Raw genomic sequence first — 61,200 nt, 5'->3', positions numbered from 1 at the left:
GAGGCATGTCCTCACTCCGAGGCATGTCCTCACCAGTAGGCAGGTCCTGACTCGGAGGACGGTCCTGAGTCGGTGGCAGGTCCTCACTCCTCGGCAGGTCCTGACTCGAAGACGGTCCTCACTCGGAGGCAGGTCTTAACTCGGAGGCAGGTTCTGACTCGGAGGCAGGTCCTCACTTGGAGGCAGGTCCTGACTCAGAAGACGGTCCTCACTTGGAGGCAGGTCCTGACTCGGAGGCAGGTCCTGACTCAGAGGACGGTCCTCACTTGGAGGCAGGTCCTGACTCGGAGGCAGGTCCTGACTCGGAGGACGGTCCTGACTCGGAGGCAGGTCCTGACTCGGAGGCAGGTCCTGACTCGGAGCATGGTCCTGACTTGGAGCACGGTCCCCACTCAATCAATCAAATTTTATTTGTATAGCACATTTCAGTAGCAAGGCATTTCAAAGTGCTTTACAATATTAAAAACAGAAACACAGAGTCATGTTACATTGCATGTAAACAGTAAAAAAAATTAATAGATAAAAAAAATAAAGATAAAAACATTAAAGACATTAAAACCCGCACTCTAAAGCTAATTTAGCCATAAGCAACTCTAAACAGGTGAGTTTTAAGTTGAGATTTAAATGCACCCAGTGCTTCAGCTGTTTTACAGTTTTCTGGAAGTTTGTTCCAGATTTGTGGTGCCTAGAAGCTGAATGCTGCTTCTCCTCGTTTGGTTCTGGTTTGGGGCATGCAGACCAAAACCAGAAGACCTGAGGGATCTGGAAGGCTGGTACAACAACAGATCTTTAATGTATTGTGGTGCTAAACCGTTTAGTGATTTATAAACTAACAGCAATATTTTAAAGTCTATTCTCTGAGCTACAAGGTGCCAGTGTAGGGACTTTAAAACTGGTGTTATGTGCTCTATCTTCCTGGTTTTAATGAGAACGCGAGCAGCAGCGTTCTAGATCAACTGCAGATGTTTGATTTGTTAGTCAGACCTGTGAAGACGCTGTTGCAGTAATCAATGTGACTAATGATAAACGCATGGATGAGTTTCTCTAGATTGCGCTGAGACATTAGTCTTTGAAACCCGTCTCTTTCGTGTCCCTCAAAAATTGTTCAGGGTCCATGCCTGCCTGAGTATAATCCTCACTCAGGCAGTTTTCATCTGAGTACAAGTCCTCACTAGAAAAAAAATCTTTCTGATCTTTCATTTTGTAAATGTAAACATTTTCTTTGAAGGAATAGGATTCTCCAGGTGATGTTTGAATTTTTCCACACTAACTTTATGTCCTCCTGGGTAATCAAGAAGTCCAATTAAATGCAGTCCAGAAGCGAAGTGTAAAGCATCTCTGGCGAGGTTTTGGAAAATCCATTCACTCAGCTTTTCTGACACCTCTGAGAGAACATCCACATTTAATTCTCCTGTTTCTCTCAAAAGTACGATCAAAACCTCATGGCGGTCTTCCAAAAATGTTTCTCTGACAAGATCCAGTTGGTCCGTCCGCAGATTTTTCAATCACTTTCCAAAGAAGTTCTTTTTTTTCCTGTAATCCGGGGTTGTTTCACCAGGATGGACTTTGTTGGAGAACCTTGTTTTCATGTTTTTTTTAAAAAAAGTGAGCTGTGAGTTTTCGTTACTCATCTGTGTTGAGCTGAGCTAAAATGTCCAAATGATTTCTGTGTTAACTGACCTGAGAATTAACTGACCAGTTGGTGATGTCATGGACTCTATGACATCACAAAGTCATTCTTAACAGGACCTCATGACACAGACATCATTTAAAGTCATGCTGATGACATCGTTGTCAGCAGCATGGCAACTGTTGCTAGGGGTAATAATAGCACGTAGTGAGCATGCGCTATGAAAAACAATAGAATCTGTGGCACTAAATACATTATTCCCACAAGTCTGAACTGGAAGTGATCTGCACAGCTTCGCCAGAACAGGGGGGTCCAGGGAACCAGTGGCCCCTCCACTTTACCGCCCTACACATTTTTATTTGGGTTCTGTCTCCTAACAGGCATAGTAGGCAAGTGTCAATGGGACCGCTACATCCAACCAGTTACTCAGCAAATCCACCAGTTTAACCCAGAAGGGTTTGACCAATTTCTAGTCCCATATTGAGTGCATCGGCTTGTTTTGTTGGGGGCAAAAAAAAAAAAAAAAAAAAAAAAAGAGTCAAAGCAATAACAATATTACTCAAGTAAAAGAAAAAGGTACAGTGCTGTGAAACTACTCTAAGTACTTTTTTTTCTTTTTCAAAAAAGTTACTCAAGGGAATGTAACCAGATCTACCCAATTTTGAACATAGGCAACATCATCAGTAGCCTACAGGCTACTTGTTAACAAGCTTGAGGTGCTGTATTGTTATTAGCTAGTAATCTTTTAGCCAACATTAACTACATCCAACAGCATTTGAACTCAGTCAGTTAGTTTGGTTGAAAAACTGTGCAAAGTTATTTGTGTTGTGCTGGTTTGCTGTCATAATTCTAATATCATTACATTTTATTTTCAGCCCCTTAATTCTATTTACAACTTACATTGCTGATGGCCTATCGCATAATCTAAAAAGCTTGAAAACGTATTACTAGAAATACAAATAACAGTGAAACTTACAAATGTCCAGAAAGAGAAATAGGAAACACTCCATGAAAAACGTAAATAGGTTGCAGACAATCAATTACTTCTAGCAAGAGGCGAGATTATCACTTCTATCCATTAGTTTGTTTCAAGCAAGAAATGGTTTTATGCTAAGCTAGGCGAAGGGAGCCTGTTGTTTATTTCAAGAACAAGAAGCTAAAAATTGTTGTTAAGACCTCATTTCTGCTCTCAAATATAGGTAAACAGTGCTATGCTAAGGTACTTTTCCACTTGGTCTTTTGCATATTTTGTTACTTTATCGCCAAATGAATTTAATCAGTTGATTGACCCACACAAAGTAGTGGATAATTGTTGAGTTTAGGAAAAAGGATACATAGATTCTCCTTTTTTAACAACAAGAATACCATAAGTGTGACTTGTTTTTGAATTCAGCTTCCTTTAGTCCAGAGGTTCCCAAACTGTGGGGCGTCATAATTCCCCCAAAAAAGTCGATGCCCCTTCCCCCCCTCCCTCACACGCGTCGTTTCAACCAGACAGCCATTTGTAATCCATAGGGGGGGCGCAGAAGAAAAAGTCTGGGAACCACTGCTTTAGTCAATGGCTCAACCTCAGTCACTCAGGAGCAGTCAATTTGTTATGCTGCAACCTTGGATGGCTGAGGGTAATGTGTAAGATGATCTTCCCTCAATGTGTAATGCTGTGGTATGAGAAAGACGACACACACGTTGAGCTTCCTTCACATTCAACCAGAAGATTTATTCTTCTTCTGTGTTATAAACACACTTCATATACAACATACTTCAGGTATCGCATACTTCAGTAGAGAACCATTAACTTCATTACATCGGAAATGACTGTAATATACCTTTAAACCAAACAATCATTCTTTTAACATGCTCTATTTAGCATTATGAATTCTATCAAATGACAAAATTAATTCACAAATAGATTTTATGTCTCTAAACCATATTAATTTTGTAGTTAGTGCTTTAAATTGAATACCTTGTCCTCTTTTCTGAGACCTTTTGTATTTATCAAAAATAAAAATATATAAAATATATTTTATATATTTAAGCATCTAACAATAGCCATTGTTGCAATAGAACAATAATATTTTACATCTTGCATAAACAACTATTCTCTTAATATAAACTGAAAAAGGCGCAATGCTTCTTTAACCCTTGTGCGTGTGAGGACGTCTGTGGGGTCGGTTGGACCCCATTTCGACATACAAGGGTTAATACTGTGTCTCGGTACTCAGCTTCACATAAAGATATTGTTTTTGCTACAAATCCATAAAATGAATCACATAAAGTAAAATAAAGAAACCAGAACAATGTCCTTTGAGTGAGAACTCTCTTAAAAAGTGCAAAATACAAGTTCAAATTAACTCCGCTGTCCTTCAGCTAGCTCTCACGCAAGTGTACAGGCCCACTAGCATTAGCTCCAATTAGCCTTCAGAACAAGTCCTGTTTTCATACACAATAACAATTACAAAGCGAACTTCGCAACTCATTAGCTGAGATTCGATTCAAGAACCTTTTCAATTCTTCCAAGAAAACTAATATATGTATAAAACCATATTTTTACTGACCTGTGGTATGAGAAAGATGAGACACACACGTTGATCTTCCTTCACATTCAACCGGAAGATTTAATTTTTAATTCTTACCCAGGATCCTTAACCTATGTCTCCATAACCAAATTTGGGTTTTTTGTCCTTTGTGAAAGTTTGACGATTTATTCTCTTGTAAAATCTCTGAAAATAGAAATAGCTCATCTCTCTTTGAACTGAAAAGGTTGTTCACCCTTGACCCATTCTGATGCCTGAATTGATCTACCGTGCCTGCCTGCCTCTCTGTCTGGTAGTTACCATAAATGGATGAGTCTGGGTTTGGCAGGAGAACGGTGCTTTGGTAATTATTGCTTTGTCAAGTGTAAAGTCTGGTTCATATGGGATGAACTGTAGCAGCCAGGCTTTCTAGCCAACATCAAAATTCATCTCTGGAAGTAAAAACATGTAAGCCCTCCTAAAAGTTGTGAAAAGCCTTCTCCAAAGAGATGCTGCAACAAGTGAGCTGATATTGTAAGCTCTACTGATCGAGAATGGGATTTCACTCAAGTTTGTAAGTGTGTGAACGCAAACAAGCAAATATGTCTGGTAATAGTTATTTCTAATACTTATATTTATTTATTCCTCGCAATTACATGCAACCAAATATTTTACTAAGCTGACATATCTTTCAGAATTTGTCACTGACTTTCTGTCTCTCCACACTGAAGAGAGTTTGTTTCTGGTTGTAAGTGAGAAAACCTAGAGAATCAGGAAAGGATCAAATATTTTCTCCTCCCACTGTATCCGTTTTTGTACCAGTTCACTTCGAACTGTTAGTTGTTTAAATGTGCTGTAGAGATAATCTTGACTCACTGAAAAAAAGAAAAAATATCAAAGGAAAATTAAAAGTTTTCCAAACAAACTTAAAAAGATTCAGTGGATGTGCTTTCTTTAGGGCTACTTGGGTGATTATTTTGTCTTGTTTACAAAGATCAGAGGTGGGTAGAGAACCCCAAAATTGTACTCGAGTTAGAGTAGCACTACTTCAACATATTTTTACTAAAGTAAAAGTAAGAAGTAGCCATGCAAGAAATTACTTAAGTAAGAGTAAAGTATTTGGTACAAAGTCTACTCAAGTATTGAGAAGCCATTAAATATTTAGAAATAATATCATCAGATGGACCAAAACATAGCTAAGCTAAGTCGAAATTTTGGTACTTTAAGGACAAAAATGACAATAATTCACATAAGTACCAAAAAAATAGCAAAATCTGTTTCTTTCACTATATAACTTATAAAACTAACAAAAATTGCAGGTGTGTGTCTTTGTCGGGTGAATATTTGGTTACAACATGTTTGTGAAATTGTACTCAAGTAAGAGTAGAGATACTTCATAGTAAAATTACTCCTAAAAGTACAACCCCCCCCCCAAAAAAAAAAAACGTTACTCAAGCAAATGTAATTGAGTAAACGTAACTAGTCTCTACCCAACTCGGACAAAGGGTTAGGGTTAGCTGGTGAACAGAGAAGCCTGATTAATGTCCGCCTCGTGTTCTCTGCCAGCAGCGGCAGATGACACGCTCTTCATCTCCGTCTCCTCTCTAAGAGGCGACGTGTCATCAATAATTCATCTCTTCTCAGCTTCATGCATACAGGAGAAAGGCTCCTGAGAGGTTGAAGCTTGTAGATGCGATTGCACTGTTTTTTTTTCTGCTTACTTAAGCTCACAGGAAGTTTAGAACAGCAAATGTTCTGCAACGCCACACTCTCAACTTAAAGTGATCATTTGCCATATGCAGGAGAAAGGGAGAAAGGCCTTGCAGCGGAGCAGTTCTTAGATTCATGGACATCATTCTGGCCAGGCTCCATCCTCAAGGTGAAGGAGAAGTGTCTCCTGCTCTGGTGTTTTCCCCCCGTGCCAAGCACAGGGGAAAAAAAGAGCTCAAGCTGTTTAGACATTAAGTGTGTGGCTAACCGCAGCAGACAGTCTTAGCTCCAGTGAACCACAGATTGGTAATTTCAGAACAGAGATGGAATTTTAATTTTCTGTTTGCTCTCTCCACCCTAGTTAACTATAGTTGGGAGGAAGCACAGCTGTTCTGGCTCTGAATGTGGCTGCAACTTTGTCTAATACGCTCAAAGATTTTGAAAGTGTTTTCCCCACAAATGCCAAAGTGCTGGTTCCGGACCTCCTCTCGGCCTCTCGAAGCGGCTTTGACAGGCCTGCGGAGACTGTTGGCGTCCTGGTGTCAGCTGCGCTCTTTGGTTGTTGATGAGTTTTAGTTTAGTTTTTTTTTTTTTTGTCTCCACAGAGGCCCTCTGGACCCTGTTTGTGGGACGGCTGTCGGTCTGACAGGTCCCTGGTGCCCGAGTTGCTCCATGGGACAGACATGACAGAAGGGGTGAGCCACGGGGCATGCCCTGTCATTCACTGCTGCCTTTGCTTCCCACCACTAAAAACATAAACAAGCACGCTCTTCCAGAAGTAGCTGATTGCCCAAACTGCAGTCTGTTGAAGCTACACCCTGCATAAATCGCAATCTGACATTTTGCTTTAATCCTGGTATCCATGAAGACAACTGATGCTGACATTACTACATAGGATAGAGGTAAAACTAAGCAAGATCTGTCATTCCCGTTTCAGGGAGCAGTTAAAACTACTGCTCATGTGCGTTGCAACAATAAAGACTTGCAATTTACGACTGGTTTTTGTTGCACTTTTAAGTGTTTTCGTAAATACTGAATGATGTCACTGGCACTTGGCAGGATGTTAGCCCTCTAGAATTTGTCGGTTTCCACATAAATATGACTTTGTACTTGAGCACACACTCAGAATTATGTACGAAAAGAGGAAATTCAAAAGAGTTGCTAGCCTCCTCAGGAGTGGATGACCAACAAAGATTGCTCCGGGAGAAAAAGTGTGGCCCGTGAGGTCATGAGGCAATCTGGGGCAGCCTCAACGCAAATAAAGGCCTGGGTTAATGTTTCTAAGTTTGTCACCAGAAGAACGGTGAAGCAGCTTTGAAAGGACTGCAGGGGAACAACACCATCAACACTTTACTTAAAAATAGAAATTAAAGTCATGGGGAAAAATTAATGAATGGAGACAATAAAATGCTACTAAACACAACACTATACTACACCATACTATAATATAGTATTGTGGGTAAAACATTTTGCATTGTGCTATTCTGTATTTCACTATACCATACTCTACTATATTTAGCAATACTGCACTACGCTTCACACTTTACACTTCCTCTGTTGCCATTGCTGAAACTGCAGGCAGACGTATGTCGTTGTTTACAACTTCTCCATCTGTTTTCTGATTGGCCAGTTGAAACTCTGCTGGAGAAAGTCCATAATAGAATTAGTCTATTTTCTAAGTGCGTGATTAAGGGAGAGCTGCATGGACATACTAAACCCGGGCCAGGAGAGGGACGGTGGGGGAGATGATGTGTTCAAAAACACCTCAGAAAGTACGCAGTTGCGCCCCTGGCTAAGCTTATACTATACTATACTATACTATACTATACTATACTATACTATACTTTACTATTCTATACCATACTATGCTATACTGTACTATACTATATACTATGCTACGCTATACTATGCTATACTATGTTGAACCATACTATACCATGCTGTACTGTACTGTACTATACTATGCTACACTTATGTTATGCTGTGCTGTACTATGCCATACCACACTGCACTACACTATACTATGCTACATTATACCATGCTATACTATACTATGCTATACTATACTTACTATGATATGCTGTGCTGTACTGTACTATGATGTGATATTGACTATACACACAATACAATGTGAGGCATTGTCTATACTAGACAATGTGTTACCATAATGCATTGTACTAAGCTACTCTCTTGTAAAATACTATACTATGCTACTATATATGAATGCAATCATTATTTTACTATAAATTACGATGATATACTAAACTTTAAAATGCCATACGTTATACTGTACTTTACTATATTTACCATAAAGTTGAGCATCTGTATGTGATGCTTCAGGTGCGCAAGTCTCTGCAATATTTGGTAGAAGTGTCTTGATTTTCCTAAAGATTATTTACAGTGTCTGAAAGGGTGGGCGTGGTTGGCTAAATGAGACGGATTAGGGCGTTTGTTTGCTGGGGAGCCAACCGAGGGGTAGTGAGGGGTTAGCCGCGGCTGTGCTGTCTGCATCGTGAGGTGTGTGTTGGCATTCACACAAAAACTGACGCCCGTGGGCATGGCCCCGCCCCTTTCCCACCAGATCGACTTTCTTCAGCAGAGGAATGAAACATGGACACCTCCTCCAGGCTGAGACATGTAATCTGGGCCTGTCAGGGCCTTTATCATGGAGGATCAACTGGCGTGCTGGGCCTTTCTCCACAGTCCCTACAGGCAGTAGGATACCTGTGCACGCATTCCTTCAACTCATCCCCATCCCAGGAGGCGTATCGCTTGTCTTTTTATGGCAGCTCACCTTGTTGGTGGTGGTGTGGGGGCTGGGGTGTATAGCTGGTGTACAGTTGCTCCTCAGCATTGTGCAGACCAAAAACCATAAGACACCGACAACATAACTTGTTACCTTTGAGGACTTTCCATCATCGCCTTTGCTTATAAATGTCCAATTCTTTATCAACAGCAACCGCCTCTCGACTTTCCTTCTCGGGTTGTCTTTGCAAAAAGACAGTGACAGTATGACATGCTGATTGTGAGCAATTGCTCAGTTAGCTGTTCATAGCCCCCTGAGAGCTGTGCAGCCCAGCTCAGGGAGTCCTTTCCTGGGTTGGCCGTTTCAGCTTATAGCCCCGGTGCTGTGAGTGCCCATCCGAGAGAGGGCATGCATCTAAAACAGCAATGTCGTTGTGCTCAGGACTCTAATCATATCATTTGTCCCTGAGCCATATGTCTTTGTACTCTCTGTAATTGAATTGAGCCTTGGGATGGGGTTGGCTGGCATGCCTTCTTCTGACTGAGCCGCACTTAAAGAGCGTGGCAAGGAACTAGAGTTTCCTTAAGCATAAAAAAACTGAAAGCTACCCTGATGCCTGCAGATTCTACGCACATCCAGATCAAAGTGACTGCTAAGCTTACTTGCCACACGGTGGTACACTAACGTTAGACTTATCAGAGATGATAGACGTGTTGGGACAAACACTTACCTTTATTGAATTCACCGTCACATGTGAGTGCATTTGATGCTCTTGACTCACCAGGTCTGACGTCAACGTGTGCTCAGATTCGGCCAACTGATTTATGAAGTTCTTTCTCAATTTGTGCTCCCGGAGATGCATGAAAATTAAGTTTTGGATTTACAGCCTCAGGATCACCTGAGAATCTGAGCTTTATTTATTTTTTTTTATTTTACCTCTGTTTGATACTTCAGTGAGGCTACAGATGTAAGACATTACTGTTTTCAGCTGCGCTGCATCTAGAGTACAGATGTGCCATAACTTGTATGTACATGTCTTTAAAATCAATGCCAAGAATCTTTGGGGAATTTCCCTGAAAAGAGCAGAGGTAAAACATTTTTTTTTCCTTCCGATTCTATTTTCCTGGATCCTGTGCTGCCTGAGGGCTAAACCATGAAAACCAAACACAAATGAAAACAGACTGACAAAGAAGACTTTTGAGGCCGCTTGGCTTCTAATCCGAATGGGATGTGGGTTTGAAACTGAAGGGAGTTGCAGTTATATAAAGTTTAAAGGCATCCAAACAGAAATGACTCCCAATTAGGGCGGAGTGGTCTGCGAGGAGGTAGGAATCTGTAGGATGAATGCCTTCTTTTTCAAACTGCAGAGGATATGAGCACGACGAGAGGCAGACAGGAAATCGTCTAATATTTGGCAGTTAATTTTGGCCAAGTTTTACACATCTACGCAAAGTACTTTGTACAGAACCTTCCACTTTATTTATTTTTTCAAGGAATGCTATGGGAAAAGGTACATTTAATGGAGCAGTGTTATGTGTTTTCCAGGCACATGGTGCCATTTTATAGCACAATCAAGAAACTATGTTACCTTAAGTTGTTATAAAAATGCTATTTATTTAAAAACATTTACTTTGTAATTTAACACGTCTTTAAAAACTCCTGGTCTTTCTGAAACTTCGCCTCCAGGAAGTCATTGCAACGTTGCTCCTCTATTAAGCCGTTAACAACGCTTCTACCAGCGTTGCTCTGAGAAGTAGCTCGTACAATGAGCTCAGCATGTGCAGTTCCACCAGGTGTTTGCTAATTGATTCTAGCTAGTCTGCAGAAGCTTATTGGTGGAGTCGCAGAGAAGGACTTCTCTGTTTGGACGCTGCAGCTCTCGAAGGCAGTGCTAGGCTCACTGAGGCGTAAAGTACAGCTGAATGGTTGCCATGGGAGACTAAGACATTTCTCAAACATGCGTAAAATAATCAAGACAGCATTCCAGGCATCTTTTTGACGAGGGAATAACATTACAACATGATGTAAAGCTGAAAAATGTTGATTCGATATGATACTTTCCCTAGAAGGTACAAATCAAGCCTGATTTCTTAAATGTTGATTATTCCTGATCTATTTAAAAATTAGGTAACTCAGTGATAATTTAAGAAAACTTGTAGAATTACACTAGCTGATGAAGACCTTTTGGACCATTTCTACACAACTCCAGATGCCAAGATCATCAGTCCATACAAATGTAAATACGTACAAGTTATCGGATGTGTTTGTCAAGGTCTGGAAGAAGACCAAAATATAACCTCAAAACTGACACCTTCATGTTTTAAGCTTATTTCACTGTCAGTGAAGAAGGAAGATGGCCTCCAAATTCTTCCAACTTGCGCTTCAACTGAAGCGCTAGATGGCTGAAACTTTGAAGTAGGATTGGTCATGGAAGTGGATAAAACAGGTTGACGTTGGAATTCAAAAAATCATCTTCCCAGAACAAAAATCTTCATAAACATTTCTAGACGTTGTTTAAAAGTTGGATCTATGCAAATAAATCAACTAGTTCAAATATACCGCCAAGGCTGCCAAGAAGACAATTATTCATCAGAAGCTTGCTGATGGGAATGAAAAGCATACGCGAAAGGGAAACTTGCTAAGGAGATATTTAGCAATTTAATGTGGGTTTATGTTAACATTTGTGTCTGTGCTGATTGCAAAAAGTTCAAAGTGGAGTTCACCAGACTTACTCTGGTGAACAGATAGTTAAAGTTGAGTTTTTCATAATTCCCTTTTCCACCAGAGACAAATAACTTTTTAAGTACATCTATAGCCTACCATTGACACTACATAAAGGTGCATAATGAATGTATGTATAAAAAAAAGGATAGATTTGTTACTCTTTTGTTCCCCCCACGCCTGCTCATCTACAGTGCTCAGCATAAATGAGTACACCTCCTTTGAAAAGTAAGATTTTGCTTTAAACAAACACAAGAACCATTTCCCAATTTTACCAAAAACATTTTTTTTAAACTCCGTAACATGGAATCAACTTGGATCCCAAAATTTTCTGTTTTACTCAAATAAGATAACGGACAAATGAATGCACTCCACAACAAAAACAAGTACATGTAGTATTTTATGACCACTGTGATTTTTAAGGACACCACTAACTCTTCTAGGCATGGAGAGAACAATTTGTCATCGTACTGCAACATCTTCTATTCCATTCTTTGAGAACAACCTCTTCCAACATCCAGGCTTTAAAAAACCTGGATGTTGGATGATAATTTGACTCACCTGTGCTGGAATTAAGTGGAACTGTTTAGTCTTAAGTTGGGCTTTTCTCCTACAATTTTAACTCTGTTGTCGTCATTTCTGCAACATGGGCTTGAATTAATTTATTAGGAAAATGCCTTTTTTGTGTCTGGAGATGAATAAATCTTATTTGCAATCGATGACCAACATTTGTGGAAGTGTTTTACAGTTTAATGCTCTTTAGAAAATATTGATTCTGAACGTAAACTAAAGGTTTTCTGCCAAATCTGGTGGCGTGTACTCATTTATGCACACTGTACATTTACTAAATTATGTCAATCACTGCTTAAAAAAAAAAAAAAAAAGCTCCAAAACATTCTGAAAAGTCACAGACCTTCAAACAGACAGCAGCAAAAAGGTCACGAGTTACTGACGGAACTGCTGGAGAAGTAAAAGGTGGACATAAATATGAGTCTAAATACGTTTTTATGTTCCTTGGTAACAGCTTCACATAAATAATAATTCCTCTGATTCATTATGACGGGTTAATGTTAGAGAGAGACCGGAGGCAGACCTGATGCAAAAGGTTTTAAACGTCCAAAATCAAAGACAAAAATTCAAGCAATGGTGGCGATGCAACAGAAACGAGAGAGAGGGAACACTGAGGGACGACAACAGGATGAACCAGCAGAAAGGGAGTGAACCAAAAGAGAAAATGTACCAACGAGAGGAGATCAGCAGAACAAGGACTTGTGTTGGCAGAGTGTAACAGGGAACAGGTCTAAGGGTCCATAAATACTTCACAGGAACAGAGAAATGTGTCCTGCCCTTTGGTTCATGTGAAGTATGAAATGTCCCTGCCTGGCAGAACGTATTGCAGAGAGTGTGTTGACCTTAATGGAATGAAATGCAGATGAGAAAGTAAACACACAGAGACCAGGAGCAGAACAAAGCAGAACACAACTCTTCATGAGAATGACTGAAATACAAAGACAAAAAGGAGAAGGCACAGAAAACAGGAAGTAGCAGACTTACCAAAACAAAACAGGAAACATGCACATAACATAAATGCAATGTCCACTATAATGTGACAAGATTTTACAATGTAAAAATAAATGAAAATCTGTAAGGTGTATCTGTATTCAGTCATCCTAACTTTATACTCTGTTGTTTTAATCACAGTTTGTCTCTTGGGGTATGTCTTCACCAGATTTGCTCATCTTTAAACTGAATATTTTTGATAATTCTTGTTTTCGCAAAAAAAGTTCTAACTCAGTAAGATTGGCTTGAAAGGGTTTGTGAACAGAAATGTCTGACCGCAGGTTCTCAGTTTGATTTAGGTCTCAACTTTTGACCATGAGGTGATCTTTGAAACCTCTTATGCGTTTTCTCATAGGATTACTTTGTGAGTCTCAGTGACTCGGACCAGTTTCCTTGTGTATGGGGAAGAAAAGTATGATGATGCTGCCACCACCATGTTTGGATCTGTGCAGCTCCTCCAGAGACACCATAGGATTTATGGCTGCCTCTCTGATTAATACTCTGCTTGTCCAGCCTGCTTTAATGTTTTAAATGGAGTTGTTGTATTGTTTTTCCTAATTCAACTAGGTCTTACCTTTATAACTATGCTTTGTTTCATTAATGTGAAAAGTTATCTGCTATGTATAACATAATGCCTACTCGTAACCTCTCATCAGAACCCCACTTAATAATTTGAACAGATTCCATATCTAGCAATTGGGGGGGGGGGAAACCAACAACAAAAAATCTGCACACGAAGGAGCTTTCCAAGACAATGAAATCATCCATATCCTAATGCCATAAACTATTTATTTCACAACGCAAAGTCAACCCAAAACGGTATTTAACGCTAAAGACTGTTATTTAGGAAACATGCCTGCACAGTCAAGATTTCGTGGTCTAATCTCAGCAGCATTTCAGATTCCTTCTGCTTCACACAGGGCAACGCTGTGCTTTCCAGCTGCTGCTTCATGCTCCTCTCTCTGTGCCATGCAATTATACTGGTTCCCACCGGAGGTTTGCTTGGGTGGAGCTTTGCAACGAGTAATCTCAGGCATTAACTGCTTCTCACTGAGCACAAGTCACAGAAATCCACCAATACAGCGAGCACAAAAGAAGCTGGGTACGTGTACGAGCACGCCGCACGGGAGGACAAAGAGAAAATGAACCATTAAAAGACAATGAAAACAGGAAACTGATGCATGAATGAGACACACAGGAATACCACCCACAACACAATAAGCGTATTCTCATTTAAATATGTAAAGGTGTTGATGTGAGAGGAAAAGCTTGTTTGAGGAAGGACAAAACTGTCTAGCAAGTTGGCTTAAATGATAAGCATTCTGTCTCTGTTGGGTTTTAGTAAACAAAGCCCAGTTGCTTTGGATCAGATGTTTCAGGACACATGTTGTTCCTATGAGAGGAGCAGAGACAGCACGTTGCAGGGTTCCTCTGCTGCTCACAACAGAGTCCTTGTGCAGGAACACTGGTAATGCCTGGCACCGCTCACTTGCTCCTTGTACAATTCAGTCGATTCCCTCGCCGACTTCATTTTAGAGGCAACAGCGCCCTCTGGTGTCGGCATTCAGAACGCTTTATGCATCTGTCTTCTGTCGCCAGGACTTTTCATGCTGGACACTCGCGTGCTGCGTCAAATGCTGCGTTCCGGTTGTTCTCGGAACTGGGATATTCGGTCGTGAAAATCAACTGAAGCGCCCTTCGAAGTCGGATTTTCCGCTGGGAAACTATGAGCAACTCTAACTCAGACACAAGGTGGACGTCGGGTTTCAATATGGCCGCTACTCGCATCAACACTAGTCACATGTGGTCGAAACATTTATTCTACAAGGCATTTATGAAAAAGGGCGTCTAAAACCAAATGTTACATGTAGCGCCTGCAACTCTAAACTGAAAAAATAAAAATAAAAATAAAAGTAGTGTTTGCTTACGGAAAGTAAAGCTTAAAGTTACATTTGCTCATGGGTGGCACCATGTTGAAACTCCGACTTCTTAACTAGGATGCTGTTATTTTGCGTCTGACGTCAAACCCCGTTCCTTTCCACTTACCAAGTAACCGGAAGTATAAGGACAAAACACTCAGCTCTAATGACATCACCATAGCCGGCCCAGGTCATAGACAAACTGTGCCTTTTCTTGGAACAACCAGATCAGCGGTGGACCCCAAAAAGTGTTTGAATTCTCCTACAGAGGATGCACTCGTCATCCACTTTATTAGGTACACCTGATCAAATGCTTGTTCACACAAATAGAGAATTATTCAGTCATATTGCAGCAATTCAATGCCAGGTGGAGATGAAGTGCTGAAAATCAAACTGAGGCTCAAAATGGCAACGAAAGGGGCCTAATCTGAGTATTTCAGAAACTGCTGAACAACTGGACAAGGAACTGTTTGAAAAAAAAAAGGAGAAAATATCCAGTTTGCAGCAGCTGTGTGGATAAAAGAAATGCCCTGTCCATGTCAGAGGTCAGATGAGAATGGGTTGACTGGATCAACAAAATACAAAAGCTCAAACAACAGCCTGTTACATGACAACCAATGAGTGGAGAAAATTGTGTCAAGACATCACCTCTTGAAACAGATGGGCAACAGCAGCAGAAGAAGACCACCCGGGGTGCTACTCTAGACGTGGCGCCGCTCCTAACTGAATGTCTGAAACGAAGCTGAAGTTGGCTTCCGATTATGAAACGCCACAAGAGGATCAGACTGATTATTTTTTCCTTCTGTGGAGTCCCATTCTGTTTAGGATAAAACTCAGAGTGAGCATACTATTAATGGTTTCAACCACAATGCAAACCAGCACCAGTACCTCTCCATGTTTCAGACCAAGCATGAAGGAAAACTTGGCCAGCTCCTGTTAGCCACTGTCCTAACCTTCTTTATGCCTGCACGAAAAGCACACTACCACCGCCTCCTGGACATGAAATTATCACGTTTATTCAAGATAGTTATCACATTTATACGAGATAAGTATCACATTATAACGTGATAGTGCTCGAAAAACAATACCGGGTGAGCTCTGTGGAAGTAAACAAAAAGAAAAAAAAAAAACTTGGATCTTGTATTCTAAGGGAGGAACAGGGAAACCGAGGAAGAATTACACAATGCAGTGCATGTTTTGGCTAGGAAAGAAAGCCTGACCAGGAAGAAACAGCACTTTAGGGAACGCAGCTGTTCTTTTTTGAGGATAAAGATGATCATTTGAGAAAATATTTTCTTTCACAGCATTTTAATTTTTTTTTTTAAATCTTCTGCTTTTACTAACAAAAGATTGTGTTGAATCTGCAAATGCGAGCTCTAGGCTGCATGTTTAGCCCTTCTTCATCATGACATTTTAACAGCTACATTAATAAAATGTAGCTAAAACCTCACAACTGATAAAGTAGTAAAAACAAAATACAATACAACTACTAACATGAAGTAATGTGTCCTAGTGAATTGTTAAAGGAACATGCTGATGTAAGAATGCTGGTCAGAACTGGAGCAGTTGTAAACGAGCGCTACTCTTCTGAATCAGTTAGAAAAGATAATGTTACGACCACAAAATTAAGAAAAAAAGAGTAAAGAAATTTATTACAATACAACATATGTAAAAAAAACTGTTTTAAAGTCAAAACAGTGCAGGCAGCAGAGATGAAGACACTTCCAGGTCTCCTGAAATTTGGCTGCTATGAAGCAAAAATATCATCACCATCCTAAAATAATGACCAGCATCTTTCATTTTTATTTTTTTTTTGCCAAAAAAATGGTTTAGGAAAAAAAATACATAAAATCACTTTTTGCAAAAATGACGTAGGCCATTATTTTCAGAATGATATGAAAAAAAAGAGTGGTCTCACTCTTTTTCAAATTTGATCAAAGAAATACAACTTAAATGTACACATTAATTATGGATAATAAAATAAAAAATACTGTAGAATTTCAAGATTTAAAAAAGAATTATCCAGATCCCTGTTAAAGGCACCTTAATTAATCATCAAAGTAAGAGCATGGATCCCTTCAAATGGACCACAGTCAACATTGGAGAGAGTGCCATAACTCTCACACAGTGAGCACCTGACACGCCGCATATTTATTTCCTCTGCAGCCTTAGGTTTCAATCAAGATGTGCACAGAGGTGCAGAATCTCTGAGGTTTGCACCCTCTTTTTGCATGTGTAAAAGTTGATTACGTTCAGGTCCTGGTGAGGAGAGAGAGAGCAGCCTGGCTCATCACCCTGTCAGAGTGCACTGTGGCAGTGATGCAGAAGCAGAACCAGGGGAAGCTGCAGAGCACCCACACCTACCGAAGAGATACAGAAGTACCCTTCCTCTTTCTCCCCTCCTCCTCCTCCTTCTCCTTCTCTTCCTCTCCCTCTCACACCGTCTCTCTGCACTCAGTTTTCACAGAACTGCACAAAGACAGGCAGGCAGACAGCTAGGAAGACTGTGTGTGCGTGTGTGTCGCCTCTCCACCGACTTCAAGAAGCTCACACACCCAGCCTCCTTTTCTCAGCACCGGGATGCTGCCGAAGCTCGGCTCGAGATGGCTGAGGCTGATGTTCATGTCGGTGGTGTGTCTGTGCCTCTGCCTGCCTGGGGAATCGTACACCAAGAAAGCCCCGAAGGTGCCTCGCTGCCCTGCGACCTGCTCCTGCACCAAAGACAGCGCCTTCTGCGTGGATACCAAGGCCATCCCCAAGAGCTTCCCCCCTGGAATCATCTCTCTGTGAGTCCACAATCCTTTAACGACCAGCCTTGGCAGCATGTAGGCTGGTACAGAAGGCTACATCACTGATGTCACCCACGGTTATGTAATGATGCGTGGACGTCTCGGTTGTGTTTTGATGATATATAAAGTGCACAAAGCTGAGTCTCAAGCTGTAGACTGTTTGCCAGCAAAACCGTGATAATAACAATTGTCATAAAAATAAAAAAAAAAGTTTAAAAAAAGATGATTTTAGTTCCTTTAATGTTCCAAATATAGATGAGGGAGAACGATTCAGAGAGGAATACTAACAATAGATTCCCACGCTCACTGCAGGAGACTTATTTCCTCAGAGAGATCCAGTCTCAGAGAGCGCACAGAGACGCTTTCAGCAAATTAAAGCGCAAAAATGATGAAGATGGAGGGTTTTGCTGATGGGGATGTGGGGCATCTTAGCCTCAAACACCTGTGGATTGGATGGAACAGCGCAGGCTGAGGATGTCCTGGTTTAATAACAGGGGAGAAAGTGGTGATGGGAAGAGTGCGTCCTAGTTTGGAAAAGTTGTTTTGAAATTTACACTGGCAGGTTTTAGTTTAGGCTATAGATCAGGGGTCTGTAACCTGCAGCTCTGGAGCCCTATGAGTGGCTCTTTGGACCCTCCACAATGGCTCCTAATAACTTTTAAATATATAACTTTTAAATACTACTTTTAAATATAGATATACTAACAAGTGTTTTGCCTTTTTTTTTTTCAAGGAATGGAATTAGAATTCCAAAAAAGACCGACATTAAAATACATTTTTAGAACTATTTTCCTCGTCATCTGGTTGGAAACTGTTTTTTTTTTTTAAATAATTTTCCACGACTACCAACAGCCTATAAATGCATCCAGTTTCTTTTAGCAAAAGTATTATGTTTTTCTTTATTTCAAAACTTCCAAGATAGGGTAACATTAGTGGCTCTAAATCAGTTTTATTTAAACAATCAATCAACTTTACTCGTACAGCACATTCCAGCAACAGTCCAGTTCGAAGTGCTTTAAATCATGAAAACATAAAAACAGTCACCAGTTGTAAAGCCAGTAACAAACATTACATTATGTCAAGTTATTTAAGGGGACTGGTGACAAAAATGTAGACTCCTGCCTTAGATGGATTGAAAATGACTGGGCTGCCAGTGAGAGGAAGATGTTTCCTCCTATTATATACCTGCTGTGATGTTTTATCATTGCTCACCTAAAACCCATCTGGATGGGATCTGATGATGGTTTCCTGTCTGAACAGGACGATGGTGAACGCGGCCTTCACGACGATCCCAGAGGGAGCTTTCTCGCACCTTCACCTGCTGCAGTTCCTGTGAGCCGCAGAACACGACACCTTCACACAGACACCACACAATCAGTTTAACCAGGCCTGTTGTTCAAAAGCGCCTTCGTGTCACAGGTATGCGTCAAGACAGACACGATGTTGTAGAGCAGCAACAATGAGGCGACTTGAGCCACTCTACTCCAGATGAATGCTTATTGAAAGCAGTGGTGACATAGCAGTAATAAGGGTAAAGTGGCTCAGTATCAGTGTCTTTGCCAATGACTGACTCCCTTCAGTGCAGCTTCGCCACACAAAGGCGCGCTTGTCTTCTCAGATGCAATCAGGAGTGTGTGTTTATATGCGGCGGCGTGCAGATCTGTGTGTTTGTGGGAGATCCTGAATGCATCAAAAATTAGTCATGCTTTTTCCACTGTGTCGTTTTACAAGTCCAAACTTTATTATTATTATTATTACAAATATTTGTAGTACAACAGAGAATCAGTTTGGTTTGCAGTCACTCCCCATCTAATTTGATTAACCTTAATCTGTTTTCCACTTCATATTTGTACACATTTATACATTTGTACACTACTTTATGTTGGTCTGTTACATAAAATAAAATGTTTTGCAGTCAGATTGTGACAATATTAAAAAGCTCAAGGGTTCCAAATACTTTTAAAACGTGCAGTAAATTTTACTGTTCTACTTTCAACAGGCTCTTGAACTCCAACACCTTCACCATGATTGCCGACGATGCTTTTGCTGGTCTGTCTCACCTGCAGTACTTGTGAGTTTATCACTGAGTGCACAGTGTTTTTCATCTTTAGCAAATGTCCAACTATCACTGTCCACTTTCAAATATGAAGCATTAATAGCGACATTTCTTTTCCTTTATACTTATATATGATATATTTTATATTGACTATATTGGTGGTTTCCCAGGGTGGCATCAGAAATAGGGGCAGTTTACAGAGTTATGACTTCACTGTCAGTTGTGGTGGCTTGACATTTTCTTTTTTTAATTGCTTCCAAACATGGAAGCTGGAACTCCATGTTTGCTGCTGAGTATAGACAGACTTACTTTTTATGGACCCAAACTAAATTTCATCCAGCTCCAAACACTCAGCTAATTTACTGTGTTATAATTACTTGGGTGCTTGCCCAGAGTGGCATTTATGTGCAAACAGCCAGGGATATATTCAGTGAATTCTCCTGGTTGACCTTGACAACATGCGGTATCTTGATCAAGCGTTGTTACTGGCCGAAGTGGTCAAACAAAGGCCGGACGTTCCTGAGCTAAAATGCAGAGTAATTTCAGTGTACGCTACTCTTGCGTTGTATTTTAGTTAACAACTCTGCTCTATATTTAGACCACCTCCATACTGTGAAAGTTACATAAGGTTGCACAGAACGATTTTGTGTTATTGCCGTGGAGTCCTGCGGTGCTTTTATTTTCTGCAGACTTCATCGCTGTATCTCTGCCACGGACAGTAAATTTAACATCCTAACATCCACAGTCAGATCTGAGAGGAGAAGGTCTGCAGTGCTAAAAACGCAGAGGGCCAGAAGTGAAATTAAAAATAAATCCTTCTCTGACAGCTAGCACTTAGCCTCTGCAGTGTGAAAAAAAGCTGAATATGCCATCCAGTGAATTGATGTGCTTTAGAAAGTCGTTAGTTGATGGCTTGGAGTGGGCAGGCTGCTGGCTGAGTGGGCTTGACTGCAGCCCAGCTTGCAGACCTCATCCTCATTGCGTTCTGCCTGCTAAGAATGCTAATAAGGTCATAGAGTCATTTCCAGACGCCTCCAGAGAGTTTGGCCCTTAACTATGTATGGACGAAGCAAAGACAGGACAGGATCAAGTGATGCTGACGATCCATTTGCAGAACTTGAATGACTTTGTATGTCATTTTAGACTTGAAGTGAGATTCTTATCTGTCAAAAGTAGACTCAGTATTATTATTTGACTCTAGATCTGACTTGTAAGCAGTTGTAAACGTAGCTGAAATCCTTTACTCGTTTCTGACAGATTTTTGTTGTACTGAACACAGACAATGACTTGGCCAACAAGGGTGACTTTCTGCAACAGAAGGTTATCTTAATGTGACTGATTTTTTCCCATCACAGATTCATTGAGAATAATGACATCCAGGACCTGTCCAAGTACACCTTCAGAGGACTCAAGTCTCTCACTCATCTGTGAGTATTTTAGGGTGTGGAGACGAATCTTTCACTTTGAAATGTCTAAACCTAAGCTATTTACTTTAGAGATGCACTGGTCAAATATTTTTTGTGACCGATTTCTGATCATTGTTTCTTTGAAAGCTTTGAATATTGCAAAGTTTTGTAATTTATCTCTATTTAAGTAAGTTTTGTCTGTCACAGCAGTACATGTGGTACAGTTGGTGCTTTATGGATACGTTTAAAAGACTGATAGCACCACCAAAGTTGATATCAGAAATTTAAGACGACAAAACATTTTGACCTCAATCTCAAGTTAAAGAACTTAAAACTTTCCATGTGCAAAACAGCTATCAAGCGAAAATCATTACAACAAATAACTTAGCAAAGGCAATGTGCATAGTATGTACAATGTATGTTTATTTAACATAGGTGAGGAAAGCTGCACACCAAAAGAGAGACTGTGACTGAGTTTAGAATGACTATTCAGAAGGAGGGCAGTGAAAAACAATGCTCCTGTGTCATACAGCCACTTTCCGCGTTTGGAGTGATATTTGTCTGGGCAGAGTGAGAGAGTGAAATTCTCTCCAGAAAGCTTGAGAGTCAGAAACCGGAAAGGAGTTACTTTGAAATAAGATTTAATCATCTAATTTAAAGACTAAGTGATTTAGAGTTTACATTTGAACAGTCTTTAGCATCTTTTGTTAGCATTTAGCAAATAGGAAGATTAGCATGATTAGCATTACTAAGAAACATCAGTGTATTTTCCTAACAGAAAATGTAGAACCTCTGCTTAATATTAAGATTTTCAAAAGACTGCCAACATATCCAAACCCAGGTTGAAAGGTTCTTAGAGATAAGAAGAGGTAATTTATGTAACATTCTCAACCTTCTTGTTAACTGCTGAAAGTCTTGCTCTGTCTTGCATTTAGAGTAAACCACAGATATACCTTGACTCTTCATAGAAAATACTACGTTCTTAATTCTCTGCCCTAACTTCATGTTTCACACCTTCCTCATAGTGAAAATAGCCAATTCAGCATCTTCCTCCTTCAGTAACAGCATCCACACTCAAGACTGTTGTCATTTGTGCAACATGTTAGCACTTAGCTGAGAGTCTTTTCATTTTCCTGTCGCCAGTTGATTTTCTTTGCATCTCTGATGTACACCTACGCATTTCGAACCAGACAGATGATCAGTATTGATCCATATATGGAGAACTCTCATTTTGCAGATCCCTCTCAAACAACAACCTGCAGCAGCTGCCCAGAGATCTCTTCAAACATCTGGACATCCTCACAGATTTGTAAGTTTGCCATGTTATCATGAACTCTTTAAGCAGAACGGTCAGTAGCTCAGTTTCTTTTTTCTTTTTTTTTTTCATCTTTATGATTCAGAGACCTGCGTGGGAACTCGTTCCGCTGCGACTGTAAGATCAAGTGGCTGGTCGACTGGATGGAGAAGACCAACACTTCGGTTCCGGCCATCTACTGCGCCAGCCCCTTTGAGTTTCAGGGTCGCAGAATCCGAGATCTCACTCCACGAGACTTCAACTGCATTACAGCAGGTTTTTTTTTTTTTTTTTTAGTCAATCTGTCTGCATCAGTTTGCTGAAGGTCATGGTGTAGTTTCATTGGTGTTCTCACTCTGATTTCTCATCCAACAGACTTTGCTGTGTATGAAACCTTCCCTTTCCACTCGGTGTCAGTGGAGTCCTATGAGTTCAGTGGAGATCACTTTGTGGCCTTTGCTCAGCCCGACTCTGGATTCTGTACCCTGTACATATGGGATCATGTGGAGATGATCTTCAGAAGGTTTCACAACATCACTTGTAAGTTTTTGGTTGTGACAATAAAAAACGATACATTGTACTCTGTAAATAATGAAAGCCTTATTCCTTCGGCTTCCCTCTTTCTCTTGCAGCTCGCTCGGCCGTGTACTGCAAACCTGTTGTGATAAACAACACTCTTTACATGGTTGTGGCTCAACTTTTTGGTGGATCTCACATATACAAGTAAGGCCTGAAGTTCAGCTTCATATTTAGTAGTGACTGCAACTGAAAAAACAGCTCAGTGGCAAATATTTAATGGTTTCCTTTTTAAAAAAAAATTTAAATCACGTATACTTTTTTTTTCATCTACTTTGCACAAGTTTATTCCATTCAATTCCAATGATATAAATTGAAGTTTGTGGTTGTAATGTGATTAAATTTGTCAAGAAGCTCAAGTTCAATTCGAACTCTTTGCTAGAAGTCAGCTATCTAAAGGTTTGTGAGTGTGTGTATTGTTGTTTCCCCCTTTTGTGCCTGTGTTAGTGTGAGTTAGCTTGGCATACACACCTCTCACCCAATGACTGATGGGGATAGATCCCAGTCCAATGACCACATAGGGATTACGCATCTATAGTAAATGGATGGACTGAGGCAGAATTTGAAGAAAGGTTCTCTTGTAAAAACTGTTAAGTTGATATCTTTGGAAAAACAGTGGAGCAGATATTCATTGTTTTTCCATTAGTCCTAAAATTAGCTCTGAAGTTTGGGAAATACCTTGACAGCCTTTGTGTGAACGTAGGTGGGAGGAGGGACCGCAGCGCTTTATAAAGATCCAAGACATCGACACCAACCGAGTGAGGAAACCAAACTTTGTGGACACCTTTCTGCTGGACGATGAGTGGTATTTCGTTGTGGCAGACAGCTCCAAGGCAGGCTCCACCAGCATCTATCGCTGGAACAGCAATGGCTTCTACTCCCATCAATCCCTCCATCCCTGGCACCGGGACACTCACGTGGAGTTCATAGATGTTGGCGGGAAGCCTCACCTCATCCTGTCCAGCGCCTCTCAGCCGCCCGTGGTCTACCAGTGGAACCGGAACCAGAAGCAGTTCACTTTCCATTCCATAATCACGGAGCTGGCGGACGTGCAGATGGTCAAGCACTTCTGGGTGAGAAAAGTCCTCTACCTCTGCCTCACGCGCTTCATTGGCGACTCCAAGATCCTGCGCTGGGAGGGGCAGCGCTTCGTGGAGATCCAGACTCTGCCCTCTCGGGGGTCGATGGCGGTGTATCCCTTCACGGTGGGGCCTCGTCAGTACCTGATCCTGGGCAGTGATTTCTCCTTCTCCAGAGTGTACCTGTGGGACGACCTCACCCAGCGCTTCCAGCCCTTCCAGGAGCTCAACATGAGGGCCCCGAGGGGCTTCAGCCTGGTGTCCGTCGACAACAAGGACATTCTGCTGGCCGCCAGCTTCAAAGGCAACACCCTGGCCTACCAGCATCTGGTGGTGGATCTCAGTGCCAAATGAGCAACAGGAGGTGTTCACCTACCTGCAATTTAAAATGTGCCAATAAGACTGCAAAAATGTCAAAGCCATGTAACTGAAAGTCTGCTGTTTCCTCTGAGGTTTTGAGTAAGTCAACTAATTACCTGATTGTTTATGATCTTTTGCACTATTGTTTAAAATCTAATTGAGTTATGTCAAAATTAGAGTTGTGCAACTGTTGAATCACTGTTCTATTTAAAGAAATGATGGCTCGACCATTGTTTTTATTCTTTGTGTTGTATTTAACTAATATCTAAATAACATGCATGTACATTTTCAGAATTGTTTGAAAGATCACACTGGAAGTTTAATAACTGAGAGGAAAATTATGTTTTGTACTCTATATGGTGAAATGAAAACCCTTTTGCACGACACTGTGTATAAAACAAGCTAACCCTAAAACACGTAAAACACTTTGTTTCATACCCATATGTATATATATCATCAACATAAATCTGTTTTTGACTAAATGCTTGTTCGAATCAAATCAACATTTTGTCACCATTCATTGTAATGCCAATGCAATGTCCACAATAAAATGAGATTGGTGTAAGAATTTCAACAAAGTGTAAAATCTTAGCAGCCATTCAGCATTTTAATAGTTTGTACTGCTGCCTTCAATGCTGCTGTTCCAAAAATTTAATGTAAAGAGTGTGAGGAGCCCATAATGCAGCAGCTCTTATTAAGATTTTGTGCACAGGGTAAAGGAGACAGTCTGTACTGTTGCTGGACTTGTTCTGCCATGATCAAGGAGTAGTAAGATACAATAATGGGAACACAAACAAAAAAATATATATATAAGTTAAATAAATTAAATCTTTCTTGGTATAATCATAACATAATGTAGAATTCAAAATTTATTTTACATGTTATGGTAGACATGATTGTTTCTCCCTATTCAATCAGAAGCTTTTTCAAATTCACTGTAACACAGACTGCTACACGAAATCTTTCCTGCTATCAACTATGGCAGGAAAGAAGTTATCTATATAACTCTTTGAAAAATTTGAATTAATATGAGTTGCAACAGCATTTAAATTCCCTTTGGGATCAATGTTTGAATTTAAATTATTTTTTTAATTTGAATTTGTATATAGGAATGGTATTCTTTTTGGGCCTATTAGTAAGATCAAATATTATAATTTAAATTTTAAAAATAAACTTAGGTCTTTTTGCTTATAATGCAACTAAATTCTAGAAAAAAAAAAGGTCAAATAAATTCATGGCAGTGCCTTCGGTCAGATGCCTCTTTCAGACTGCTCTAATACAGACTGCTACAGGAGATCGATCCTTCCCATGGCCATTAATATGTACAACTCATTGAAGAAAATTGTATGAGTTACAAGAACATTCAATTGCCTTCTGGTATTACTTTAGTATTTCTGAATCTAACTGTATTTGATTAGTGAATATTTGTTATGGAATAGCAGCAAAAGAAAACAGTGCCATATTGTGGTAGAATGGGGAAAATACCCAGAAACTGTACTCAAGTTATAAGGTCCCTAATTCAGTATATTATTACTCAAGTAAAAGTAAAAAGTCGCAGTTCAAGAAACTAAGGTTATTTGAGTATTGAGTAATTGATCAGAACATATATTTTGATATTTAAAAAATTCATCAGGTAGATAAAAATATCAATTATGTGCAATTTCTGGTATTTTAAAGATTGATGTGCAAAATAAATACACATAAGTAAGATAATTACCAGATACAAATTCAGGGAGAAACACCAATTTTCTTTTTCACTATAAAACATATGAAACCAATACCTGTAGTAGGTGATGTAGACCAGGGCAAAGTACTTCCAATTGAAAATATCTTCACTGTATCTTCTTGACCTCCAACTGGCACAATAGGTACAAAAGACAGAAAACAATATTAGAACAATGAATCTTGGGTACAAACAAGATGTTTCATTCAAACATAAACTGGTGTGTAGCTCGATGCTTCCACGGTTTTCAGGTCTCCGTGTTTACAGCTACTTACTATTTCTCAAAAAAATCGCTGCCCTCTTATATGCGTATAAATGTTGCAACTGTTAAGTTCCTTAGCAAAATACTGGGTGCGTTTTCTTTACTCTACAGCGCGTCTCTGGGTGGGCGGTAGCCTGGTGTCAAGAGCAGAGGGAAAGCCGCCGCTTCCCCGTCTTGGTGTGAATAATAAACACAATCATTTTTTTTGTTGTTGATATGTAAAAGCTAGCTCCGCGTTAGCATGAGTTTACAACACCGTGGCGAAGTGAAAGTCTCTGACAGTTGATTTTAAACACCGGAGCCGTAATTTTCTTCGACAAAAGATGTGCGAACCGACATGCTATCTAGCAATAACTGCTAATATTAGCCTTCTCTCTCGAGTTCACCGTTGCCAGTGTTAAATCTAGCTATCCTCGCAACCAAGTTACCGTGACAAGCTGCTTTGAGTGGCGAATCAGAACCTTTTCAGTGTGGGCTTTATAAAATGTCTACCACTTCGGAAATGAGCCTGCCACCTGAGTGGAACGACGACGAGCGGATGAATTTTATGTTCTCCGAGTTCAAGGAGAACCGGGATGTGAACACCACGGACTGGGACAGTAAGATGGACTTCTGGACAGCTCTCATCATGCGGAGCTGCAGACGGCGCGGCTCCGTGATTGTCAACCTGCAGGACCTCAATAAGACCTTCCAAAGGAAAGAGAAAACACCGCTGGGCCTTTCGACTGTAATCCAGACCATGGCCAGGTAACTGTGGGCGTGTCGGTGCTTGTCAGTATTATTGTCAGTCATGTTAACTCTCTCTCTCTTTCTGTGTGTTCCTTTCGGTCAGGTGTGGGAAGATCCAAAGAGAGTCTGAGTTCGCCGCCAGCGTGGACTGTGGGTGGGTTTCCTGGAGTGTGGGGATGCTGCTGGTGAAGCCACTCAAGTGGACCTTCTCCACGCTTCTGGGCAGCAACAGAGTTCCTCTGGAGGAGTCTTTCGTTGTTATCGAGCTAGTAAAGGTTTGCCATGCCCTTGTTGTTTCCATAGAAGACACAGTCCTTTGCATAACGCTTTAACTTCTGCTTAATTTGATACATTACAACAACAAACCGAAAGTAGAACTCTGAAAAGTGTGGCATGCATGTGTAGTCAGTCCCCGTTGGATTTTATTTGGGTTATCAGAGTAAATGTGGTAGATAGAAATGCATGACACTTTTTGCCGTGTGTTGATCTCTTGCATAAATTGCTAATAAAATTGAGTAATTTTTTTTTCCAAGAAAAGGGTTATGAATACTTTCACAAAGGGTACTGCATCTACTATACAGTCAGATTTGTTTTAAGATGCAGCTGTACTGGATGGTTTCCTATTTCGTTCTTCTTTTTCAGGAGAAAGCCGCGGAACTGCTAAAGGTCTACCGAAGCAGTGACTTTTCAAGCTGCTCCGTCGTCTCATTTCAAGAGTTGTGCACTCTGTCCTCCAACATCTGCGCTGATGAAAGCACCCTGTGCATGGCTCTGCTGCAGCTGCAGAAGGACAAGCAGGTCATAGTTTCCTTGCACGAGGGAGAGAAGGTAAAGCGGAATATAATCACCGTTGGGACTGCACGATGTTAGGAAAACATGGTTCAAGAATGCCACCACAGTGATGTGATTATTATTATCTTTTGTTTTAGGTCAGTAGCAGAACACAGATAGTCAATATTTCTGTCTGAACAAAGAGGTTTTATTGTTACTCTGCTAAACAAATTAGTTATAGTTTCTTAATGATTTAAAATGAACTGTTTACCCTCAGAAACTCTTTACAACAAGTGACACCAGATACATAACAAAAATAAACAGTCAGAATGAGTAGCATTCAATAATTAGCTAACACTTCTGTTACTTCATAATATGCAGTAACAGAACATTGTTTTTCATATGTTGTGCAGCTCTAATCAAAGGCAACTAAAAAGTTGCCTTTGATTAGATACAACACAAGTGCTTTTGTACGATACATGAAGACGTACCTGATTTCTTCTGTTTTCCAGATTGTGAAGTTTTGCCAGCCGGGACAGGATCGTGTGTCTCCGTTTGGTGACATAGACATCGGGATCTACCAGCTGCAGCGCAGTGAGAAACTTCTGGAAGAGCGTGTGCAGAAACTGAACCTGGAGGCTGACAGGTTGATCTTAGACATGAACGTTCCTGTTAGACGTCTAGTTCTTGTATAAGAAGTGCGAATTACTTTAATTCAATAGAGCCAAATGGAGAGGGTTAGATTTGGATGCTTGTTTAGCATAATCTCACAATGGAAAATACTGAAACTCCCCCCCTCCCCCCCACAAAAAAAAACAGCCTTTAAATGGCCCTGCTCTAACAAATCACGTTAGAGAATATGTTTTTGTAATGAAGTAATTAAATCAAATATATTTGCACTTTAATGTGGTTTAAGGATAACATGCACTTTGCTGAGGCTTTTGCAAAAGAAAGTGTCTCACAGCATCACAGATCCACCATCAGACTTAACACTGAGCATAATTTGTTTTTCCACATGTTCATTTTACAACAGGCTTACCAGAAGTGATTGTTGTGGAAGAAGCTCAGTGTTTCATGTATTTCCTGTATTTGTTTAGTGCTGCAACTAAAGATCATTTCAATAGTTGCAGTTTTACTAAACTGCACTCTTAAAAAATGATTTCTAGGTGCAAAGAGGAAGCAAGAATTCTGCTGCGAGATGGGAAGAAAACACAGGTCATTATAAACAGAAACTTATTTTAAGACGCGACCTTTGAAATCACAGCAGCAGTTTAAGTTGAATTTCTGTCTCCAAGGCGCTGAGGTGTTTGAGAGGCCGGAAGAGAGTGGAGAAGAGAGCAGACAGCTTGTTCGCCAAGCTGGAGACCATCCGGGGAATCCTGGAGCGAATAGCGCAGTCACAGACTGATAAGATGGTATGAAGCGCCTTCGCGCTTTGATGTCCACATGTCTTCTGTAACTAAGTTTTCCTTCATTGGTTAAAGAGTGTGTTCTGGTGTGTGTGTAGGTCATGCAGGCCTACCAGGCTGGAGTGTCTGCTCTGAGGATGTCGCTTAAAGATGTGACTGTGGAGCGCGCCGAGAATCTGGTGGATCAGATCCAGGAGGTACGCAGTCGTCGTTAAGCCAGGAAGTTGTATATTTAGATTATTTATTAGGTTTTTATTATTTTCTCCTGTTCCATACTAACAGTTATGCGACACACAAGATGAGGTGAATCAAACCATTTCCAGTGGTGTAGCTGCTGCAGGTAAGTTCTTCTGTTCCTACTTGGCTTAATTTTATTTTTCATTATTATTTATTTTATTTATTTTTAGCATAATAGGATCATGTCACATGTAAATATAAAGAAACGTTTCACTCAAAAGTCCATTTACTATAACTTGTGCAATTAAGCACCAATAAACCTCGTTTCAACACAAAACAGTGATTGTTATCAAAACATTATCACTGTTTTGTGATTAAAAAAAGAAAATAACAGAAAAAGACATATTATCCTTCTAATGGCACAGCACTCAACTGAGTCAATGTGCCTCAATTTAGCATATTGTATTTTAATATTTTCTTAAAAGTAAAAATGTATAGTCTCTTTTTTCCATTTGTTTTAGTTCTTTGGGTTTTTTTGTGTGTTTTTTACTTCTGATCCTCTCCAATTATAAATGGAATCTTTTTTTTCTAAATATTTTTTTTGCATATGTGTTTAGTATTTTTAAGCATAACTTGCAGAATATATTAGTCCACCAAGTCGTGAAATTCCATGAATTTGAAGAACGAAGGATTTGTTGGACCTCTGTAGCGTTTTGTGCTTAAAATTCTAACAGCTGCTTTTTTTTTTTTTTTTACAATCATTCCCCCAACACTTCTACTCAATAAGTCTGACAAGGAGTGATCACTTTATTGACATATTATGCGTTTTGTCAGTAGATGAAGACATGGACGAGTTGGAGAAGGAGCTGAAAGCGTTGCTGGATGAGTCGGAGCCAGATGTGAACACGTCGGGTCTACCTGCAGTCCCAACGAACCGCCTGGGTCCCACCAGTGAGCAGACCCTCAGTTCTCTGCCCGACGTACCCCGCGGCCACTTGCATGTTACCACTGACGCGCTAGAGGAGGAACTGAATCGGTTAACCTTGTCAGAAGCAGGTGCGCAACTTCAGATTCCTTCAGTTCTTTCCGTCTTTCGGACGTTCCAGACAACATGTGGGTCTACTGTCTTTGTTTTCAGGATCTCCACAGAGGAAGGCAACGTCACCAGGGAGGAGAGCAGAGGCCGCTCAGTGATTTTCATCGACATCCAAGTCAAAACAAAGCACTTTACTTAATAAAGACAAGTACAGAGGAGGCATGCCAGTCTGGACTTTCCAACAAATAATGCAGATCTACTTTTTAACTTGCTTGCTGTCATAATTTGAATAACTCTTTGGCTCCAGCGGGAATGCTTTTAAACCGGTTAAGAGAACCGTACAAAAGGTTTGTCCTGTGTTTATCGATTATACGTGGATGCTCGTCATAGACCGTTGTGTAAAGTGTGTGATAGTGGCCTTCTGAGGTGTAAAGTCGAAGCTGTGTAACGGAAAGACATGCCAAATGATTTATCATAACCAAGTTTATTGTTGAGATGTACCTGGAAGGATGGAAAAGAATGCCTAAAGTGAGTTTAACCAAATATGTTTGTCAAAAAATAAAATTTATTTTAATCACTCGTCTTAAGGTTTATTTGTGTTAAATCAATTAAAAATAAAAAGCCCTGTTGGTCTACTACACTCATCCTAGCAGCGCTGACAACAGTGTGAATCCTCTTATCATTTGATTGTTTCAAAATTTCTGACAAAATAGTTTTAAGGTGACTCCTCTGCGCTGTGGCAACTTCTGTTCTTTTCAAGTTAAAATCCACTGTTTTGGGTTTTTTCTCCTTTAAGTTTGGCAATAATAATAATCATCTAACCTCATCTTAGGGGCACCGCTGTTGACAAACAAACCTGGCCCAGTACCCTTCCTCCAGCTTTTCCGACATTCATTCAAACCAAGTAACCAAACGAAAAAAAAAATAAAAGCATGGTAGTAATATAATGATTTGTATTCTTTAATGACAAGTGATTTTATTGTGAAAAGCAGGCTATTAAGATATTTAATTACCATTATTTTGGTGGTGTGACAGGTACAGAGTGCATCAGGATTGTTTTTCTTTTTTTTTCCTTTTTCCTGTTGGGTCATTAATAAACAATAATAAAAAAAAACAATACAAATTGACAGCCTTTTAAAAAGTACAGTTGGTAATATCACAATATCCAGCAGTGTTTTAAAAATGCCCTTGTACGACAAAAAGCATTAATGAATATTGTTCAAACCTAAACGAAATCCTCCGTCATCTTTCCTCAGACACGCTTGCGCTCTCCTCCTCGCTCACACACAGGCAGAAACACTCCCTGCTTACACATATATATATGTATATAAATATCCATATTGCATTAAAATATGTCCAGTGCTGCTTCCTTCTACGAAGCAAAGGAAAAGCTTCAACTCGATAACCGGCACATTTCAGTTACACACATCGCAGCTTCTACCTACGGTCACGTGAGTATACAGATACCAAATTTAAAAAAAAAGATATTTAAGGAGCAGCAGTGTGATTACGTCACCTCTATCCTACGAAGCTGCTGCTGACGTCTTGCTATATGGACTGCTGCTACCTCCTCTGTACTCCAGATATGTAAAGGTAACTTCTAGCCATGACTACGTTTCACAGCTTGAGCACGACTAGGCCGGTTAAGCAGGCACTGACGCAGATATTTGGCTGAGACTTGGTTGTTTGCACCACATAAAACAGATCCGACAGGTCGAAGCAAAAAGGTCAAGATGTGAATAGTACAAAAAAAACAAACAAACAAAAAAAACTCATTGGGGAGATTAATAAAACTCATTTGGCGTGCTTGACAGTAGTCCATTTCTACCGTAGAAGAAGAAAACGTAAAGGTCCTCATGGAGTACCACGAAATAACGCGTTTGTTTATACTGCCGTGTTGCGTAAAAAGCAGGCTGCACAGTGGTTCAGGCTCTTCGCTGTTCTTGCAGTGTAAGTAAGTGTGTTTATACTAGGGTCAGATGCATAAATAATGCATAAACCAAACACAATGCATGTGCCCTTCTCTACACATTGGATTTGTATGGATGTAAGAGCAATGTGCTAGTGTGAGCGATATTAAACTAAAACCACACAAACAGAAGTTGAGGTAAAATGAAACAAGCAGGCTCATATGGAGGAGTTGGAAGACCTTGGTAAGACTTTAATAGAACCATTATTTGCTGCTTTAGCTTTTTGCGGAGGATGATATGTCAGCTCGTGTGCTTTAAAGCCCCACGTGTGCAATACTGTTTCTATTTTCCTTCCATTGAGGTTTGTTGCTTTGAACTTAGAAAGTGGAGTTGCATATGTAACAGATTTAAATTCAGGCTTTGTTGTGTTCATGGGTTCACAGCCGAGACTAAGCATGTTTCCTCCATACTTTAAGCCAGAAATGGGGTTAAAGTATGACGGAAGTGCATGAGTGTAAAATTTCAAAATGATTTGAATGTACTGACAGAAGCACATCCTGCAGTGCCTGATAAAGGTATTCATATGCCTTGAACTTCTTCTTCTTCTTTTTTTTTTTTTACATTTTACATTAAAATCACAAACTTCAGTGCATTTGATTGAATTTTATGCAATAGGTCAACAGAAATTTCTGCTCCATTGTGCGGGGGAAGGAAAATGATAGTCGGTTTATGAAATGTTACAAACAACAAAAACGTTACATGCATTTGTATTTGGCTCTCTATACTCGGACACCCCTAAATCAAATCCAGACCAAGCAGAGTTCACCATGTGCAAATTAATTTCATTAAAAATATTCAATATTAATTCATTTTGTAGCAGGAAGGTGACAAAACAGACCAAAAGTGAACTTTAGACATGCAAAAACACCGATGTATTGCAGAAAACCAGAACAACCTGAACACACCACTTCAACAGTAAAACATGGTGGTGGGTGATTAGGAGCTGAACCTGTTAAAAGCTGCTAAAGACTTAAAAATGAAGCGTAAGGTTGAGCAAAGTATGAGAGCATGGGAAACTGATATGAGTATTAACCACATTATTCAGATTGTTTATAAAACACTTTTAAAAAGCCATGTATCATTTTCCTTCCCTTTTTAAAGTTATGCACTGCGTTAGCAGCAGAAAATCACCTAAAACACACTGACGTTAGCGGTTATGACGTGATCAAATCTGAAAAAGTTCAAGCTGTATGAATACCTCTGCAAGGCACTCTATATAAATCTGGCAAACAGAATGCATAATAAACACATTTTTGCCTTTGTGCTCACGCTCCTTTTAGTCATAAAACCAGAGTTTTATGCATCTGGCCCTAGATGTGCATCTGTGTTAATGCGCAGGTGCAGCATTGCAGTGTTAAACTGTCCTATCGGCTTCTGAGCGCTTCTGCAGAACCTTGTCCTCGTTGACCTGGTCCACAGCCAGCGTCTCCAGCTCGGCCTGCGGCGGGGCGAGGGGAGGGGTGCCGTGCGGGATGCGGTGCGCCACACCCACGTGGGCCCTGTGCTGGCGCTCCCGAGCTGGGCTGTGTCGGGGGCTGGCCACGGCGCCCAGGGGAGGAATGGGGGAGCGGTCGGAGGCGATAGGAGGGATGACTGCGGGGCGCTCACGCACTACGTGGTGCGCGTCGGGAGACTCCCGGCCCGCCTGCAAGAACGGCGTCGGGTCCGGCATGGCGTCGACCGGCTCTCGCAGGACAATCCGCCTGCCGTCCGGGCCCAGGCGATACACTTCCGTTAGCTCCGGGTGAAGAGGCTGGGAGAGGCTCTTCTTCATCCGGCGACGCGGGGTTTCAGGCTGCCTGTCCTTGGCGGGGGGAGGCGTCGGCTTGTAGGAGCTGATGGGGCTGACGTTGGGACTCGCCTCGGAGGAACTTCCAGCCAAAAGCTTCTTCTTTGTGGCGTGAAGCTGCGAGGTGAGGTAAGCGATGGTGCTTGCCCTCTGCTCCAGCTCCCCAGATAACACGGCCAGCTTGTGGCTCTTCATCTTAAGCTCCTCCAGGTACTTCTTCTCCCGCTCTTTGATGGTGTTTTCCAGGACCGAAATCATGGCGTTCTTTTGCTCCAAGTCCCGGAGCAGCTCTGTGTTCTCCTCCTCCTTCTTTTTAAGTTGGGCCTCCAGCTCCTCACACCTCCTTTGCAGCTCCCTGCATCGTTCCTCGCTGCTGTCTGAACACACAGTAATGAGGAACATCACAGCTGTTAAATGTGTGGTATAAGTAAGACATAGATAAGACGAAAAAGAAAAAAACACACACACATTAGACTACACACTCAGGCATTCAGCTCAGACAGTCTGTCAGCACAGAGAGAGACAGCAGGATCCTTTGGAGAGTCGTTTGCAGTGGTCAGAGAGCTCCGGTCTCACATTACAGCTTTTATGGGCTCTCATCTCCATCACTGCAGCTCCTACCTGACTCTGCAACACCTCACTGCAGCCAACTGACTGTGCAGCAAATTACAGTAAACTTCTAATGCAAATTCAGTCATCGTTCGCAAATTTTCTGCTTGGCTTTTTCCAAGTCTATTTTGCATAGACTTGGAATTTTTTACAAATTATCATAACGTTTCCGCAAAATCTGACCAATCATCTTAAAGTTTTTCTTTCTTTCTTTCCTTTTCTGAAAAAAAAACATCACTGCAACAGGGCTGAATTTTTACAAATCCCTTCCATCCCCTTCTAATTTAACCCCTTGTTTCACAACCTGTAAGATAAAAGCTGTGACGCAAAAGGGTAACATTCGCCTTTTCTTTTTTTTTTTTTTGCAGAAACCATTTTGTATAAGATTTTCTTATACTGTGTATACAGTCATTGGTAGCACGTGGGACATATCCCCCACTTTTCTTGTATTTGTGCCCTCTGTCCCGCGCACTTTTTCAGTCGTTACCACTGTTTAGTCAGTTGTTATGGCAATGTGATTTTCCGAACCGTCTTTAAATGCATCATGAGCATGCGCATGATGACGCCGGTTACACCTGTGGGTCTAATCACTGAGGGAAGACCGACGCTGAGCTACACGGTCTGTGTCATGTCCAGCAACTAGCCAGAGCCAAAAGGCAAAAAAACATTCCAGTTTTCCTCCAAACAAACCGAGGAAGTTGAGTAATGATGCTGCATCCAGATAATGTTAGCTAAATGGTGGTAATCCATACTAGTTTATCACATGAAGATTGTTTACAAGAACACTAATGTCTTTGTTTACTGTTTTACATCCTTGCTAGTTAGTTAATCCCAGGAATAAACCCAAGCCTCTTTAATTTCTGTTCATAAGTTGTGCTCACTGTTTCCATATATTTAAAGGAAATCATTATTGTCACAACAGAAAGAGCAAAGAGCCAGAGAGGAGACATTAGAGCAGAGGTCAGCAGGGGGACGATGATGCAGAGTTTTCTCAGGTAAGGAGAGATTATAACTTGATTTAAAATAAAAAGAGACAGAAATGGAAGGTATGTGCAACAATTTCAGCTTTTTTATCAGACCGCGTTATAGTAAAACTAAAACTTAAGGGTGTGCTGTGGTGGCGCAGGGGTCAAGCACGACCCCCCATATGGAGGCCTTAGTCCTCGATGCAGCTGTCGCAGGTTCAGTTCCCAGCCTCGGCGACCTTTGCTGCATGTCTTCCCCCTTCTCTCATTACCCACTTTCCTGTCAAATAAAGGCCACTAGAGCCAGTAAAATGTTTAAATAAATGAAACTTAAAACAATTGCAACTACGACCACAACTTTTTGAAAAAGGTGCCAAAAATTCTGTGATTTTAGGGCACAACAATCACAAAAACAAAAACAAAAAAAAAACATAACGTCCTGGAGAGGCTGAAATTACTGTTGTTTATATTCAAATGTTTAGAAACTTGCACCTCACTTCTCATTTCCTGATCTCAGACACCCATTTAAAAATTGAATGGTTGGAAACAAGAGTATCATATTTCCTTCCTGGGGGGGCTGGTGCTTGTCAAGCCCAGTTGGCGCAGCTGCAGTGAGCAGGTTGGACACTGTGCATTAGTGCTGCAACAGATAATCTCATTTCCTGCACTCAAATCTAAGAGATGTCCCACACTAACATGATGGTGAGTCATATTGGAGGCTTTAGCAACGTTGAGCTAACACAGCTCTGTCAAAAAGCCTACATCGTCCCACCGTGATCTCACATGGCACCCTTCATACTCAAGACATCTTTACCAGCAGAGTGTGAATCAGACGAGGATGTGACTTCATGGCATCATGGTTTAGAGGGAAGCGGCAGCTGGGGGAGCTGCAATCAACAGCAGTGAGTCAGACAGACGGAGCAGAGCTTCCTGGGTAAGACTTTGTTACCAGGGAAGAGAGCTGGCAGAGAAAGCTAATTTAGCAGGTGACATTCATTTACAGCTCTCTCTGGTGCAGAGTTTGCTCTGTAGCTGCTGTTGGAAAGTGGAGCACTCCCCTAGATGCCATCATAACATTTTGAAATCGCACATGAACTTATCAGACTTTTTTTTTTTTTTACATGAAAGTGATTACTGAATTATTTTTGAAACAGAATGTTGTTAATAGCAACTGACATTTTGCTTCAGATTTCACAATCTCCAGTTTTTCAAAAAGCTTTGATCCACTGAAAACCATCTTAGCTAATCACACTTTCTCTTGGACTATAAGCAGGGATAAGAACATGCAAGCTTTTTTTTTTCTGGCCTTCCTGATATGTATGATTATTAATTGTTCAGAGTTGGAGCAGAGGCAATTAAACTCTCTTTGACGTCTTAAATTAGCCATTAGCACAGATGAGTATAGCTAGCATGACTACACTATTCCTTATAAAATGCTAAGTCCTTAGCTAAATTTGACACTTCCAATATGTGGATTAACTGGTTTTGGATGCTGTGCAGTTAGAAAATTTTTGTTTTTACTTGTTTTGTGTTTAACTTTCAGACAAGTTGTGAATGTGGGTAACCGTGACAATAGGATATTGTTTTTACAGCTGGGAGTAGTAGCTCAGCATTTTAAATTAGCATCTCAAATAATGCCTGAACTACAGCCCCACACCCTAAAGGAGTTTAAAGACGCAGAGCAGGACAAAAGAGCAGAGAATCTCAGACACAGATTTAAAGAGGAGAGGCAATAGCAAATGAAGTGGATTAGGATGAAATTGTTGATGGATGTTTAGTGACATGAGCTAAAATATAATCCATGATTATTAATGATTTCATTTCAGCTAGTAAAGACGTGCATGTTTTTTGTTACAAAATTAACTAGTGTAATTTAACAAAAGTCCTTCCAGTGTTCTAATTTCTTTTTTTTTTTTTTTTTAGCAATAACTGCATAATGCAGGGCAATAGTGGCTTACCTGATGGATCGGAGCTTCTCACAGTGAGCTCATATGTCAAATCTGTGAAAAAGAAAGATGAGGCTGAAACATGGAACAAAGCACCTGTCTAACAAATTGCTCCCACAAACTAAGCTTTGAGGATTGAGAACGTTGTGCTTTGTTTTGGTCATTAGATCATTTTTTGCCGCCATGATAGTTCAGCTTTCATGCGTTTGAAATTCTCTGAAATATACTGACTTACCAGAGAACCAAGAAGCTGATTATGTATGCGCTCACCCGTGCATTGCTGCTGTAGTCGACGGATTTCTGCGTGAAGTCCCTTTAGTGTGTTAGCATGGTCCTGCTGCAGAAAAAGCAGGTTTTTCTGAGCACTGTGCAGCTGATTCTCCAGAGTTACGTTTGCTGAGGCCATGGCGATATCTGTTTGGATTCCCACCACCCCTGGAACCTTAAACCCACAAAGACAGAAAATGTCAAGCCGTCCAGCACACACAGACTTTGTCAGTTCATCCTACAAACCACGAGGGCATCAAGAAGCTCCACAGCATATTGGAACATCCTTTTGTTTTATGTGAGTAAAACAGTGTGACATCATGCTACGGCAATAAAAATTACATTTATTTTAGAATGTTTATGTACATCTTTATAAAACTGAAAGAAATCCCAATATTTTGAGGCAATATCGTAACTATGATAAAATAACGACAAGAACTTTCAAAGAAATGTATCATGATAAACGATACGATAAATGCTCACCCCTAAGAATCTGTCAGATGAGAGCATCTACTGCAGTGACTCCATCCAACAGGCTGAGTATCATATCAGCATGCAAAGTGTGAATTTACAACAATATATTAGCCAACAAATTCTGCATACCAAGCAGTCCTTTGCGACTTATTTGGATGATGGTCTGTTTGAGATCCATTATGCAGCCCTACTTGGGAGATATTTTTTAACAAACTGAGATTCATGCTCAGCATTAGATGAAATATCTGATCCAGTATCTATACATGACTACCAAAGACACCGAAGCTTCATACACTGATACATACGATGCTCACACTGTTTGCGGCAGGTCAGCCTGCAGGGAAAAACAGGGGAAAAAAACAAAACTCATCTTCCTTCCTTGTCATGCCCCACCCTCCAGACCACAAGAGACATAATCACTCGGTCTAACAATCTCTACCCTCTGAGAGACACCAACATCAGACTAAGAGATAACAGCACATTGATCCCTGTATACTCCCCACCCCTCCACGCCCTCTCTCTGCATACAGGAACGAGCTTCAATTAAATATCCCAGACCTTCTCACTCTTACATCACCATCTCACCAACATGAATAATTCATTCTAAGACACCTGACTGAGCAGGCTTCCTTGTTTCAGCGGATGCGCAAACGTTTTCATTTTCATGGGGAAAAGTAAGAGGCGGTGCCAGCACCAAAAACCCAGACTGTTTAGAACAAACGCAGCCAGCGGTGTGTCATAAAGGCTGAGGGGATAATCTATTATTGATGAGTAATGTGAAGTCCTTCCGGTAAACCCTGCGCTGCAAGCATATCTCTCATCCCAGCTCTTTCCTAGAATAGCTCAGAAAGCTTTCCGCTCGCAAAGACATGACCTCAGACAACTTCACTATCAACACGGCTCATGCAACATACTGCAGAATGGTGGATATAAAAAGAGGATTAAGATTAATTTAATCCTCTCAATAAAGTTAATCAAATGTCATGTTTGGGTCTCCTTGCCCTGCGACAGGCTGGCGACCTGTCCAGGATGTACCCCGCCTCTCGCCCGGAACGTTAGCTGGAGATAGGCACCAGCAACCCTCCCAACCCCACTAAGGGACAAGGGTGTTCAGAAAATGGATGGATGGATGGATGTTTGGGTCTCCTTTGATTTTTGTTTTTTATGCACAAATACACCCATCTGTATTGCTTTTTCAAACTGAGATGAAGAATGATGAATTATACATGAGCTGCAGCAGCACGAGACATTAAGAAGGAGATACTATCCTAAGCCAACACAAGTCTCCTACTGTAACATTTTCAAATCTAATGCACTGTCTGCACATAAATACAAAGCATAACAAAATCTAAGTGCTAAACATTCATTGTTAGTTTGACTTTTACACAGATATTTGCAAAAGTATTGAATAAACACTGGCTAAACTTTGAAGCAATACTACTAAGGGGTGTTGCTTCTTTAGGCTTCACAGCATTACCGTGTCTGCTATTTGTGATCATAAATATTTCCAAACAGCTAATGTTTTTCTTGTGAACGAGGGTAATTGTTGTAGACTTTTTTTCAGCCAGCTGACCAGCAGCACACAGAAACAAATTCAATTTCAAAAATACTTTACTGAGCCCAAAGGGAAAGTAAATGTTGTTGTTGTAACTCGTATTTATTCACTCTTTAAAGCACTTTTCTGCTTTTTCTGGCATCTCAAAAAATGCCTTTAAGAAGCATGAACAATATGCAGGTAGATATTTGCCAATTTGGAACAGTGACTTTGTAAGACCTTGTTATAATTTGATACCTGGAGCTGGTGCTGCCTGTGTTAATCAATATTTTCCCAAAAAAAGAGAGTCTAAATGATAAACAATACATGAATCACAGCAGGATGAAACATTAGGAAGTAGCTAAGCCAATACAAGCTCTTAGTAGCAACTTCCTGTAATCAAGCTCAACAATGCGTTATTGTACATTAAGTTTTTGCACTCTACCAGATTTCACTGGGAAATATACTGATTCTCCTGTTCTGATGTATCTGTAATTAGCTTTGTATTTTTGGAAAACCTACAAAGGTTTCTGTTCAAATCTGGTCCAAGGCATAAGCAAACTATTGCCTTGTTCACACTGCAAGATTTTTATGCCAATCAGAAAGCAAGGTGATAAAAACCTGGAGAAGAACTGTCTTTTTGTTTTATTTTCTCTGTTAAAAAATATTTCAGAAACCATCGCCTTTGCGTAGTCCTAGATGGCCATGTTTGTTAGCTCTGAACTCATGTTTGATCTCGCAGAGTTTTGTGAGATTTCCCATCTATCTGAATGTTCAGGAGTGAAATGTGTGGTGTGTTGTTCCTGCCGTGTGGCTGGACATCACACACTGTAGGACCAAACCTGCTATACCATAATTTTAAAAGACTTGCAGTGTGAACCAGTAATAAGAAGTTCATTATGACTTCAAGGCCAGCAGGGGCTCTCAAGAATGTTTCACTTCTTACGCAGTACGTAGATCTCAATACATCAAATTTATAGATAAGTTTAAAATAATATTTGATAATAATTTATATGAATTCATTTTAAATTGAAGTAATAATACACACAAATACATTTGCAATATTAAAGTTATGTTAACAATTCAATTTTAATTTGGCTAGTGTGTGCACTGGACTTAAATTTCATGCAGAATCAACCTGCAACCCAGTTCTATCTATATTCAACCAATCCATCCATCTGCCCTTTTTAACTTCCTGGAATTGGGGTCACAAATCAAATTCGGATTTGGGCCCCGTTAAGTTTAGGGCCGGCCCTGCTCATGTTCCTAACACCAGACCATTACAGCAGCAATAATAATAATTTTACAAGAGGAAAGAGTATTCCCACTAACAATTACTGCTTTTATTTCTAAGATAGTATAAATATCTGGCAGGAGGTCGGCAGGCATCCCTGATACTTTAGATTTCAGCACCTGCATTGCGGACAGCACCCTGAATACAATACCTCTGCTGCTCCTGACAGCAACAGCCGGGGGATCGTTGCTTCCCTCAAGCAGAGTCGTAAACTTTCAATAAGCAACAGTCAGGCTATGATATTCACTCTCGTTATCAAATAATGCATCAAAGCTCGACAAATCCTAGCCGTGCTGCTTCATAACAATACAAAGATGTCATCGCCGCATTTGGTGGGGTCATCACAAAGGGTGTCCTTGCAGCCAGTGTTGTGTTGTGTTGTGTTGTGTTGCGACTCAGGGAGGAGCTGTCCAGTTTAAGGAACCGCAAACAGGCTAGTTACGAGCCAGAAGCAACAAATCTTCCCTTGCAACAATTGCTGTACTCAAAAACGAAAATCCCTATCATGAAAAACCCTTACTGGCTTTCTGGGTGTTTCTGAAAATGCGACACCACCCACAAAATAGGGCATAACCCATGGTATTTATTGACGCTTTGCACCATTGCGCATGAATGAATTGACTGAGACAAGAATATTTAAAATACTTCAAACACTCATTACGGCATAAAACTAAGTCTGAACCATAAAACGCGCAGAACAAGCTCATACTGACAGTATTTTCGCAGTTTAATCGTCACGTTTTAATTACTGCAATAATTTCTCTGTTGGAGCAGGTGAATTATTAAGCTACTACGCCTTTATTGATGTAGCCTAGCTAGAAAGCTAAGGACGCCGAAACCGGCAGCCCAACATTAACGGCAAATATTTATGTCGGCTTACCTTTCAGCTAAAAATACGTGGCCGTCAAGAAGCTGCTAAAGCGCAATGAATAGTGGTCGAACGGGCTAGCCGCAGCGGCTAAGCGCACTCCACCTTGCAGGACATGTCGGTGATGCTGCCAGCGGCTTGCCTCGGTCGGCTGTGTTCCTGTCAGATCTCCCTGAGCTACTAGACAAAATAAAGCGATGCACCATGGGAAGCCAGAGGAAATACTGACAACATACTCAACATTTATACTCTATTTTTATCTTCCAGTTTGTAATATTCATTACAAATACATTTATGAATTTTCAAAGACGTATATTAGAAAGAAGGGGGAAAAAACAGCGATTACTAACCTTAAATAATATAAACTGCGCAAGTAGCGGATGCCCTTAGTATGCGACCGTTTTGCGTTGATAAGCGTCATCACCATGGCAACGGAGTCCTTTCAATGCTCTTTACAGATGTATTTACGCCACCTAGCGATACTGTTGTAACGTTGCAATGCAGTGATAACGTTTTTATTGAGATATACATCCTGCCGGCGTCAGGTGAATACAGGATGGTAAAGGTAAAAAGATGTGAACGGATGTAAGGTTGGGAAAGCTGTTAGGCAGCTGGTGGACAGCAGAGGGCGGTATTACTCTTCAATGGTTTGTTTTGTTTTTTCTTCACTCCTATTGCTCTTTCTCCAAATCCACGCAGCATACTCTTCTGAGAGGGATGAAAAGTAGGTGGTTCTAGAGTTCTGAAAATTGCACTATGAACAGCCTTGTTTAAAACAAATTTGAATGTTTCGAAAACAAAACAACAAATCCATCATTTATTTGCCAAAGAACAAGAAACTGAGATACCCCGATATTCATTAATATTCAAAAACATATTCACGGATACTTTGTTTCCTTATGAATGATTCCACATCTACTATTGGCTGGACTCCAATGGGTTACACAAGTAAAGTGAGTGGTAGATAGTTTAGTAAGGGTAAAAGAAAGCTGACATCAAAATACTAGGGATTACATTACACTGCCATGCTATCTATCCCTAAGAGTCAAAATTAGAGAAATGAATGAATGTGGAAAATGACAGACGCATACCAAAACTCTGTCTTATCTTTTAAATCATCTCAGCACTTTTCTCTCAAAGCTTCACTGAGTTCCTGAGTCTAGGGTATGTAAAGGTGGAAAAACAGAGGCCCTTTCATCGCTGCCCCAGAATATCACTATAAATTATTTCTGGCCATACAAAATCCACGGGAAGCGGCTACTGTGTGAAACGATACAAACCAAAAATATAAAAGATTACATTTCACGTCCAACCTCAGAGTGAACCTCACATCTCCAAATATAAACAATCTAAGTAAGTGGAATTATTGTCCCCATCCAGAAATGTTATTTTTCAAAACAGACTTTAATCTCTTTCGGTCTTTGTCCTGTTTGCAGTAGGGATTAAATTCTCCTGATTACTTTACTTTTAGCATTTCTGGCACACTTCCCAGCTTCCAGTGAGTTAGGAAGTAAGAAAGTTATCCTCACACAAGAAGAAATCCCCAACAGAAACTCTTTTCCGCCAAATGATTTTCTTTTTATCCAGCCAGTTCCCTCTATTTATCTCAACATGCAGTGAAATATCTCATTAAGAGGAACTAAACAAATAAAAAATGAGCTCCTGTGAGTCTATGGTTTTATAGCCACTGTTGTCTTGACCTGTGCCTAAAGGGGATCAGATCAGGTTAAAATGAAGCTGAGGAATCTCCAGATTACATCCACCAACCAAAACTTCTCTTCCAGCAGAGGTTTGCTGTAAGTCTGGCATTACCCATAAGTATGTCTTAATCGAGCCCAGAGCCCGTCCTAGTTTGAAATTCATCTTTTATGCAGAAACCAAAGAAATGCTTTCTCTTGAACACAGGCATAAACTCAGAAATACGTGATACCATGCAGATGGAGGCGAGAGCTTTGGACATGAGCCTAAAATGTCTCTCTGATGGAAAACCAATAAGAGCGAGCAGTTAGGGAGTTAGGTTTTCTTTTTCTTTTTTAATTTTTTTGCAACTTCTTGGCAATTGTCACACTCACTGTGATCAAAAGTGAATTTATGTCATTTTTTAAAAATGCGTCTCATCGGTATAGTTACTGGATTTCACACAGAACTTTTTACAGAGGCACAAATGAAATGTGGGCACATCACAGCCCGTCCCATAGGGCACTTTTCTTTTTTTTTAACTCGGTCGAGCTGCCAGCACAAACACTTCTCAGGTTGTAACAGTTTTACAGTTTTTATATTGAGATTGGCAAAGCCAGTGCCTCTACAACTCTGAATACCCAATTTAATTTTCCAACACCCTTAATTTTATTAGCATCTGCCTATAGAAATACAGTCATCAATGTATCATTGACAGTAACATGGAGTGGCAGGATTAAGGTTTCTGCTGCTGTGAAATGATTGCGTTTGTATGGTATAAACCTGAATATGTAACGTTGCCTTAGAGCTGAAAAGGTGAGCTTCACTTTTAGCTTTGTACAGGAAATTTTTGAAATGCGTTTTAAAGTGCATTTATTCTTTAAATGCTTTCTAGCTTCATCATAGAAAAGCTCCCAGAGTCTCAGCGTTGTAAATCCACCTCCAGGCAAAACAGCATCAGAGATGTTCCTATTGCCAAATTCTGGATACATTTCTCACTTGACACAGCTTAAAAATCTGCAACAAATGTTCATCAAGCCATTTAATGTACAGAATTATTAAGCAACAGAAGATATCACATAAAATAAAGGCCAATCTTGGAAGAAAACCTGCTGGAGGCTGTAGAAAAGTAAAAATCAATTCAGGGGTAAAATGTAATGGTTTAGATCAAAAGCATAATCATTTAGTAAAATGGTCCAGTTAAAAACCCACATCTGGCAAGACTTGAAAAGTGTTGTTCACGTCCCGTCTTTCTCCATTCTGACTGAGCTTGAGGTGTTTATGCCAAAAAAAAAAGAAAAAAAAGAAAAAAAAAAGAAAAATTGGGATACGTTTCAGTCTCCACAAAGTCAAATCTGACACAAACTCACCGTTTAACATTTTCAGCTTTAACTGCAGCAAAAGGTACCTGTAGTTTTATAGAACATGAAGATAAATGCATGGCACAACATTCAGGTAAAGAAGTTTTGCAAAAAAAAAATCTTTTACTTCATTTAATGCAACGATTTGTGTTGACCGGTCATTAAAAAAAAAAAAAATCCCAGTAAAATACACAGAACTATATGACTGTAACATGACAACATACGGAAATATTTACCCTTATGCTTATGAATGCTTATTATTATGAATAGCTTTGCAAGATATTGATTGATGGCTCATTAAATTTAAAATAATTCATTCTTATTTATAAGCTGCTACTAACGGGACTTCAAACCCCATAAATCAGGTGAAAAATAAAATGATAAAATTAGTGGAGTTGGGAGGGAAGGCACTTCGATTAAATAGGAATACATTTCTCTGACACAACTTCATGCCAAAACTATATAAACTATAGGAAATTTACAAGCTGAGAAAGCAAAGAGAGGAAATTAGAGCCAGCATGTTACATGTTGGGATCCTGATGGACAGCCCTGCTGTGGTGTAATTGCATCCCTGCTGCCAAAATGTCCCTGCCTTTATTCTGGTAATGAGGCCAGACAGCAGGAACACAGCATTTTCTACGCAGCTTTTTTGACAGCCCATGGAGAGCAATGGATTTATTGCAGCTTAAAATTGACACATTAATTACAAAGTGCTAATGAAGCACTAATATCAGACTTTGATGTGGGTAAAACCCAAGGTGCCACCTTATGCCAAGAATTTTTACCAGCGAGATCAAGTGAAATCATGAGGCTTTACAGCACAAAGTCAAAACAGTTTAAGAAAGATGAAGTCTGTCCCAGATTTCACCAAGGCGGAGACAGGGTGCACACTCAGAAACCGAGCCTGGACTTTTATGAGCAATTAACAGCTTATTTGCTGTAGATAAACTGTCTTGGTGTGATTTGGTAAAAACAGAATCTTCTGGTTAGTAAAAGCTGGAGCCTTCCAGAATTCGTTTATTCATCTATTTTTGACACCAAATTGTGTCTATTTTATTTTTGATGTGTTTGTTTTTCTGTTTTCTGTTCGAAGTTCAAGAAAATGAGCAGAGACTTTCACAAAGATCTGGAGTTTTAAAAAACACACAGTCACAGCGTGACTGTGTGACAAACGGTTATAAGGTCTGTGACAGCAGCTGTAAATAAGTAGGATGTACATAAAGAAGCTAATTTTAAGGTAATTTTCCGGCTGTGCTGAGTGACCAGCTGTGGACGGGTCAATCTGAAGCACTTTGATCCAGATGGACTTTTTACCTCAGAATATTACTTTTAAGATGTGAAAGTAATGTTGATCTTTTTACACCAAATTATTTTTGACAATTTTAAAAAAGGAAAAAAAAACCTCAAGTCAAAATAATAATAATAATAATAATAATAANTAATAATAACATAAACTGGAAAAGTTTTATGGGGTTTTCTGGAATTGTACTAAACTGGTTCAGATATTGTTTGATTATTGAATACTACAACATATCTTACTATATCTGAGCCTTTGACATACAACTTTTTAAAAACTGGCACTTAACCAGACCTGAAGAAGCAAAAGACTCCCAAACATCCCAAAAAAAAAAACCTACATGTGATTATAGACATTTTAGTAAAGTCTCATGGAAAATCAGCTTATTACACACACACACAAAAGTGCAAGAACTAATAGTTTCCTGTCAAAACACGACTCAGAAAACTGGCACATGCTTTTATTTTCACTAGGCTACTTTATACTCATGGTGTCTAAAATGAACTAGGTAATTGAAACAGATTAATGCTGCTGCCACAGTCCTGACCAACATTAGGAATAGGAATATATTATTGATATAATGAATCACATTATGTGGAGTCACTCCCTATTTGTAAAAGGATACAATTTAAATTCTAGTAGAGGATCTGTAAGGCCTCAAATGATTGTGGGCCTAAATGTATTTTAAAGTTGATGATCCGGTACGAACCACGTAGATCCTTCAGTTAATCAGAGACCAACTCTATCAGTCTCCAGAGGACGAGAACCAGGCAGGATTTAGTCTCTATGCTCCACAACTCTGGAATCAATTCTCTGAAAACTGGAGCTGTGCAGAAATATTTGCTTCCTTTGAATCCAAACTGAAAACATCACTGTTTTCACAAACATTTCCATAAAGATTAAAAGATAGTGTTGTGGGTTCGTTTTCATCATCACTTATTCCTGCCTTCACCTGGCATAATTAATTTAACCTTTCAGAGTGTGAAGCTCTAAACGTTAGGCTTCATGCTGCAGGGGTTAAACACTGGCTGCTGTTCATGCATCTTCCACATGGATTCCAGCGCCTGCGTGATCTCCTGTAGCCTTGGGCCCGCTCCAGTCAAGCTGGCCTACTCATCCTTTAGAGGTGGACTCCAAATAAAACAGCGTGGCTCGGCCAAGCAAAACCCACTACAGAGCTATTTTCCACCGTTTGTGTGGCCAGGCAAAACACGAGGAGACCATTTTACCCCGCTCCTTCCCCAGATCAAGAAACACTAGATCAGTGAGACTGATGAAAAGGTCCAATCAAGACACTATCGGGGCCTTTCCTAAAGCCTCCCACTTCCTCCGTGGCTGTAGGTGAGGAGCTTTACCTAGTCCTGCTCCTTTCCGAGTGGGACCGCCGCTTCATGGCCTCGGCGCAGACAGGGTGTGTCGGGTGCGAGCCGCCCGAACTGAAAACATTTGCTTTTCAGCTCGTGTATTTTATTTCCTCCCACTGTCTCAGTCGGACACATTTCCTCCATATTGACAATATCCTGTGTTCCCACATGGTGTCAAGACGTTCCAAGGGACTTGCCAGACATTCTCCTTCGCTCCGGCGCTGCACTGACCTGTTGCCAGTGTGGCACAGGGGCCTCCGCTGCTCATTCAGGCTGACTTTTCAAACAAGGACATCTCAGTAGTGGAGTCCTCAGGGCCTCATGGAGGGTCTCAACTTGACTATCTTCTTTCAGAGAGGACTGAAGGAGGCAGCAGATGACCCTCACCCAGCTGCTGGAAACCCCACACCAGCTGGCTGCTGTGAGAGCACAGGAAAGCCGTGGATTAAAACACCGGCAATGCAGAGTTCTCTGTGACTTTCAGGTCACCTATGCTGAATGAAAAACTCCTCTGCAAAAAAGTAGCATAATGATGAACATTATGTAATATAAAGAACATACTGCATTTAAAACTCCTGGATCACCCATAAACAATAACCAGAAACATCTATTTATCCAGTACAACATAGAGGATTATTATAATGTGAAAGAAAAAATATAACATAGTTTATTTAAGCTTATGTGGGACATAACAAGTAGCGAAGTTATTCACATTTACCTCAAAATCACAATTACATTTTTCATTACACTTTATATTGAAACATTACAGCAGGCTAGGTTCACTAAAAGACTTGCTGCCTGAAAGCTGCAGTATATAACTTTTATGAAGAAAAATATATTTTTTACATATTTGTTGAACCTATCACTGTGTTATAACAGTATGAGACAGACGGTCTGTGGAAAAAAAAAATCTAATTCCTGTCCCTATACGGTCCTGCTGTCATCTGGGCAAATACACTGCTCTGTCAGAAACAACCAATAAGAGCCAGGAGGAGGGTCTTATTGCTATCAATAATCCGTGTGTATATGCTGCTCACTCCCTCCCCTTTGCGCTTTGGTACCCTGCATCTGGTCCACTGCAATGGAACTTGTCATGAATGCTCAGGCAAGTTAGCATGGCCACCGATGACGGTAGATAAATACTAAGTTATTTCTCTGCTATCAGCACATTGAGCAGTGGGTACATGAGCATGATTGACAGTGCTAAGACCCTCCTTCTGGTTTTGGTTGGTTGTTTTTGACCGAGAGTGATGCATGCAGATGGCAATAGCAGCTCACTGAGGATGCAGAGGAGCTTTATTTTTATTTATTTATTTATTTTTTGGTCACAAATTATGTCTCAAATATGTAAAAAAAAAAAAAACATTTTGTAAAAATTTCATGCTACAGCTTTAGATGCTATTTCTTGAAGGCAAACTTAATAAAAAGGGTTTGTTCATCATCTTCTGTACCTAATTTAAAAATCAGATTTGGACTTGCAAACAGAAAACTTGAGCAGTCTGTTTTAGAGCAAAGCATGTGTCAAAACGGCCCAGTCAAAGTCCAGACCTAAATCCAATTGAGAATCTAAGGCGAGACTTGAAAATGTTCACAGTTGCTCAAAATTTAATCTGGTTTACCTTGAACTATTCTGGAAAGAAGAATGGGAAACACCTCCAGCCTGGATGCGCCCAGCTGGTAGAGACTCGCCTTTAAAGACTTGAAGCTGTAAATCAACGGCAATACGCAACATACCTCCAGATGTTTTTAACAGCTCTAAAAGTTGTCCCTATTCCTTGTAGTATTCCGCAATTGTAGTGTTTATTAAATCCCGATTAAAATGCGTGCAGTTTAATAAATCGTTGACTTGCATTCTACTTCCACGTGGACTCAGATTTTCATTCTTCGCTTAGATTTCAAAACAGCCACACAAACCTAAGACTGAGCAGAGGAGTCTTCCAGAGCATATTCTGCTGTTCAGTGGTAAATGTTATTCAGAGTTTCATTCTGGAAATTCTTTCCATGCTATATTTTCATTCAGGCAGGCGAGTACGGCTCTGCCTTAAAAACTCATGCAGGCCCCGCTCCACTGCCCCAGTGTGCGCAATGAAAAGAGTCTTTATGAACCACTGACTCTGACTCATTCTTGAGAATGTCAGCAACACCCAAACAAACAAACAATTTTAAATGTCTGTGCACATTATCCACCACAAAGGATGCCTCTTTTCTTTCTTTTTCTTTTTCATTTTTTTTTTTTGGTTTTCCATCTTTCTGTCTCTGGTGGAGCGTGCAGCAGATTCCACAGAGGCAGTAATTTTCTTTAGAGGTTTCATTTAATTTTCCTCACTAATAAACACACCTTGAACATAAATCACTTCTCTGCTTTTCTTGCTGAAGCAACAGGGCTCTTAATGAATCAAGGGCTTGGCAACATCTCTGGGGCTTGATAGCGGTACGGTGAAATGACGCATTGTTCTGATTTGCACCTCAAAATGCCCCACGGTCATTTACTAATCCAAATGCATGAACCTTGAGGTGTGCAGGGGGGAACATTAAAGCAGGAGTTGGCAAATGGTGCAACAGCAGCAGGGTGCATAATTTGGTTGCAAAGCGAGCCCAGCTATGGAGTGAAATAGTACAAATCGCTCCACAAAGTGCAGAACTGTGACTTTCTGTGACCGCACATCTGCTAGCTGAGGTGTTTGATGAGGGAAATTACGCTGACAAACGTGGCATGCATGAAATATACTGCCATCAGTTGATGGAGGGAGAAACTGGAGTTGGGGAGGGGCTGTGTAAACTAAACTGGTGTTGGCTCTCCAGTCAGCGAGAGGGTGACCAGCCTTCTGAGGGAATAGTAAGGGGGAAAAATAACAAGATATACCGACACAGCTTCCACTGCAAGAACAGAAACTAGAGAAGGAGCGCGAGTCTGAGTCGACGTTTAATAACCCTACTCCAAAAACTATTCAAATAAAATTATTCCTCAGAAATTGGCATGACGAAAGGATATCAAAATTGACAATGCTGGAGATGATTTAATCGTTTAACATATTTATTTGTTTATTTTCAAATGTGCATTTTAAAGGGGAAGTACTGGGTATTTTTCTGGTACATAGTGCCATTTAAAACACAATCAAGCAACTGTGTTATTGTCAGTTGTTATATAAATGCTCTATATATCAAATATGACATAAGAGAAATTTCACTTCATAATTTAACACCTGGAAATTTGGAATCTGTCTCTTTAAGAAACTCTGGCTATTTTTGACATTCCACCTCTAGGAAGACATCACAACATGGCTTCTCTATTAACCCTTTAACATTTGTACCAGCATTTCTCTGAGAAGCAGCTCATTTAAGAAGCTCAGCAGTTGTGCAGTTCCACCAGGTGTTTGCTAATTGCTACTGGCTAGTCTGAAGGATCTGAGTGTGAGTCATGGCTGCTCTGTGAGGTGGAAGCTTGAAGTCTGCAGCTCCCAGGAGGAGCTGTGCCTTGAAGGCGGAGCTAGATCCAACCAGGCGTTTTGCGCAGCTGAATGGTTACCGTGGAGATTAAAAGATTTCTCTAACATGAATGAAAGAATCAAGGCAACACTCCATGTATGTTTTTGATGAGGGAATAACATCATAGCATGATGTAAAGCTCAAAAAGAGTCAACTTTACAAAACACAGCCCCATTAGAACAAGCTAAGGAGAAATTTTAAAGAGAAATTTTGGCATTGTTTGCAGTAATGTTTGCCCTAACTGTTGTTGGAGGTTTTCAGTAAAAAACAATTTGTGGTACAGATTTTACACGGGGTTACCCATACTATATTTTCAACTGCAATCACCGGACTTTTCTACACTCAGGATGACTCGAGCTCAGACACAAACAGCGGAAATGAGTAGAAACAATAAATTATGACTGCTGAAATAAATAACTAGAAATATTGTTTTGTGCAAATCGTTGTTCTTTGTTGTTGTTGTTTATCTTGTCATTTCATTGAATTGTACAGACCACTGGTCAACATCTGATGGTTTTGTGCACATGAATGCATTGACATTGACGAGTGAAACTGACAAATTGGTAAGAAAATAAATACAATTTAAAAAAAATATTAAATTTGCCCTTGAGGGGAATTTAAAAGTTGACTGAAAGGTCGCTCCCTAATCTTCCCTCTCATTTTCCACTCTGCCTTTTGTGTGAACCTGCCTCAGTTAACATACAAAAAATCTGAATTAGCTGAGAAAATTAATCACACGTAGCAGTGAAAGCAACATTTGTTTCTCATTTCATAATATATCTCAAACTAGAAGTTGTTTTTGCACACTGCGCCAGAAACGTCTGTGAGCATCTGCTTTGTGGATGTTATGGGCCGAGGCTGACAGACTGATTCCTTGTCTTTCCGCTCTATATGCCAAATTATGCAAACCAAAAGCTTGATTCAGCAAACAGATTTTACAGTGTAGTTCTCTTCAAATAAATCTCAGCCTAATTTAATTATATATATATATCCTTCCCGGTGTCTATCACCACCTCTTTGGGGAGTTGGAGTCAAAAATCTTAGCCTAAAGTAACATTGGGCATTAAGAATATTTGACCCTTCTTTCAAATGCACTTGTTAGATGAGATGCATTTATTGTCTTGGATTTCTCTCCTTCTCCCTCCCTGTCCAAATATTCTTTTTGATGCCACCAAAAGAATTTGTCAGTGTTTGTAAAAGCAGTGGAGCGCTCGTACTCAATGAGCAGGATCGCTATTTTCTCCCTCTGGCCGATGCGTCACGCTCAGTCGATCATTTCCCTGCTCCTAATCCCACCAGTAATCACTAAGAACTCTGGGAGATTCACCTCCTGGTGGTTTAATGTTACACATGCCTCACTGGACAGCATGAAGGCACAAAAAGTAGCATGAAGACATATAATTAATTTAGAACCGCTCCATGATTAATCACTTTGAGAAGCAGGAGTTTAGTGTAATTTAGTGATCTGTGTTCACCTGCTGGTGGGCTTGAATTTTCAAACAGAGACAGAAATCATTCAGACTGCAAAGGTGTGAAGTGTATAATCTCAGAGTCGTAAAAAGCCCACACAGAAGTTCAGTATGCCTCTTAATTCAAACTTGAAGTGGAAGACATTCAGTTTCTAAATGAGAAAAGTAACCGGAGAAAGGCAGCCACGGGGCATTATGCCGTCATCGCCGTGGCGATCTTTTGAAAATGCTTGGTGTTGCTTTTGTGTGCGACTTTCCCCGAAGGATTAAGCTTTGATTTCGTCAGACAAAAACACATTCTCTCATTAAGGTTTCAAAGATTTTAGCAGAGCCTAAATGTTTTGCTTGGAAGAAAAGGGGTTTGTCTCATAAATCTTGGTCGTCCGTGGAGAGTAAACACAAACGTCAAGTTAAAATGCAACCAGCATTTTACTGAAATGGCCAGAAATTCCTGCAGCCTTTTCAGTGTTGGTCTCTCAGCCTCTTGGCAGCAGGCCCGACCAACTTCTGTCATCAACGATGAAGGACTTTCCAGTTCTTTGTTACTCTGCCCTAATCTCTCCACTCATTCTCATTGACTGTCTTTATTATGCCACACAGTTTACAGTCATGTGAAAAACTTTGAATACTCCAATCAAACATTCAGTGGTCTCAAAAAAAATGTTTACACGTCAACGACTAATCTTTAATTATCCTTTTGGGGGGGGAAAATCTGATATGTTTGTAGATAAACACAAAAACATAACCTGGATTTTTCTTTATTAAGCAAAAGATACCAATGAAAATGCATATTTTTGTCTGACACTTTACTCTTGTTTGGTTGAAACAACTTCAGAAAGTTGCTACTTGTAGCCATGAACCAGTCTCTTGGTTGGTCCAACTTCTTACTTTCAGCTTTGAGAAGTCTCTGACTTGGTCCAGGAATTTCCTTTTTTTTTTATTTTTTTTTTTATGCTTATCCATTTGTGGATTTCTTTGTGTCCATTTCTTCTTCAGCTTAAATTTTTTCACAGCTGCTCTCACATTTATTTTCTTCAAGTCCCCTCTGATATGCTTGAAAAAGGGCCAGCTCTTTGCTGCAGAAAAAGAAAAAAAATCCACAAACCATGACACTTCCACCTCAATGATTCACTGTTATTAAGTTCCTTCCCAGAATGCTGTAGTTGGTTCATTCCAAACAGGTCTTCTGTTTTTGTGTCCAAATACTTACCGATCTGTCCAAAAGAAAATAAAACATTCAAAACGTCCCAATCTTTGGACACATTTTCTGCCGACATTCTTTCTGTCAAACTTTATGGCCGTTTAGTTGAGCCTGTGATGTCCTGTGGCTTCTCGGAGAAAGAGAAGAAGAAAATAACTAAAAATAAATAAATGATTATAGATAAACAGAGATATTGTTTAAGTGACTGAAAGTACTTTCACTGTTCTGTATTTGATTCATATACATTTAGTCATCTCTACTTCTACAGTCATTGTTTGCTTTAATTGACTTTCTTTAGCACTTTTCTACTTGTAAAATTGGATTGTTTAATTCCTCTCAGATGCAGCTCAGATATTTCCATTTTTTCCCCCACACCAAGTCAATCTCTGAACCAGCGGAGACCGAAAGGACACATCTGCAGCAGACATGCAGACGCAGAGCTGATGATTACAGCAAGTAAAATCACTTATTACTGTTCTGAAAATGAACAGCTGCAGCCGGCAGCAGGGACAACAGTATTTTACCAGGATGTGTTCTTGTTTTGTTTTTTTGTTTTTTTCTGTGACTGGAACGGTCCAAACGTTTCTCAAGGTCAGCATATTGATTGTTCTTTAATCAAGAAAAATAAGTGTGACAGTACACAACTGGCACTTTTGGTCTAAGTCTGCAAAATTTAACAAGCTTCACTTTTCGGTGAACTGCTTTTTGACCAAAAAAAAAAGAAAAAAAAAAAGGTTTCTGTCCTAGAGAGTTTCAAACTAAGCCAACCTCTTTAAATGAGGTATTTACCTTTCACTCTAAAAACAGGGGGGAAAAAACTGGGGGGGAAAAAAAACCCAACACCCGCCTGTTTGCTCTGCAGCTGTTTAGTCAGGTGCATAAGCTCTAATTAGGTCTTTTTCTGCTTAGTCTGTGTGTTATTTGTACTATAATAGAGCTATAAACTGTTTAAAGCTGTAGGAATATCACACTGCCTGTGCTCCCAACAAGAAAAAGATGTGACTTCAAATTGGATGCCAACTAATTTGCAAAGCTGACTGGTGGTCTGACGGATGAAAAGATGCAGAGTCAGAATCTTCTCTTAATAATTAAAGCTCCCTAATCAACTGGTTGCCATAAAGACTTTTAATGAACCACTTTACAGTAATTTTGCTTTACAAGTTTGCCTCAATGAGCAGAGATGTCGAGACAGGCCTACCCGTCCGGTCACGGGAAAAAAATCCCACAGAAATAAAGGCACGTTTTATGAGAACAAGCTGAGTCTTAACAGGCAAGCTGTCAGGGACATTTCCCACCCAACGCACGAAGCAAAACTCACAATGAGCATTGCGACAGCTGGTAGAGTTTTTGGAGGCCAGCAGCAATTTATTCATATGTTAAAAGACAGAAATTTCGACTGGAGATCAGAGGGGGGGGCATGCTCTCAATGCAGAGGGCAGATGTGGGGGAGAGACAGTCGGGAAGCCACCTTTTAATATTCGAGGTCCTGGCAGATCAGAGAAGCAGCGCCAACTTGTAAAAAACAAAACAAACAAAAAAAAAACATTTTACGTGTTGGTGCAAAAGTTGTTAAAAATCCCAACAAATTCCTGCCAATCAAGACTGTAATACAGTCTTACCCTCGCTGAGAGTGATTCAGCTGGGTTTTTGAACTGAAAGGCACCATTAGTTCATTCACAAATCCCTTGCTGAGAGAGAAAAACGAAGCCAGCAGCACTGAGACGGCCTGAGTCACAGCAAGCGGACTGGTTTACAGCCACTCTGTGGCTCCAGGACTGATGTTCAGAGAGATGCTGCGTTCAGAGACGCTGCTGCAGACTGACCAACACGACCTTCTCTCTCTCATTTGATCTTCTCCAGACTCACAGGCTTGACAGCAACGCCCGTGTGTTTCTTGCAGGGGTCTGGAAGCCATCAAGAGCAGTTCTGTTTGGGTTACCTTCTGCATTTGCCTTTCTTGTGATGCTGCGGGAAACGAAAAGTTCAGTCTAATTCTGTAACGAAACCCCTATAGGCACCGCGCGGTCTAAACCGGGACAAAGTTGTGCACAGACAGAAAACGTGTAATCTTATTTGTCTGTCATCTTAAATTCCCTTGCAAAGCCTTAATGGCTCTTGAATTATTTCACCACAAACGTCAAAGTATTTCAATGGGATTTTATGTGACGGACTAATACAAAGGAATTATTAACTGTGAAGTGGAAAAGAAAAATGGATTTTAAGTTTGTGCTTTTGTAATCAATCCCTTCCACTCTGATTCCCCTAAATAAAATCCACTGCGACCAACTGACCTTATTAAAGTCACGTAATTAGATTGAAGTGCCATTAAGGACATAGTTGGTCTAACCTAACAGATGTTTCCTGGTCACAAGAAGACGTGTAACTGGGGTGAAAGTTCAACTTTCCAGCAGAACAACAACTCTTAGCATCCAACAAGAGATTCAAAAGTGTTGTTGTTTTTCAATAAATGGTGGACAAGATGTTAATTTGTAGATGCTCAACAGCCATGCAGCTGAAGTTGCATTGCAATGTGTTTTTTTTCCCACTTTGCATTGATAAAGCCACCGCAACATGAAGTTTTTGATCATAATGAAACAGAGGATTTTAAAAAGTACAAAGGGCATGGATATGTTTGGAAGGCAATGTACTGTTTGCATTGAAATGCTTCTTTTCATCAACTATGAAGCGAGATAATTTAGCTAATTTAGCACCAGCCTCCACATCATGCAGAAACAAAGCATTCCAGGGCTCAGCTCCAGCCTCACAGGGGTTTTCTGCTACGTCTGTCAGATCTTAAGTTGCTTTTACCCGCTTTGCTCTGGAAGAACATATTTCTAAGCAAGTCGATTCTTGTTGGTTGAGCAAAAAACACTTTCTTTTATTTTCATAATTATTTTTCCTTTGTGCCCTGCCAAGCAGGCCCAATGAGTCACTCAGGAAACAACACCTGCCATTTGGCTGTGGCTTGCTTCCCTTTCATCTGAACGAGTCCCCAAACGGCTGATTCACTCAAATGCTTTAATGAACCTTCAAAAGTAATGGCTGGACCTATGAACAGTTTGACACAAAGAGGCCAATAAAATATCTTACCGCAGCGTTGGCTTTAATGCAGTCCTTCTTCAGACTCGGGCAATAGCGAACACGGACAGCTATGTAAAATATAAACAGAAATGTAATAATTATATAGATTTTTTTTTTTTACAGCTTTCATAGTATGAATTGTGCAGGGTTTTTGTGTGCCAAATGAAAGTTGCTCAGTTGGTCATATGGGAGCTTTATTCTTAACTTAGATGCTTATTATTTTTATTTTTTGTGTGTGTGAATACAAATTGGGAAGGTGTTGCCTTTACTGCTCTCTGCAGTTTTCTCTCTCCCCTGTATGTTTGTCCAGGTGCACACGAGGTGTACGTATTAAAGCCACTTTTATGACTGAGCGCTCAACCAGTTTTGGTTCTTGGCTCACCAGTGCTGCCGCCAGAAAAAGTTTGGGACAGAAAACAAACCAAAAAAAAAAAAGGGTTCTGAGCAGCGAATTGAGTCAGTGAGAAACTCAAACGATGGTTTTCAGCTCGACTGGAGTGTTACTAAGTGACTGTGCCATGTGTTGCAATATCGAAACATCAATTCACTTAGAGCATACAATTGAATTTGCAGCAGATGTTTTGCTGTTTTAATTTGTGGCTTGAACTATTTACTACTTGATAAGAATTACAGTGTCTTGCAATTTTGCATTGTATATTTTACACAACCACGGACTTTGCTGTAATTTTGTGGGACTTTAACCCTTGTGCATGCGAGGACTGAGGCAAACATAGAGGACTGTGGCAAATGATACAAGTTTTACGGTTGTGGGGTCGCTTGGACCCCATTTCTAAACACAAGGGTTAAGTGATGCAACAGCTCAAAGACCGTCAGATGAGATGGAGTGCTTTTGTGAACAGCTATTTTCAAGTCTTGACCCAGGTTGAGGTGAACTTTGACTGGGCCATTAATGATCATACATGCAGGCTAGATTTCTAAAGTACAAGACTAATGTCTCAGCAACAGATTCTCTCACTTGGGTTGTAGATATTTGTTGCCCTTGACAAAGTTATGAGCATCCTGTCTGAATATTGTCAGACTTTCTTTCCTGTTTAAGGCGAGTAAACAGTCTTTTGCAAAGTGTTCAATCCTTGGGATATCGTTTTATAACCTAATACTGCTTTGTGTATTTCTTGGTTGGTTCGTTATTGTTCTCTGCCAAACACAGTTATACGGTTTCGGATTGCAGTTGGATCGAAGTACAGACAGAAAGTTGGAATTATCACTGAACACGTATTTAATAGAAATGAGGACTGTGGAGCTGCAGCAAACAGGCCAAATGATGGAGGGAAATATCAGAGTAGATCACTGAATACCATGGAGAATAATCCAAATGGAAGAGCTTACATAGAGTGGGAGAGGTTGAAGTGACAAAGAAACCAGAAGAGCTAATTATAGGTGAGTAGGGGCAGCTGAGGAAGATAACAGGCAAAGCGAAATTGGGAGATATAAACCAGGTAAGAAAGCAGGCTTGACTGGTGAAGATAAATAGAGGAATGAGAGTAATGAGCATAAAAGATCTGAAAATAACAAACTAGTTAGGAACAGCAATAACAGGAACTTCAATTTAATAAGAATAAACCAAGAAGCAAACGAATAGATGAAAGAACTGATCTAAGGGAAATCCTAAAACTTTAGCATTATAGCACTCATAGAAAAAAAATTATTACATTTCTTCCACCTTTTAAGGCAGCTGGTTGCACTGTAGATTTCATTTTAAGGTGTCTCTGTTAAACGGGCTGATTGGAAATGCATATCATACTTTTCAGATTTATCGATAACACGCATTGATAATTTGCGCCTGTAACGTGACCAAAAAAAAAAAAAAAAAAAAACACAACCTGAAAAAGTTGGGGAGTTTTGTCAAAACGCAAGAAATGCTGACAGAAACCATCGGGTCGGTGACTGTCTGCGTGAACGGGTCTGGTGAGAAGGTGAACAGAGGCGTCCTCTCAGGACCATAATAAAACCCGACCTGTGGGCCCAGCTGGGGAGCCTCTGTGCCAATCCAAACATATTCACTTCTAGAAGTGTGTCAGCAGGTTTGTAGTACACCTTCACTACGCCGCATTCCTGTTGTAAACGAGCTTAAGGCTGAGGATGTGGACTTATCTTGTAAATTTTAAGTATAATATTGTCAGCAGGTAATGATTTTTTTTTTAAAAATTGTTTATATTTCAATAAAGTTGTAGATTGGGGATATCTGAGTATGCCAACCAAAACACCAACCAGCGCAGCTCCTGTTTTGGTAAAGGTCTACTGGAGAAAGCAGAACATGGTTTCAAGAGTAAACATAATTAAATCTGAAGCCTCCGAGACGAGACTACGAGGACAGGAGGCGAGAAACGAGGAGAAACTTACACTGACTCCTAGAGGTCAGAGCAACATGCAGGAGGTGCACACATCTTTTGCAAGTTTAATTAATTTAATTTCTTTGGTCTGTGGTGACTGGAGTTTAAGGGACGAATCCAAACTGGCCACTAGGTGTCTCCTGTCACTGCTGACTTCCACAGAAAGAAACGCTTGATAATTCTGCCAAGACCTAAAGTGCCCCAAAGTGCAGTTTGACAGACGAATGAGAGACAGAGATGCATACAAAACTTAGAAAGGCTTGAGAAAAAGCAATAAATAAATAAAGAAAGAAAAATAAAGAAACAAAGAAATTATCCTAAAATTATGAAGTAAATTCTTTTAAATTTGTGGGGAAAATAAAACTTCTGCTTTTCCTAAATTAGCAAAACAGCCATGGTCTTCAAAAGACTTTCCATATCTCTTTGTGCAGTTGTTTCCAAACTGCTGCATGGTTTGAACTGTTGTGTGCAGGACCACATTCATCCTTCATCTAATTACATTTTGATAGTCACATAAAATATGAAAGATGGCAGAAAAACCAGAGAGCCTACAGCAAATAAAAATGCATACTTTTTTATTTATTTATTTATTTATTAACTATTCTTCTGTGTGGTATTAAGCTGAGATTTTATTTTTGTCCATATGTCAGTCAAAGGAGTGTTTTTGTATGACTGCATGAGTTTATATTTAAAAAATCATTTGTTGTAGGTGTATGCCACTGATGCTGACGGATGTGACCAAATGTAGGAGAAAAGTACAAAAACAACAAGTTGTGTTTGACAGGGTCAGACCAGTTAGCAGCATTTCTCTATCAAACCCCACCAGGCCTGTTATTGAGAGTTTCTAATCAGGATTGTGCTTTGTGTGACAATCTAACTCATGAATTGCATGTCTTTCTCATGTCCTCTTGTCCCGTTCTTTCTTTTAGTGCTGCTCTGCACAGCCACGTATAGTAAAAAACCATCTTTTTCACTGCAGCCAATCCTTCTGCTCGTTCCGCTGCCAGGTCTTAAACAAAGTTAAGGAAATACCAAAACCTCCGGCTCTGCCAGTCGGGATTCTGTTTCATGCCTATCCAGTTGTTCCTGAGTACATTTCTGTGCAAATGTCACTGGCAAATACAAACTCACAGGAGCCAGTTCATATATTGATGTCTGACCCACTCAGACACAAGCCAGGTGAGGTGACTTTCAGAAACGAGTCCGGGCCGTGATCCACCTCCCCCCTCCTTCTGGACGGAAAACGTCCAGGGCGTGGTGTGAGAACCTGTCGCCCTGCCAGCCTGCAGCCGCTTTGCACGGCTCCTGCATCCTAATGGCCTAAATTACAGCTCCGCGCCTCATGCCTGCTTTGGCAGATGAGGGCAGGGTGGCCTCAGACACCTGAGGGAGGCTGATCACTCCTGGCTGCAGTTAAACCGCTGGGTAGAGAAACAATCCTTCTTCTTTCAGGGGGCTGCTTTGTTCACGAATACCAGCACCGCTGTCATCTCTGGAACCGGGCCAAGCATTTAGGGTGTGGACTTGTTTTCATGGCACTAAATAGCTTTATTCTGACAATCTGGCATGTCTACCCAAAACAAAGATGGCGATGAGCTCATAAAATGGTTGGTGAGGGGCGGTGGGGGGATGCTAGGTTTTTAGTTACCTCCCTTTAGGCAACGAGTAAAGTCATCAGACTTCTAGATCAGGGTGGCAGTGATACTGGGTGGTGAGTAGAGGTGGTTTTTA

At 40.3% G+C, this 61,200-nt stretch overlaps 3 protein-coding genes across 5 annotated transcripts; 2 read left to right on the top strand and 1 right to left on the bottom strand.

The window, feature by feature from the left end:
- Positions 1-17,118: 17,118 nt before the first annotated feature.
- lgi3 (leucine-rich repeat LGI family, member 3) lies at positions 17,119-24,933 on the top strand. Its single transcript, XM_007567139.2, has 9 exons — positions 17,119-17,585; positions 18,849-18,920; positions 19,588-19,659; positions 21,000-21,071; positions 22,288-22,359; positions 22,451-22,620; positions 22,720-22,884; positions 22,977-23,067; positions 23,624-24,933. Exons 1-9 carry the CDS (start codon positions 17,380-17,382, stop codon positions 24,351-24,353), a joined length of 1,650 nt encoding a protein of 549 aa, XP_007567201.1. The 5' UTR covers positions 17,119-17,379; the 3' UTR covers positions 24,354-24,933.
- Positions 24,934-26,572: 1,639 nt separating this feature from the next.
- Positions 26,573-31,046, top strand: LOC103148399 (charged multivesicular body protein 7-like). 2 transcript variants are annotated; one of them, XM_007567141.2, is made up of 10 exons: positions 26,573-27,091; positions 27,177-27,348; positions 27,716-27,901; positions 28,357-28,490; positions 29,011-29,059; positions 29,140-29,259; positions 29,352-29,450; positions 29,536-29,593; positions 30,265-30,486; positions 30,569-31,046. In XM_007567141.2, exons 1-10 carry the CDS (start codon positions 26,829-26,831, stop codon positions 30,622-30,624), a joined length of 1,359 nt encoding a protein of 452 aa, XP_007567203.1. In that variant the 5' UTR covers positions 26,573-26,828; the 3' UTR covers positions 30,625-31,046. The 2 variants fall into 2 exon arrangements, with proteins under 2 accessions (XP_007567203.1, XP_007567204.1); XM_007567142.2 differs by having other exon boundaries at positions 26,574-27,091; positions 30,268-30,486.
- Positions 31,047-31,410: 364 nt separating this feature from the next.
- On the bottom strand, positions 31,411-42,683 carry LOC103148400 (coiled-coil domain-containing protein 92-like). 2 transcript variants are annotated; one of them, XM_016679203.1, is made up of 5 exons: positions 42,533-42,683; positions 42,195-42,362; positions 38,016-38,187; positions 37,758-37,799; positions 31,411-34,602 (listed from the first exon to the last, which is right to left on the bottom strand). In XM_016679203.1, the coding sequence occupies exons 3-5, from the start codon at positions 38,149-38,151 to the stop codon at positions 33,791-33,793; spliced, it is 990 nt and encodes a 329-aa protein (XP_016534689.1). In that variant the 5' UTR covers positions 38,152-38,187; positions 42,195-42,362; positions 42,533-42,683; the 3' UTR covers positions 31,411-33,790. The 2 variants fall into 2 exon arrangements, with proteins under 2 accessions (XP_016534689.1, XP_007567206.1); XM_007567144.2 differs by having other exon boundaries at positions 42,195-42,359.
- Between the last annotated feature and the right edge of the window lie 18,517 nt (positions 42,684-61,200).

This window comes from Poecilia formosa, unplaced genomic scaffold, assembly GCF_000485575.1.
Source record: "Poecilia formosa unplaced genomic scaffold, Poecilia_formosa-5.1.2 Scaffold204, whole genome shotgun sequence".
NCBI lineage: Eukaryota > Metazoa > Chordata > Actinopteri > Cyprinodontiformes > Poeciliidae > Poecilia > Poecilia formosa.
Note: the sequence above shows the minus strand (reverse complement) of the source record. Positions and strands in the feature narration are given on the sequence as shown.

Coding starts and splice junctions, on each gene's coding strand:
- lgi3 (XM_007567139.2), top strand. CDS start 17,380: ATGCTGCCGAAGCTCGGCTCGAGATGGCTGAGGCTGATGTTCATGTCG. Junction 22,621..22,719: donor CTTCAACTGCATTACAGCAG/GTTTTTTTTTTT, acceptor CTCATCCAACAG/ACTTTGCTGTGTATGAAACC. Junction 23,068..23,623: donor GGTGGATCTCACATATACAA/GTAAGGCCTGAA, acceptor GTGTGAACGTAG/GTGGGAGGAGGGACCGCAGC.
- LOC103148399 (XM_007567141.2), top strand. CDS start 26,829: ATGTCTACCACTTCGGAAATGAGCCTGCCACCTGAGTGGAACGACGAC. Junction 27,902..28,356: donor CCTTGCACGAGGGAGAGAAG/GTAAAGCGGAAT, acceptor TCTGTTTTCCAG/ATTGTGAAGTTTTGCCAGCC. Junction 29,594..30,264: donor CAGTGGTGTAGCTGCTGCAG/GTAAGTTCTTCT, acceptor GCGTTTTGTCAG/TAGATGAAGACATGGACGAG.
- LOC103148400 (XM_016679203.1), bottom strand. CDS start 38,151: ATGGCCTCAGCAAACGTAACTCTGGAGAATCAGCTGCACAGTGCTCAG. Junction 37,800..38,015: donor ACTACAGCAGCAATGCACGG/GTGAGCGCATAC, acceptor TCTTTTTCACAG/ATTTGACATATGAGCTCACT. Junction 34,603..37,757: donor GAGAAGCTCCGATCCATCAG/GTAAGCCACTAT, acceptor CTGTGTGTTCAG/ACAGCAGCGAGGAACGATGC.